This window comes from Theobroma cacao, chromosome 2, assembly GCF_053813885.1.
Source record: "Theobroma cacao isolate CCN51 chromosome 2, ASM5381388v1, whole genome shotgun sequence".
NCBI classification, from domain to species: domain Eukaryota; kingdom Viridiplantae; phylum Streptophyta; class Magnoliopsida; order Malvales; family Malvaceae; genus Theobroma; species Theobroma cacao.
In genome coordinates this window covers 41183502-41254506 of record NC_142640.1, presented here as the reverse complement: position 1 = coordinate 41254506, position 71005 = coordinate 41183502, and the positions used below count along the sequence as shown (strand labels likewise).

Below are 71005 nucleotides of genomic sequence, written 5' to 3'. Positions count from 1 at the left end.
CATAACACTCAATAATAGTACCCACACCCAGAGTCACTCTGCTGGCAGTCAAGGGTCTTTTACATGTGTATATGTTTTAACGTAAATTGTGAGATTTGTTTGTAAACACTATACGTCTAGTTTAATTAATAATGTCATCATAGGTTGGCAAGTGATAACACTATTTTGAAGATGGTATATGCTTGGTTGTCATGATTTATTCTCGGAGAAATTATTACTGGAAATTAAGAATTATGGATCTTAAAGAAGGAGGTGTGATAGATGGACAAATGAACAAGTTTGCATAAAGAGGCTTACTTGGGCCTAGTGGGCTATGCCTATTGGGCCCATGCATCGGTCATGGCTCAAGATTAGGCTGTGACAAGGAGAGGGAAAAAATAAGAGAAAAATGAGAAGAAGTAAATATTTATAGGTCTAGATTTGTAATTTGCTAAAATGGGTAGGTGATACAAGTGTATTTATAATTCTATTTGATTTAGAATTTTAGTTTGTTTAGGATTTTATTTTTCTTTATTCTATTTAGTTTGAGATTTTTTCCTATCTTTTAGGATTATAGAACATTAAGTTTTAATTATTAGTGTTAGGATTTTAATCTTTCTATTTGATTAGGATTTATTTTAGTTAGTATAAATAGGTGATCCTTGATTGAGGACTTATCATTATTATTATTTATTTATTCTAAATTTTTATTCAAGAGGTTTCTTTAAAACCCAATTATGTTTTTATTGTTCCAAACACAATCAACCCCATTCAATCCTTAATTTGTTGAGTTCTAATTGCCTTAAACCTTTCCACTACACCAAAATGGTGTCGAGCAAACGTTATTACTATCCTATAAGGAATTTTAGCTAGAAGACTATAGTTGGCTAAGGCAAAGGTCAAAGTAAAGGCAACTAGCCCCAACAAATTGAGTTGGCTGAGATGCAGAGAATGATTGATAACTTGACTTAAGTTGTGCAAGCCTTGCAGCATCAAGAATTAATGGGGAGCCCGAATAAAGAATCTAGACAGTAACCACAACCCTTTGAGATTCAAGATCTTGAGGATGATGATGAATTTAAGAATGAGACTCTCATGATGATGGACTCATAAATCAAGCAGCAAGAATTAGATTGGAGGATTGGTTACTACACGCCTTTGATTTAAATGATGGACGAGTCAAGATTGAAGTAGCTGATTTTCATGGGAAGTTACATGTGGAGGATTATTTAGATTGGAAAAAGTCAGAATCAATTTATGATGAATATGATGAAGAGATAAGGAAATTGATGATCATCCTACACAAGGTGAGTCCTTGGTGGTATAAAAAGTGATGACTAAAGCCCTAGTTCTTTCATTACCAAATTTTGAGAAGTTATTTTTAGTTAAGTGTGATGCATCACATGTAGCAATTGAAGTAGTTCTTAGTCAAGATGGAAAGACTGCAGAGTTTCTTAGTGAGAAGTTGATGAACTCTATACGATGTTATTCGACTTATGACCTAGAATTCTACGCTTTGATAATAGTTATTCGTCATTGGCAGCATTACTTGGCTAATTGTGAGTTTGTCGTTTATTTTGACCATCAAGTTTTAAGGTACTAGCATTCATAAAAAATGCTTAATGATTGACATGCCAAATGGAGTTCTTTCCTTGATGAATTTAATGTCTCACTAAAATATAAATCTGGACAATCTAATACTATGGATGATGCTTTGAGTAGGCGATATGTACTATTATCAATTATGAGTACTCAAGTCATAAGCTTTGAGGAACTTAAAAATCAACATGTTTTTTTATCCTTATTTTAGAAAGATAAAAGCTAATTTGCAAGGTTCATCACAAGTTGGAAATTTACCTTATAGATTGCATGAAGATTATTTATTCAAAGGTAACCAGTTGTGCATTTAGAAGGATCTTTAAGGGAGCAAATTATTAGAGAACTTCATGGGAATGGTTTGGGAGAACATTTTGACAAAGACAAGACTTTGGTAATGGTGGCTAATCGTTATTATTAGCCAAAAATGCATCGAGATGTGGAAAGGTTGGCGAAAATGTGTCTAACTTGCTTATTTGGTAAAGGCAGTGCTCAAAACACAAGTTTATATGTTCCTTTACTTGAGTCGAATGCACCATGGATTCATTTGAGTATGCATTTTGTTTTAGGACTTTTAAAGACAGCAAAAAGGTTTGATTCTATCTTTGTGGTGGTGAATCGATTTTCAAAAAATGGCAACCTTTATTTTGTGTTTTAAGACTTCTAATGCAAATCATATTGATGAATTATTTTTTTGTGAATGTTAGCTTGAAAATGAGTATAGTTTGATTATGACAAAATGATTCAAATTTACATTTGCTCTATTAGAGTGATCCTTGACAAGTTCTTGAAATGACTACCTTTTATACATTTGTTCTTACATGATTACATGCTTGATTGTTTTAATTGCATGAATTCTTGAAGTTACAAGCTTGTATGATTTATTTGTATGAGTGCTTTTAATCTCTCTAATGTTCACTCTCGACATGTCTAAGTTGCAAGATAAATGCACAAGATGAGAAGCTCATTGATTTTCACAACATCAAGTTTGTTTCAAGCCAAAAAGCTCATTCTCAACTCAACATTTGATCACAAGGAAGATATGGCCAAAGTTACATGTTGAATTGATGAAAAAATTGAAGATCCAAAGGCAAGAATCGACCCTAGAGCAAGCATAGTCGATTTTATGGTAGAATGGTTGAAGAATCATGAAAACATGAAGACATAGTTGACCATATAAAAGCTGTAGTCGACCTTGAGACAGAATGTAAGCGCAATTCAAGATTTAAGTAGCCATAGTCGACTCTGACAAACGTATAATAGACCTTAAGGCAGAACACTTACAAGAATAAATGATTTGAGAAGCCATAGCTGACCCTCAAGCACCTATAGTAGACTACACCAAGCTAGACTTCAAAAATCACAAGCTTCTAGAAATGGATTGAGTAGAAGACCTCAAGAGTCGAGTATAGAAGTCTTAATTCATGATTTTGAGGAACCATATTCAACTCTAAGAGTGTGGTAGTCGATCCTCAAGGTCAACAACGGCTAGCTCTAAATTCAAACTTGTATCTAATGGCTAAATTCTTGTCTACCTCATCTTCAACAACTCTAAGACTTCTTCAACTATAAAAAAGACCTTTGAGAAGCATTTCAAAGTGAGGAAGAAGAAAGAAAAAGGCTAAACTATTGTGAATCAAGATCTTGAATAGAAAAGAAAGAAAAGCTAAGCAAACCAAGCATTCTTTACATGAGATAAAATTTCTTTATGCTTTCACACTAATCTTTATATCCTCTCTTTATACTCATTGTTAGGCATTCTTCCTCCATTGTACTAAACTAGCAAAATCCACCACTTAGAGGCACTCTTGCTATTCTTGTAAAGGTTATAACTCATCCTTGAAAAGTTAGTGTGGGTTTATGGTTGAGCCCATTAAAAGCCATAGTAAAGGTTGTGTTTGCTCTCGTTAAAAGGTATTGTAAGGGTTAGCGCTTGATCTAGTGAAAAGTCGATGTAAGGGTTATCGCTTGTTCTCATGAAAAAACTATTGTGAGGGTTATTGCTTGATTCCATTAAAAAGCAAAAATCCTTTTAGTGGATTGAAAATTCCTTAGTGAGCAAAGAGAGTGGGTGTAATCACTTAAGAAAACCAAACCACTATAAAATTTTTGTATCTTGATTTTATTTTCAGCTTTGTAGTTTATAGCTAAAATATTGCTCTTGAATTGTTGCCTTGGTTTTCAAAACTTCTTGTGTTAAAATTACATATTTCACTATCTTAGTTTGTGCCTTTTTTGTTGAGAAGATTTTAGAAAGTAGTTTTTAACTTGGATCACATTTGAAAATATTTTCTTAGCTCCTTCAAAAAGGATTTTCATCATATCTTAAATTCTGCATCTTGAGTTGAAAAATTCTTGTTTTAAGTCACACACTTCCAAGTAGTTTACGATAACTCTATTATATAGAGTTGTTTTGTCCCATTTTGGAGGCTTAAATAGCTAAGCTTTTGAGATTTTAGGTTCAAATTTAAGTATTTTAGTTATTTTTCTTAACTTAGTTCAATACATGTTGATTAGTTTAGTTTAAGTTATTTTAGTTAATTTTATGTTATTTTATTTTAAGTTACTTTAAGTTTAGTTATTACTGATCTCTTTTATTGTTTTTGAAGAAAATCTTATGAAAAAGGCTTATTTGATTAAAATCCTTGCTAGTATGGTGACGGCTTCATTCGTACATGTTGTAGTATTTCGAATATAACATGAGTTACAAAAGTTAAAATAATATGATTCTTGAGCCATTGGAAAGATAAGAGACAGAGTTACAACTTTTATGTTTACTATTTTTCCTAGTTCGGATTAGATAAAGGTTAAAATTGCTTTGGAAGTGGCTAGACTATTGTAATTTCTGCACAAAGCAGCATGAAGGAATGAAGGCTGTGGCCTTCAATTGCTCAAAGTTGCAGCACCACAAGGCATCTAGGCATCATAGTAGGACCAGAGAGCACAGTGCTGCAGATCTAGTGCAACTTGAAGAGCCCATACTTCATCCCAAGAGCATGGCGCCACGGCACCAAGGAAAGCAAGGCCGCAACGTCAAACAATTTTCCAAATATACTGCACTTGTGGAATTTTAATTCTAGGGTTGTTTTGAGACTATTTAAAGGGCCATTTTTAGAGGATTCAAAGAAGAGTGAGAAAGCAATTATTCTAGAGAATAAAAGGTAAAAAACAAAGCAAGAGAGTAAGAGAATTCAAAGGAGAATTGAGATTTAAGAGCTTCAACTATCAGTTTCTCTTTTTACTTTTGTTTAACTCTTATTTTCTTTGACTTGGATTAATAGTTAATTTTCTTTAGATGATGTTTTTATTAGATATTATGAACTAATTTACTTTTTCTAGGATTATGATTGAACTCAACTTGTAATTTGAATACTTTATCTTTTTTTTGCTTATTTTCTATGGAATATGAGTCGTTTATTCCAATTCTATGTTTAATGCTTCTAATTACTTGATCATTGATTAGATTGATTTGGATATCTAAACACAACTTGACAAAGGGAGTTTATATCAAGCCATGAATGGAACAACATGTGTTTAAAAATTCACTTAGTGATTTAGTGATTTAATTTGCATATAGGATAGACATATACCATTGTCACATGTAGCCAAGATTAAAGCAAAAACTTAATGAATCTATCTTCAGTTAAATTTGCATCGACATATAATAAATTAATTGAGATAGATATTTTTATGAGTACCTTAACAGAGACTTGTAAATAGCTTAAGACTTTAAGTTAGCAACTTGTTCCATTGAAGTAAGTTTAGAAAGAGAAATATGACTCAAATGAAGTGTTGACGGATATCATAATCCTAAGCCTTTACTCAATTGTTTTCTATTGAATTTTGTCTTTCAACTATTAGCTTTAGTTTGTTCAATTTTTTTTTAGTTAATTCTTTAATTTTGATTACTTGGATAAAATTAGTTTGCCACAATTTCAGTACTTAGCTTAAGTTGGTTCAATTCCCTATGGGATCTAACACTCTATTTACCTCTATATTACTTATCGCGATACATACACTTATGTGGAGAAATTTCAACAATAGTTTATTAAATTGTCAAAAACCAAGCTTGAAGAAATTTTTGATAAAACCACTCTTATCATCTCAAGGTTTTTGAATTTCTTAGAAAATTTTTTAAAGTCCAATTCACCCCTTCTCTTGGACATTTTTTATATTAATCTCCCTTAGACTTCAGTGCTTTCTCATTTTAGAATTTTACCTTCTTGCTCTTTTAGGCTTTCTTCTTCTATTGCTTCATATGATCCTTTAAAGAATAGAGAATAAGCAATGATCCATGATCTTTCTTGATGGACCTCTTTGCCATGTCCAACATATTTAGAAGTTCGAGAAGAGTGGCTTCCAATCGATTCATATGGAAGTTCAACATGAACTAACTGAAGCTGTCAAGAAAAGATTATAGAACTAAGTCTATACTTAGCTCATGATTTATCGTTAATCCCAATTGTTCAAGTCTCTCGATGAGTCCAATCATCTTCAACACATGGGGTCTAACAGAACTGCCTTCTGCCATCTTGCATCGGAATAGTTCCTTAGAGATCTCATATCTCTTAATGCGCCCTTCTTTAACGAAAATTCTTTAAGGTGAAGAATCATGGATTGGACATCCATGTGCTCATGCTGCTTTTGGAGCTCAAGGATCATACTAGCTAGCATCATGCATGCTACTTGCTCATCGTCATCCTTATGAGCTTATATGCTTCCCACTCCTTAGCACTAGCATCATGAGCAAGGACTAGTGGAATAGAAGTGTCAAGGACATAGGATTTCTTCTCTTGTTTCAAGAGAATCTTGAGGTTCCGAAACTAATCAAGGAAATTTGGGCCAATGAGTTTATTTGCATCCAAGATGCTCCGTAATGACAAAGTATTAGCCATGTATATATATTATGTCCAAATAGATAAAATAAAGCAATAAGTAAATATCATGCATAAACTACTTAAAACAAGGTTTTAAAATTTTAAATAGTTCTCCCATTATTTTTTACATGATGATAACCCTCCATATCACCTCAAGAGATCTCTACTAAGATTCTCTTAATGGGCTAGGATCTTATCCATCCAGTCATAGCCTTGAGTGTGCTCAACAAACTGTGATAGGTGGATTAGGTAGGTGACTGAGCTTACCAATTGTATCTCTATACAACTCCTAGATCAGTTAGGTAACAACACATTACCTAAACATATCATATATGTTTCGCCTAGCCTTTACCTTTAGTTTCCATAATAATCAAGTTTCCAAGCATCTGGATTTTATGAAACTAGTTGAGTAAGACCCATCAATAAATCAAACATACTCGTGTAAATGTGTGACCTTGAGTGTGCTCAACAAGCCTCTGATTAAAAGAGTAGCCAAGTTATCTTGCTATATGGTGGAAGGCAACTCAATCATACACAGCATGTGACTCAATATTTATCGAGGGATTTTATCCTTTTCGTTTTATTAAGGTCTCAGTTGATTAGCATGCATAGCATTTAATATATCACATAAAATTAAATCTATCACATGTTGTTCTACTAGGATGGTTATGGACTTTCCTACTCTAATTTACTTGAGCTATAAAAGGAAACTAGTTGGTCAAATCCTAGGGGATAGCATACATTAAGCACTTTATGCCTTAGCTTGCATCGACCTTTAGCTTTTCATGGCACCTTGAATCTCCATCTTCAAATGTACAAAATTTCTTTCCTAATCTAATCCTATTTCTAATTACAATTGAATGTAGAAACCTCAAGTTACATTCAAGGGGAGTTAGATGAGAAGAGAATTTTACAAACCTAAAATGTAAGAGATAAGGTAGGGTTCGCATACCATATTTGAAAAGATTTCTATAAATAATAGTTTAACCAAACATCCACAATCATATTGGGTCTGTAGTCCATAACCATCAACAAACATCTACAATTTAGTTATGAACGTATAAAGTAAACATGCTCAATATGATGATGATCTTGCATTTCATTTGAAAAATACCACTCAACCATTGAGAATCATAGTTCAAATCATATGGTGCTTAGGTTTGAAAAGATTTAGTAATTTTTAAAATATAATTTTTCAAAATTACTTAGTAAAGGAATTGATCATATTAAGGCCTTTAGTTAGCTCAAGTCATATTTGAATTAATTCTATTAGTAAGTTCTTTCTAATTAAACTTCTTTAATTAGAAACCTAAACCAATTTAGGAAACTTCCTAATTTGAATATCTATCATAAACCATTTTAGAAGGTTTCATGATCCTAATCATGTGTCCTAAATATTTTAGAAAGGTCCTTATCCACCTTTTACTCTTGTAATATCCATTTACTAATTGTAGAGTTCTAATCATTATTAGAAGTCATAATTTATTAGTAAATTTATCTTAATTAAAATCATCCTAATTGGAATAGGATGTCATCTACTAAAGTTGACTTTCTATTTTAATTAAAATTATCTAATCTAATTAGATGTTGATAAATTTAAATAATAATTTCTTAATTTAGGGAGTACTCATCAAATGATGAAGACTTAATTTTTTTGGAGATTTAATATCAATTAGTTTAAAACTGATTGATTCCATCAAGGATTCAAACTCCTTAATTTTAAGCATGCATCCATAATATTTAGGAGTCAATGATCAGCTAAGTAAAGAATCTTTCCTGATCATTGAGTGTCCAATTTCTCTAGCAAACAACCTCTTTCCATAAACTGGTTGCATCATGGTAATGGGAGGCACGACATCCATTTGTGGTGGCACCATGCATAACCTTTATCATGAGTGCCCTTTCACATGTGAAGGACATTCCTTTAATTTCGTTAAGTGTCTAGCCACTCAAAAATTAATTCACATTCAAAATTTTATCTTTTAATTGAACCTTTCAAATAAGGATAATATTCTGAAATTTTCAGAATTAATTTTACAAGATTATCTTGCCATTCAAAACCGATTTCCAAGCTATAATTGTTGATTGAACTGTTTTCAAACTTGCAATAATTAATAGCCTAACTCAGCTTATTTGACCATGAAAATTTTTAGAAATAATCCTCATTGAACGTTTTAATAAAGATAATTTTTCTATAATTTTTCAAAATTAATCTTCAAGAGTTTCTTGCCAATTAAAACCGAAATACATGCCAAAATAGTGAACTGGACAGACTTATATTTGCACCGATTTTCTTGTTTGAAATCAGCATATTTGAACATGATACTTTCCAGAAATAATCCTTAAATAAACATTTCAAATAAGAATTTTATTTTGGAATTTTTTAGAATTAGTTTCCAAGACTTTCTTGTCAATTAAAACTGAAAATCATGTCATAACAGTGAGCTGGACTATTTTCAATTTTTGCTCCAATTTCTTGCTTAAAATCAGCCTAATTAATCATGAACATTTCATGATTTTGTTGTCCACATATCCAGCAATAAATGTGTAACAATTACATATTTTATTTGTTGAAAATTAAACACAAATAGAAGCAAAATTCTGCACATAAAACCGTGTGTGTGTGCTTCCTTGCAAGACACACTCCAAAACCATTCCTTATGGTGTTCTTTTTCTTGTGCTTCCTTTGCACAATGTGAAACACACATTAGTTAAGTCTATATATGATTTAAATAAGTTAAAATAAGATTAAAAAAGGCTACAAATGTTGCTGGACAGAATTAAAATGTAATTGGAAAAACAGATTTTTGAAAAAAAAAATCGATTTTAACAAAATCGTACTGAATCAAAAATGCAAAACAATTATTTGTTAATCAAACATCCATTGAACAAGAACAAGCACTCAAATGACATGACAGGGGCTCTGATACCACTGTTGGGTGAGGGCTGATTATGCATTATGTACAAATAAAAATGCAACAAAAATAAAATTAACAAATTGAATTATGCCTCACCCTCTTAGGATCTCTTCTATATTAAATTGACTATAAAATTAATTAATAAATAAAATATATAATCATATCAATTTACCTAAATAACAAAGGTTGACGAATCATTTGTTAAACCACCAAAACAGCCTTCAAAAAGCTCAACCACCTGAGCTCGGTTGTTGCAAACTAAAGTTGTCCAAGGAATCCTTGTGTAGCCTCTAATGGTAATCCACACTAATGAATTAGAAAATCCTTTAAGGATTGGAAGTGCTATGCCTTGATAATGTGCTAACATAATCTACACAAAAATTTGGGGTTGAACACACAAAAGAAATCAAGTAAATGAAAAACTATTTTTTCTTCACACAAGGGGCGGTAAGGCAAAAGGAATTTCAAGTGTTTCATTTTTTTAATTTTTCAGCCACTCTCTTATTTTTGTTTGAAGGTTATAGCAAGATATTTATACCATAGATTAATTTTAAACCCTAATTACAAAGTTATTATGTAATTTTTAATTAATCCAATAATTTGATTAAATAATTTAATCAAGTCCTTAAGAAGCTCAGTTAACTTAATTGTTTAATTTAATCAATTAGGCCCAATAACTTAATTAAACAATATAATTAATTAAGCCCAACAATTTAATTAAATAATTTTAATCAATTAGGCCCAATTACTTAATTAAACAATTTTAATCAATTAAGTCCAATGACTTAATTAAATAATTTAATTAATTAAACCCAACAACTTAATTAAATAATTTTAACCAAGTACTTGAGAAGCTCATAACTTCTAATTTGATTAAGTCCAACTTAATCACCTCTCCCATTTTATTTTCAACATTCATTTTAGGTGTGTGACCCATTGGGATTCTAACATGTTGGCAATAAACTTATTACATATTTCTTAAGTCAAACTTTGAATCAGATAAATTTAAACTACTTTAAATTTATCATTAATCAAATCAACTACCTAAAGTTCATAGACCAAGATTGGGATCTAGCAATCCATCATGGTCACCCAAATGTTAGAAGAGTCAAGATGGTTTAACTCAACCTTTCAATGATCAACCTTTCAACGTAATTCATTCCCTCATCATATATCTCGGAAATGATAAAAGCGTGGTGCAGTGTTTACTCTTATTGATCTTCATATTCATTATTGAAGTTTGATCATCAGCTTTATAAAGGCTTATGAAACTCCTTTCATAATCTCTAAGTCGCCTTGGTCGAAGACTTCAATAAGCTAATATCAACCAAGAACTGTTAAGATATGTCCCCTAAATCACTTAGGGTGATGATTCTATCTTGACCACTCATTTGCCTACACATGCTTTATGCTATATCCAAAAGCATCTTGTTCTGGCATCCTTGATTAGGCACCCGAGGGGATGAAATCAAAGCATAGCATTTCACACATAAGACAACCTGATGTCTCAAGTTTATGGAGTATTTACACAACTAACACATGAGAAGTATTGCATAGACACTTGAGTGAAATACCAAATGCACCTCTCATGCAATCATGTTCAATGAACTTGCTCTCTTAGGCAAGCACCTACATTCTAGTTTCAAGTATCTTTATACTTCAACCTATGAGACCAATTGCTTACTTTTTAAGTAAGGAACATAGAATGTACTAGTCTCTAGGTATTATTAATGTCTAGTCTTAATGATACATCGACCATGAACATTTAGAGATTATGCTTTGATGCATAGGGATCTCATAACTACAACCCATTACAATACCCTTGCAAGGCATATTGATCTCATGGACTTCATCCAATTAGACTTATAACTCATTATAGTTAACGTCTTATTGATGAAGGAAAACCTCTAATCATTCAGCATAAATGATATTGTTGTATGATTGGAATCAAGCCTTAACCAATCCAAATTGGTTGTAGGGCTCATCCCAACAAGTACCTACAAGCGCCAAAATCCAAATTTGAAATAAGTTTGACCATTAAGGGGAACCAAAATAGAGAAATTCAAATTCAAAGATTTTTTTAATTGATTAAAGCTGATGTTAATCGGCTAATATTGAAGAAAATGAAGCTTTAATCAGTTAAGAGGAGGATTAACCAGTTAAAGGAAGTCCACTTGAGGAAAACAAAGATTTCTTAATCGGTTAGAGTCTCCTCTAATCAGTTAACATAGTGAACAGAGTTGGCAGACAATGCAAGTTAAAAAAAGGCTAATAGGTTAAAGATTACCAATAACTAGTTAGTAGAACTCTATCTACCTTTTTTAATTTAAACACTAAAGGACAAAATAACAACTAGAATGGCATCAGAGTTGTTCCTAACAGCTAGAAACTATAGTGAACAGCAAAATCTATCTCCCCAATATAAAAGGAAGCTCTAATAGTCAAAGAAGCAAGAGAAAAAAACACCAAGATCTTATTTTAAGCAAAAAGCCAAAGAAACTTCTCCTACACACTTGTTCTTCATTTCTATTCTTGAAAAAGTGTTTGAACTTAATTATGTTCATCTTAAACCAACAAAAGTAATCATTTGTACCTCTTTTTCTTTTCTTTTCTTAGTAAACTAGAGTGTGGGAAGTACTTTAAGGGTAATTATAAGGGATTAGAGTTTGACTTAAAAGCTCACTTTGTAAAAGCTTGGTGGAAGATGTTAATTCCACTGGTATAGCTAAAATTGGGTTGAAAATCCTTGATTGGGAGATCAAGGTAGTGGATGCAGGTCAAGAGGCTTGAACCACTATAAATACTTGTACATTGTCGACTTCTCTCTACCCTTCTTTACTTTGTGTCATTTAACTAGAACAAGTTTTGAATCTTTCTTTCTCTAATTGATTATGAGCTCTACAAGCTGAAAAAGGCTAACTTTAAATTTTTTGGTACAATTCACCCCCTAGCACACCAACGAGACCAACAAACACCACTTTTTTCTTTTCATTTTTTCTTGCTTTAAAGTGAAAATAATTTTTTTTCAAAATAAAATGGAAATAATTATTTAAAAAAATAAAAAAATGCCCAGTTACAAACTAATGGTAACTAGTACTAAAGTTTTAATAGGAAACAGATTTAGACATAGATATGTCAAGAATCAAAAGTAGAATAATTTTCTTTTCCAGGAACAACTTTTTTTTTAATTTTTTAAGTTGATAAACACTGAATAAAAATATTTTTATTATTATTTAATTAAATTAAATTATGATATTTTTTATATCTTTTTCAATTGTTTAAGGATAATTGTAACTTTTCATATTTATAAATAACTGTTATTAATGGTAATGAATAGTCAAAAGGGCTAAGAGTTCATTTTGAAACAAGATGGATCAAAGTGTATATTACAAGTATATTGAAGGGGTTTTTTGTATTTACCCCTTATTATAAGGTGTTTTATTTTTTCTCTTTCCATAAATAAGGGATTTATATTAATACTAGAAGTAAAAAGGGATGATACCTAAAAAAATCTTTGAATTATTCAAGAAAATTTAAATAAGTTCTTTTATTCTTTTATTGTGTTCAATCAAACCTTTATATTTTTATTTTGGATTAAACATACTCTTATAACTAATGGTTGACAACTATTATTAGTCATAATATCACTTATCATTTTATGTCGCATTGTGCTAATGTGGTATTTTAATATGTCATTGTGGATAATGATGTGACATGTTAATGTGGTATAGCGATATGGTCACATGACTTTTTTCTTTCTACATGTTAACATCACATGATATAAAAACAACAATAAGTGATATTTTTACTAATGACACTTAATTAACCGTTAGGAGTTTGATTGAACATAATTAAAAAACAAAGATTTATTTAAACTTTCTTCAATAGTCCATAAACTTTTTAAAGTATTATACCAAGTAAAACAAATTCAAGGAGAAATCTTGATTCAGTACATCCTAAAGGTTGATCTAATTAACAAAATTTGCTGAGTTGATAATAGCTAGTATTTACATCAAAGACAATTTAATGAAAATCTTTGACAGACCTGTTTTTGGGCTTCCACTAGCCCTTAAAAGACTTCTTTTTTGTCTTTTAACATGGACTTTCCTTTGTAAGAGCTTGTTTATCTTACATGAAGTTTTTTGTAAAAGAAAAAAAAAGGCTATTTGAATAGGACTGTTTTAAAAGTTTTATAAAGAGAAGCGAAGATAGTGCCAGCTGAAATGAATGCAGAAATGTTGTAGACTGTAGAAAATTATTTTTATAATATTTTTATTTTTCTTAAATATACAAATAAAATTAAAAGACTATCTTTATTAAATCTTCAAAATGAGCGCAATCAGCGAATCCAAGTTGAACATGAAAGATTTGGGCTTAAAGACCAGAGCGACAAGCCTGGTCCGTTTTAAGAATGAATAAAACGACGTCACATAGAAGGTTAACGTACCGATTATCCAAATCGCAAGCAAAGCAGGTGAGCAACCGGAGCATTACATTCTTTTTTCCCGAATTTGCATAATTCAAAATCATTACGACGGGACGCACCACCATATGACCGTTGCCACAACGTTCGAAAAATTCCAAAATTTAAAACCTTTGCTTTCTCATCCGAACTTACCGTTGCGAACGTCCACCACTCCTTGTCCTACCAAAACTCTTTCTTTCTTTTACTTCTACTTCTACCTCTTAACTCAACATCCAGTTTCCTTTTATGTCTTGAAAATCGAAGTCTTTGATTCTTTTCATTTTGGGGTGATTCTTGAGAGACTATGGCAACGTTGGCACCTGGGATTCTGCTGAAGTTACTTAATGGTATGAACACTGGGGTAAAGCCAACTAGTGAACATAGGAGCTCGCTTTTGCAGGTGACTGATATTGTACCAGCTGATCTTGATGAGAAGAATCTTTGGCCTAAACATGGGTTTTACATCAAGGTCTCAGATTCTTCACATTCAATTTATGTTAGTCTTCCTTCTGACCAAGATGATTTTGTTCTTAGTAACAAAATGCAACTTGGGCAGTTCATTTATGTTGATAGATTGGAGCCTGGGTCCCCTGTTCCTGTTGTTAAAGGTGCAAAACCGCTTCCTGGAAGACATCCATTGGTTGGGACGCCAGAACCTTTAATGGGTTTAAGAAGAAAAGGGGAGAAAAGTGAGCAGAAACAAGATTCTAAACTACATAGAAGAGGTTCTTGGGGAAGGGGGCCCAATGGGGCGGATGAGATTTCCTCTCCTATAGTTTTAAAGCCAGTTCCATTGGATTTTGATCAGTGTACTCCTGTGAAAGAGCGGTCTAACTCTGTGAGAACCCCGATGATGTCACCAATGATAAGAAGGATAGCAAAGGATGGGAGTGCTAGTGCCAGTGTAAGGTGTTCTTTTGGTGGGAGATTGTTGGCTAAAATGATGGATGCTAAAGGAGAAAGTCCTGCTTTGCTTAGGAAAAGCTGTGTCGCACCTTCTTCTGCTTCAAAGTTTCCACGGAGCAAAAGTGTCTGCGACCGAGAGCCTAGGATCCCTATTAGTCCCCTCAACTCAGCTGTAGGTACATTTTCCCCCTTTGCCATTTAACAATTGCTATGTTTTTAAACTAATATTTACTTTTCAATGATGTTATTTCTTTTTTGTGCAAAAGAAAAAGTTCCATACGTGCATACATACGTACATCATGCATGGATGGATGGATGGATATAGGTATTTTTGTGATCATTCAACTCAATTTTGCTGAGGCAAGTGATCCTTACTTTCTGCAGGAAAAGAAAAGTTCAACCCCGCCACCGGGTTTAAGGAGTGGAAGGGTGGTAGCTGCTTCCCTCAATATGGGTGGAGATGTACAGAACAACCCCAACCCAAGTGTTACTACACAACAACCACAATTTCAGTTTGATAATAACTCAGCCTCTGATATTAGCAAAAGTCTACCCATGAATTTGCCCGGAAAACTAGGCATGTTGGGCAAGGTATATTAAGATTTTTGTTAACCAAGAAGATTGTCAATTTGTCATTGCTTTAGTTCTGGTTGTTGACTTTACGCTTTAACAGGAAGCGATGCAGCAGAGAGAAACAGCTCAGAAGATTGCCCTTCAAGCACTAAGAGATGCTTCAGCCACTGAGAGTTTAGTTCGTTCTCTCAAGTAATATACTTTATAAATCTGTCTTTTTACTTTATTTTTTTCCTTTTTGTTGAAAGTTGAAATTTTGCGTTTGCTAAGGTGAATATAATTTCGCTGGTTGCAGGATGTTTTCTAACTTGAGCAGGTCAGCAAAAGCAGATGCTCCAGCTGCAAGCTTCGATCAGTTTCTGGAGTTTCACGCCCAAATTGAGCAGGCCGTGAGTGATATAGTGTCCATTCAAGCAGCTACTTCAGCTACTGCAATGGCACAAAACTCAAAAGCTGAACAGAGAGATAAGCAAGGCGACGATGAGCCAGCAATATTGCATGAAATTGTGCACAACTCAATGGACCAAAGCAGGAATTCAGAGTTAAGTTCATCAAAAAGGCGAGCCGCATTGTACAAGTCAATTGCAGCCTTTCCCGAGAGAAGTGAACAGAAGACAATCATAGGGAGGCTCCCAAGATCAAATTCTAACCCCAAGGTACCCTCAGATAGGAGAGCACCATCAACTCCACTTGGCAAGCTGCTCCCTGAAGTTGTTGGTGAGAATGATGAAAACAAGAAACCATTATCAAGCAGCTTAAGCAATACAATAAAATTGGGTAAGCAGATTGAAAGTGAAGCTGGAAATTGGTTTATGGACTTCCTAGAGAAAGCTCTGGAGAATGGTATGAAGAAATCCAAAGGCACACCAGGCGGGGATACTAAGAAAGTTCCTCAGTCTCTCATACTCAAGGTTATTAATTGGGTAGAGGTCGAACAGTGTGATGGTAACAAGCGGCCAGTTCATCCAAAAGCCACGCAAATAGCTAGGAAGCTAAGAATTAAGATGAAGAACCCTTGAATTGGCCCACATAGATACTTATTATTAAAGTACTTTTTGTGTCATTTTTTAATTGTCTGGTTTCCAATCACTTTGGGGATTATATCTCTTACGTCATGAATGTACAAGTTTTTATGTTTGAATGGAGATTGTTTCAACTTTTCCAATCACTTTGTGATGATTGACAAAAATGTTTGGAAATGTTGGGGTGAACAAGATCCAACATTTCCAGCACAGCAGAACAAGATTGAAACATTTTTTCCGACTGACTACTGACATCTGAACAAGATTGACATTGCTCATGTGCATACCCCTTGTTTTTTCTGCGATGACTAGCTTCAATCTTCCAAAGAAAAGTGGAACGTAAAAGAAAAGCAACAGGTAGCTTATTCCTATGATTTTCCCTAATTTAACCTGCAAAGAACCCCCAATCTACGCTATTAGTCACTCGACATAAATTTGCATTTCCCACGGGAAAAACAAAACACACAACAAGTTCATACTACGACGTCGTCTGACTGGAGAAATTTCGAAAACCCTGATAAAAGGCTCTCATTCTCCTTTCAGTCAGTAAAGAACAAAAACAAAATGGAGATGGGTTGTATGTGGATGAGGCGAGTCCGCCTTACAGCTAACTCCCTCTTCCTAGCGATGGCCTCCTCCTCCTCTTCTTCTTCTCCCGCCACTGCTCTTCCATATACTTCCCGTCACCTTCTCTTTTCCTTCCCTTCTTTGAAATCACCTCATCTCATTTCCTTCGCTTCCTCCGATCGTCGCTCGATCTCGATCTCAACCCCCTGTTGCTCCTCTGCATCCCCACTACTTTCCCTCCACGACAACGATAATGTCCCCGATTTCGGAGGTGGGGAAAGCTTCGAAAATCTGGAGAAGGTCTCCAAGGTGCTTCTCAAAGGGATGAATTATGCCGAGCTTCAAGTGGGTCTTTATTTGTTATATATATAAAAACTTTTATGGAGTGAAGTGTGTAATTTGAATTTCTGTTGCTAATTTTCTGGGGATTTCCTTTGTCAGGAATGGGTTCAATCACATGGATTCAGGCCTGGTCAGGCTTTGATGTTGTGGAAGTGTCTCTATGGAGATAATATTTGGGCACATAATATTGATGAACTTGAAGGTATTTCATTTTTTCCTTTCAACCATTTTTACTTCTTACTTCATCCATAAGAGAACCTTGTTTCTTCTTTGGTTTCTGTAGTCTTGCTACTGAGCGAACTGATTTATTTCCAGTCTCATTTCTGTAATATTCTGTTTATAATTGGACTAATGGGTTTCTGGAATGGTGGCTTTTAGGATTAAACAAAGATTTTAAGAAAATGCTAAGTGAGCATGCTGAATTTAGGGCCTTGACTCTGCAAGATATTCTCACTGCATCGGACGGCACTAGAAAGGTACACACTATCTAATCTGTTTCTAGTTATAGTAATCTTTTGCAATTTTATTAGACTATTTGTTTTGACTTGGATGTTTCTATCTCAATAGAAAGCTTAAAATAGTATTCCAGCTTCAGTCATTTGCTTGCATTACTTTGAGAATTTTCTCATTGATTTTGAAACACACACAGGAGGTTGCAGATATTGTTTGCGCTGGATGACGGATTGGTAATAGAAACAGTTGTGATACCCTGCGATAGGGGCAGGACAACTGTTTGCGTTTCAAGTCAAGTGGGCTGTGCCATGAATTGCCAATTCTGCTATACAGGCAGGCAAGTGTTATTTTCCTATTTTAAAATTGGCAGGCTAGATTGTCTTAGTAGTCATTACCTTTCTAAGGTGTATTTCTTTGTTACATGGATCTAATTTTCAGGATGGGTTTGAGGAGACATCTAACTGCAGCTGAGATAGTAGAACAGGCTGTATATGCTAGGCGACTTCTCTCTGGTGATGTTGGTTCCATTACAAATGTTGTATTCATGGTATGTCTATGGTAGATTTCCAGTGCTCATTACTCTGGTAGTTGAGAAAATAAATATGCCTCACTTGCATGTTGAGTCTGCAGACTTTTTATTGGTCCATATATTGGATGTATCCTTGATCTAGCATGTTTCATCCAGCAATTATAGATGGGGTTTCCTTTTGGAACTCTTTGGTGAAGCAAACATAGTCAAATCAGTCTTGGTAGTTTTGAAGCGCCGATGATTTGAAAGTCTATTTTCCATCATGATTATAAGTGTCTGAGTGAAATCTTTCATTTTTTAAGAAAATAATTTTAAGCAATTCTCTTTTGGCTTTTTTTTTTTATTTTATACAGCTAGGGTTGTAAATCCTGTATCAACATGACTAGCTGCGGACATGTAGACACCTATAGAATCTTGTGCTTCAACTAAATTATTTATATTTTATTTTTTCAGATAAGCTTCTTTGCATTAAGCTAGTAATAATGAAAATATTGTGGGTATTTAATCCTGTTTTCATAGAGAACTAGTGGACTCAACAGGGATCTCTTAGAATATCAGGTAGATTTAAGTAGTCAATGCTTTTCAGTGAGCCTACTGTGCCAGTGACTGCTGGTGCTACATGAATTTGTAGGGAATGGGAGAGCCACTTCATAACATTGAAAACGTCATAAAAGCTGCTGACATCATGGTGCACGAACAGGGCCTTCACTTCAGCCCTCGTAAGGTTACTGTTTCTACAAGTGGACTTGTCCCCCAGCTGAAACGTTTTCTTCATGAGTCCAAATGTGCCTTAGCTGTTAGTTTGAATGCTACAACTGATGAGGTACTTAACTGTCACCTATATTCTTATTGGTGCTCATTATTCTTGCATATACACACAAATAAAAGGAGAGAGATAGAGCGATGCCTGCACTAGTGTGCACATTCACACACAAAAGGTAGACACAAACGCATACAGAGAGGAGATCTAATAAGTGAGAGACTGAATTTCTGGTTTTTCCAACAAATCATGCAGGTCAGAAACTGGATCATGCCAATTAATCGGAAATATAAATTAGGCTTGCTTCTTGAGGCCCTTCGAGAGGAACTAGAGTTCAAACACAACTACAAAGTTCTATTTGAATATGTAATGCTTGCGGGAGTCAATGACAGGTTAGATAACCTTTCCCTTTTCTGCAATGTTTTATGTGGAAAAGTTTTATAGTTTGCATGGTTAGATTGTACACAATATCATCCTTTCCCTTTAAATTTTGAAATGTGTGGACTGTTAATTAGTTGGTAGTCATTGTGTGTGCATCAATTTGAAGGGCAAGCAAAAGTGTGACTGAGATTTCAGCTCTATAATTCCATTTAACATGTAATTGAATTGTTCAAAAAATTTGCTTGGAGAAATTGTATGTTTACGCGAAGTGTTGTTACAGGGTCTATAGATTGAATGTCAGTAGGTCACCCTAAGTTTTGCCTTTGCAATGTTGTAACTTCAGTTTTCTAACAGCGGACCATTATAAAACTCTAATCCAACTATCATCATATCTCTCTTCTTTTTGCATTGATTGCCATTTTCTGAAACTTGTGAGATATTTATCAGGATTGCGATTTTAGTTTAAGTTGATATATTCCAACTGTCTATGGGCCTTTTACATTGATCTCTATCTGCAGCATCGAGGACGCAAAGAGGCTAATTGATCTTGTGAAGGGCATTCCTTGCAAAATCAATCTTATCTCATTCAATCCTCATCGTGGGTCCCAGTTTAGACCAAGCAGTGAAGAGAAGATGATTGAGTTTCGGAATGCGTTAGCAAAAGCTGGTTGCACTGTTTTCTTGCGACTCAGTAGGGGTGATGATCAGATGGCTGCTTGTGGTCAGCTTGGTGAACCTGGTGCAATTCAAGCTCCCCTGCTCCGTGTTCCAGAGCAATTCCAAATGGCTCTAAATACACCTGTGTGATTTCTTGGATTATGAACGAACCGATTGCTTAATCTTCAAAGTTGAAGTAGAAATGACTGGACCGTTAATCCTCACCCAAGCCTTGGACTAGTGGAGTCGGAAGTAGGCATGGTTCCTGTTGTAATTTTCTTATTCTTCTTCTCCTTGCATGATATCTTATTTTCTTTTTTATCCACATTAAGATATTGGAGTAAACTTTGAGATTACGTGCACAAGGCCAGCGAATTGCTTCTTAAAGGACATCACTTCCATTTAAGAGCCAGTATTAGTTTGGATATAATGCAACGTGGTTGGATTGGCTTTAAGTTAGACGTGCCTTTTTATGGAGTTTAATTGATGTTTTCTTCCTAGTCATAAAAAAAAAAAAAAAAGTAAAAGGAAAAATTGAATATGAATAGATCAGATGATGACGCTAACATAAAAGCTCTTCAACAAGGGAAGGCAGATTGGCATAAGCAATAAAGCAGATTCTTTAATCTCATTTTTCTTTAACGGTGTTGTCGTTGTTGAATAAGAAACACGTTGGATTCAATTGGATTAACACCAGGTAATTGTCAATATTCGATGGCATAACGGTTTTTGTGCGTTGCTTCTAACAAGGAACAATGTCTTTTGAGCTTGGCTTTTGGAATGTAGTGTCAGACGGATGAATTATTTATATTCCAATTATTCTTTCATATGGAATTTGGAATTTGGAATTTAGGTTTGCAACTCTTTAACACAGCGAGGCAGGAAGGTGCCAGTGTTCCCAATAATTAGCATCGTTTTTCAAACCTTCCATCTCCAGCTTTAGTAGCTTCTTTTGTGCTTCGACACCAACTCCAACTTGGTTTATTAATCTGGATTCAATGTTTCCTCGCCTGCGTTTTCCATAAGAGTAACCGTTTATGGACAATTTAATTAATTAATTCACCATCATTGCACCACTAACAACGTACACGATCCGACGAATGCAGGCTGCCAAATTTTCTCATTCGGTGATTGGACGGTGCCAGCCACGCTCCCACTCCCCCAACGCGTTAACGAGCGAATCTCTTTTCTGGCGGGATCACTTCACCCTCACTCCTCCAACTTCCCTGTACGTACAAACGCTTTTACTCCCCCCAAGGAACAAGCTACCTCTCTCTCCTAGAAGAAAACGATCCGAATCGGAGCTTTCATTTTTCTAGCTTACTCTGTTTTGCTCTGTTTAAATTTACTCTTTTAAAACAGGCTTCGGCTGTGAGAAGAGAATGGGAACGAGTTGGAACGAGGAGGGGACCAGCTTCTACTCATTGTCCTGCCAGGATCGACGACACTCGAAGCACATCCATGACAACGTCCACGGCAACATCTACCTTGATCCGGTATAAGCCTTTAGCCAACTTTCGTTTACGAACTTGCACTCGCGGCTTTTGTGATTAGCTGCGATAAATACTCAAACTGGATTATGATTCAGTCCTATTATGAAATCACAATGTTGCTCTTGATCTAGAAAACTAATTTTGAATAACCGAGATAAAAAGCTTTGGAATCACTGAAACTCCTCGTAGAGAGGATTAGGAATTGTTCATACACGACCAGATAGAACATGAAGAAAGAATATATGAAACAGTGTAATTTAGATAAAAATATAAAGTAAAAGAATGACGAAAATCTATAATAGATTAAAAGTGCGCAAGTGTACCTTATAATATTATGACTCAGCTTAATCCTTAATGAACAGTGAAATTCATATTTCTCAAGATGTTGTTGACCGTGAATTGACTTTTTGCTTCGCTGTGGATGCAGTTCTTTTTGAAACTTGTCGACACTGAACAGTTTCAGAGGCAAGTTTGATTTGTTGAATATATGAAGTAGAATTTCTTTCATTTTTCATAAATAATACTAGGAATTGACTGTTGATGATTTTACTATATACTGCAGACTTCGCGATCTAAAGCAACTTGGTAAGTAAACTTTCTTATAAACTAGATTATACATTAAGGGATTTGACTTGCTCGAGTTTGCATTTCTAGTTTCTTATTTATTTCCCATACAGGAAGAATTGATTTCCAATTGTTATCTTTCTCATTGTCAACTCTGTTTTATTTCTTCTTTTTGGCAACTTTTGTGGATATAAGTTCGTTGCTGACCGAATTATCTTGCTAATCAGGTCTAACGCAGATGGTGTACCCAGGGGCTGTGCATTCTCGCTTTGAGCATTCACTGGGAGTTTATTGGCTAGCCGGTGAAGCCGTTCATACAATTAAAGCTCACCAAGTAGGAACATGCCTTCAGTCTGGTGCTTCTCATTCTGACCCCATTATATTGAGAAATTTTCTTTATACGCATGGCATCCTTGTAGGGCTCGGAGATCAACATTGAGCGTAATGATATCAGGACAGTGAAACTTGCTGGTAATCATCGTTACTGTCTTTATTGATCAAATTGATCAGTATTCTCTTCTTTCTATTTCTCCCTGCCGCTGTATCTCACCCTCTTTTTTGGCTGGTTACTTGCTTAGGACTACTGCATGATGTTGGGCATGGACCATTCAGCCATCTCTTTGAGCAAGAGTTTCTTCCTCGGGTTCTTAAGGGATCTAAATGGTGATTCTTACATTCACCTCTAGAAATAGATTGTTTGTTTTCCTCATATGTGAGCCCTGGTTGCATCTTCACATGCATCTTTTACATTCCCAAACTGAATAGGTCACTATCTTAAGAATAAAAATATGATTGAATATTTTGGAGCCTAGGCAGTGTCCTAGTATTTTGCTCTGTTCAAACAGTTTGATGCTCTTGCTTGTTTGTCTTCATTTGTTCAGCAGTCAAAAATTTTTCAATTTTAGTTTCTGTTTGGTTTATATAATTGACATTATTCCATAATCCCTAATTGATATCAGATTTTGGCCTTTTATTACAACAATAGATTTAATTGCAAAATATATGTTGATCTCTGAATGCGTTAATCCATTTTTTCCAATTATTTGTTTGATTTTTTTTTTTTTTTGCTCAATAATTTGTTTGAATTTTTAGGTCTCATGAGGACATGTCTGTGAAGATGATTGATTATATTGTTGATGCGCACTACATTGAAATAGACTCTGCAATCCTCAAGAATGTGAAGGTTGATTTATCTTCGTTAAAATTCTATTTATACTCTCTTTATATACAAGTGCCTCTGAAGCTCCATTGCCATCTCCTTTGAACTCTTATCATGACAGAAAGATTATACTATCGTTTAGTACTTTCTAGAACATACTAAATCATGAATGAGGAAGCAAATTGCTTGCTTACCACCTCTTCCGCACCAACTCCTGTGGGAGAAATTTATTCTTTTCTTTTCCTTTATCCTTATTCTTCCCTTTCCTCTACTGAGATATATTGATGTAAAGCATGCTTCCAACCTTTTTTCTAGCCAATGACATCCTATATCTTGTTTGTGCTTTCTGAATTCCAGCCCAATGGCTGGTTAAGCTATATAGGTAGCCTCCTCTTCCTTTAACCCGAGCTTCCAATGACAGAATAGGGTAGGATTTAATCTCAAGTTGACTTCATCAGAGTTTTGTATTAGCTTATTGTGTCTGTGAAGAACAGTGGATACTGGTTAATATTAAATACTTGAAAATTAGCTTTACAAATGTGGGGCTTGATATAATTTTGCTATTTCGACAGGAAATGGTACTTGCTAGCTCTGAAACTGCTTCACAAAAGGTAAGCACCTTATTACCTTAATACATCAGAAATCTCGTTTGTTGTTTCACATTGCTGTCTGTTTTCAGTTAATCATCAATTACTTCGCCATCACAATTTTAAATTCCTTCATTGTAGATTATGAGTGAGAAGCGTTTTTTATATGACATTGTTGCAAATGGTCGAAATGGAATAGATGTTGATAAGTAAGTGTATTGATTCTCCATACTGAAAATCAATTTTCAATTGTACTTGTGGTTTTGAAAGCGAAGTTAATAAATATAATTCCTTGCAGATTTGACTATATTGTACGTGATTCCCGGGCTTGTGGCCTTGGCTGCAATTTTCAGTTTCAGAGGTATATATGACATGTAATGATCACTTGATGGTTAATAAATACTAAGATGTGCTCTTCAGTTTAAGCTAATTTATCGTTTCTGAGTCTGCAAATGTGCAGGGTTTAGAGCTTAGATTCCTGGTTTATTATATATGTACTATATGTCAAAACATATATTCTTCCTGTTCTTCATTGTAACTTGCAGGTTATTGGAAACAATGCGAGTGATGGGTGACGAGATATGTTACAGGGCAAAGGATTGTTAGTACATCTTGAAATTCATTATGTTCACCAAATAATTACGTTCTTCAACAAATATATGCTACTTTTTTGACAGATCTAACTATTCACAAGTTATTTGCCACTCGAGCTGATTTGCATAGGACAGTTTATACACATGCTAAAGTAAAGGTACCAAGCTGCAACTACTCTTTTTTATCCAAAACTTCAAAGTGTTAGGTCTGGCACATATGTAGCATTTCAATCTGAACTTTGAGCGGTAAATGCAATGGATTTTGATAGTTGCCTTTTTTTCTTCTTTCTACTTCTCCAGGCAATAGAGCTCATGGTTGTAGATGCTCTAACATTGGCGAATGATGAACTGAGTATATCAGCATCAATTCATGAACCAGCTAAATTTTGCAAGGTATTTTGAGCTTAAAGCATTATTTACAGTTATCTTCAACATTCCCTTTTTTATGTCATTAGGACTGAAAATTCCCCTTCAACAATTGCAGTTAGACGACTCAATATTAAGACAAATTGAAACTTCTGATAAACAAGAGCTCAAGAAAGCCAGAGATTTGATCCTTCGCATCCGGAGAAGAGATCTATACCAGGTATCCTTCAACAATATATGGAAGTAAGTAGCTTTTCTTTCTTTGTATACAGAGTTCATGGACTGTGAAATTGCTACAATTTTCTATATTTTGCAGTTCTGCAATGAGTATTCTGTTCCAAAGGACAAGCAGGAGAACTTCAAAGACATCACTCCTCAAGATATTGTTTGTTCTCAGGTGCCAAATAAAAGAAATGTTGTGCTAGATTCTTTACTGAGAGTAATAATCAAATGGCGGCATAACGAGTAATTTTTCTGTCAGGAAAATGGTGGTACCACATTGAAAGAGGAAGATGTTGCTGTGAGCATTGTCAAAATTGATCTGACTCGTGGGAGCAGTAACCCTCTGGAAAGGTACTTGAGAAAGAATATAATGTATTTGATGAAAGCACTGTTTCTCTTGTTGAGCAGTTTGACAGATTTGCTGCTGATAATTTGATTTCCTTTGATCCTTCTTCTTCTCCTTGCATGTATTTCCTTATCCAGCATCAAGTTTTTCCAGGTACTAACATCACTTTCCTTACCTACAAATTTTTGTTTCAGTGAACTGTTGTACATGACACTTGCTAATAGAGTAGTGTACAAGATTAGAAAATCAATTACTACCTAGGTTTAAAGTTAATTTCTATTTGGCAAATTAGTTAAGCTATTTACGATATATTATTCGTGATGCTGCATGCCAAGTATTAGACTAGTTGACAGTTGTTATTCAAAATTTTTAGTTAGAAAAACACAAGGCAAAACACCCTTTGGAATGCAGGTTGGAAATGTATGGCGGATTCTAGTCCACTACGAAAGGTTTCTTGAGTTTTCAGATAGAGTGATGCTGTCATTAAATATTACCAATGGCAATTCTTATCCACCAAAAAAGATATCATGTGTTTTGTGATGGATGGGAAGTATCCATTACTTTCGAATTGAAGATTTTGGGTATGGTTTTGAATTTCATCAGGATTATGAGAGTGATTACAAATTTCCAATACGGGATGATGGCATCAGTCATTTGCTGCCTACATTTTGTCAAGATATGATTGTCAGAGTGTACTCCAAGAAGCCTGAACTGGTCAGTGGAAATAAACAAACAAATACCTTGCATAGGACTATACTCATAGTGTTTAGTTTCCATGGAGTGAAACATGAGGAACACCATGATATATGCAGGTAGGAGCAGTTTCTGAGGCCTTTGAAAATTTTCAGCTGAAAACATATGGCATGAAAGCACAGGTGCATGATACTCCTGAGAAGAAGAAACGCCGCAAGTAATCGATATGGCTGGCTACCTCCATACACTCATTTTAGAAATGCAAATACTTAAAATGTTTGGTCTATACAACAAACTATTAGTATAAATATTTTCTACACCTCGCACCACATAAATAGAACTAAGAGGCTTTCAAAATAATAATAACAACATTAGTATAAGAAACCGGTTGTCTGTACTGTAACAGGTCTTTTCTCTTGAACATGTTCTGCGTTGTATCGTCAGAAATCATGCAACTTCAACTGATGTTGAGAAAATGTAGTTGCATTTCGGTCTGTGGAATTTATTCGGATCCCACATCACAGTACATCGATATTGCAACCCCAATTTACGGCGTATAAGTTTTCGTCTATTTTCCCTGTCAGCGCATACGTTTTTCTGACCTCCTGGAGCCGCTGGATTGGGAGATCCAGGGCAGGGGCCCAGCCACAATGAGGGATCCTAAATGCGCTAGTTTTCGACCCTCTAATAGTACACCCTTGATGATACTACCAAGGTACAAAAGATTTTCCACTCTTAGGATATAATTGCAATTTAAAGAATAAATATATATATATATATATAACTGAAATTTTGTAATATTAATTTATAAATTATTTAATATTACTAGATTTAAAAAGATATTCTTTATTGAAATTTATTTAATGTAATCAAAAAAATTTTTTATAAATTGGATAAATCTTATTAATATCTATAATAAAAAAATATTTAAAATGAAAATTTAGAAATATATGTCATTTTTCACTTTATCAATAATTGTGCCTTTATATAAATTACAAATAAGATTTATATTTGATATATTCTGTCATTATATAGATTCTATACACTATTAATAAACCAAATATTGTTATCTCATTAATAAATAAATTTAAAAATTAAAATTTTGTAAAATAAATGCTCATAATTTTAAAAATATTTATTTTTAAAGATTTTTAAATGTTTATCTTTAAATATTTATATAGTGGCATTCTCGTTTATAAGCAGTGACACTGTACACTTTTTATCAAGTTAACTTTTTAAGGAGAAAGTAATGATCCCGTGATAAGTGATATTAAAGCAAATCCGATTCGACTCCCATCAAGTTAACCTTTTGCGTAAAAAATAATAGTCTCGTGACACTCTGTGGTTAAGTGATAATACTGACAATATAGCAAATATAAATTATTTATAAATATAAATATAAATTATAAATAGATATTTATTAATATTAATTTTTTAATTATAATTTAATGTGATAACTCTCTAACTCATTTACGGAATTTAAAAATTTCACCAACAATATATAAAATAATAATCTTTAAAATCATCTACATAATTTACCTCTCATTCATTTTTTATCAACTTTATCTTTGGAATTTGATCTTTTTATTCTCTTAAAAAGTTTTAACATCTTTTTTGTGACATTTACAATTTGTATAGAAGAAAGAATGAAGCGTGTATAAGTATGCTTTATACCATCCTTAACCAAACCGACCGAATCCACAGAAGAGAAAACCCCTTTTTCTTTTGAGTTAAAAGGAGCAAAACCACTAAATTTGATTTATTTCCGTACAAGCATATACACACGTGGTTGTCAATTGTCATAGATGAAGTTAAACTCTTGGAAAGCATAGCTGTTGTATTAAAAGGAAGCAGAAATTGACTAGAACTCGGAAATCTAACTTCTCCAGAGTTTCCTTTCGCTATAAATATCAAGTAGATTGGCCTTTGCTAACTTTCTACCTTTTGAGTGAATCCATCGTTGAGGAAAAAACTGTGTGGAACTCATGGGGCACGAAATCACAGAGATAGATGAAGGTGAAGGGTGTTGGAGAGCAATTAAAAAGAAGGATTTGGAGAAAATGGATGAGCAACTTGATCTCCTGTGGGCAATGCGGGATCTTAAAGGTAGAGAAAAGATGGGAGTCTCAAACCAACAAGAATGGGAACTTAAAGCAAGAGAAAAGGTGGGAGTCTCAAACCAACAAGAATGGGAAATTAATCTCAACGAGATTATTTTCAAAGAATTGCTAGACAAAGACACTTGTGCAGAAGTTTACAAGGGAGTTTATAACAGTCAAGACGTTATAGGTGAGACACACACATTACTCTAAAGTATTCTTTCAACATGGAATTGGTCATGGCGATGGGTTCAATTATAGTGACATTTAAGTTGTGTTTGGTTTTGTCGTGTGACAAACTTGCAGTGACGGTGTTTGAACGGAGAGAAAAGGTCCAAAAGCTGCCAAGCAGTGAAGAAAACAATTTGCCTGCCTGCAGGAGCCCTTTTAGGGAGAAGGTTTCTTTTTGGTACAAGATTGATCATCCTAATATTCTCAAGGTAACTCTCAATTCTCATCATTGTGTCTTGCATGTTCTAAAAGATATTCTGACAATAAGAACTCAAACTCGGTTGTTCCTTAGCTGATAGGTGCCAAAATTGATGAACCAGAATTTACATTACGAGCGGATAATGAGGAAGTTCGCCTGTTAAGAAACCTGAGTTATCTTGTAGTTGAGTATCGATGCGGGGATACTCTTAGATCATTCCTTTCAAAGAATCGAGAAAAGAAGCTAGATTTCACGATTGTCATTCAACTGGCACTTCATCTTGCAAGAGGGTAAAACCTCCTTTCCCTGTGTTTTTGAGTGACTTGAATTTCAATTCAACCATTTTCTCAATGTTGTTTTGTTTCCTTAAGGTTGGCTTACCTTCACTCAAGGCAACTCATCCATGGAAATGTCAAACCAGAAAACTTGCTTCTTGATAGAAATTTCAAGTTGACAATAACCGAATTTGAAACATCTAATATGGCAATTTCAAATCATCAGGAGTTGGCAGGCGACAGGCAGACAATTACTTACATGGCTCCTGAGGTAATACAGAATCAAATTGGAAGTTATGTCAAATTAGTTGCATTTTTTATATTACTTGACACAATCTCATGCAGGTCATCGATTCTAAACCATACGACAGAAAATGCGACGTCTATAGTTTTGGAATTTGTTTATGGGAAATCTATTGCCGTGACGTGCTTTATCCCGATCTTAGTTTTTCTGAATTGAGTTTAGCTATTTTTGATCAGGTACATATATTTTAATTTTTTAAAAAAAAATTGAAAGGGGGGGATTCGAACCCTCTTCTCTAAACAAGAGCCAAATGCTCGGGTGCAGGTACATATATTTTAATATAATATCAGAGAATTAATGTTTTTGTTATAAGCTCACTGCAACTGCAACTATTTCTGGATTGTAGAACCTGAGACCCGAAATACCCAAGCACTGTCCAAAAGCTCTAGCAAATGTGATGCAGCAGTGTTGGGATACAGATGCTAGTAAAAGACCAGAGATGGAACAAGTGGTTTTGATGCTGGAGGCCCTTGACACACCAAAGGGTAAAAAGATTAAGTTTCCTGATGCGCAGAGCTGTTTTTGCTTTCGCAAATGAGGAAACGTTGTGAAACGAGCAAATTCCAGTACTCATCATTAAAATCACTAATGCATAATGTTAAATTGTCATCATTATAGACCTTAGATTTTGGAGCAATATGCTGCTTTTGTAAACCAGCATTCAGGTATGAAACCAGTAGCAATCCATTTCTATTTTGTACAAGAAGCATAGATATATTATAGTATTCATATATATTCGAAACATTTAATGCTGTCATATCTTCTTTTATATATATACATATATTTCAAAGTTTAAGTTTCATTGAATACCGATGGAAACAGAGAGAGGATCCCTGGTTTACAAAAGGAAGCTTAGATGTCTTTATATATATAACTTCATAAATTAGTGATCGCTGCATTAAACCACCCTGGCAACCTTTCCCTTCGTAAAACAAACACGCAGACATGTGGTGCATAACATTTGTACCTATCTATGGAGAGAGACTTTTTTGTTGACTTGCTGTGAGTTATTTCTTTGTCGCATGATAATTCATTTTTTTTTTATTTTTTCATTTTATAATTATAATAACAAGTGGAGAAGAAAAAAAATGAGAAAAAAAACCCCCCAAAAAGGTACAAGAAATGAGGGGGAGGCTCGGTTTTAAGAGGAAAAGGGAAAAGAGGGGAAGAACAATCATAGAAGGGAAGAGAGACATAGGAGAAAATAAAGTGACCAACGATGGAAATGGTGGGATAGTCCAAAGAGTAGCTGCTTCCATTATGCACGCATTCATTTTGACTGGACTTGCATAACTCTTTCATCAACAGGCTCGTAGGTGCCAACTGACAAAGAAAGTAAGAAACTTAAATACAAATGTTGATGGTGGAAAGCTTTAAAAACACCACCATCACAAGTTATGAATGATTGTGCCATTTTCCTCCCACGTATCCAAACTTACCTCCATTTTACTCTTTTATAATGGCAATGGCATTTCAACATTTTCTTTTCTTTTTCTTTTCTCCTGTAAACTATACAAAAGCAATTTCAAAATTTTTTATACCATCTGATTTACCACTGATACATTTGAAGCCAGGACCACCACTATGCAAGCTATACAGAGATGGCACCCAATCCACTGGTGTGTCCTATTTGCCACCAGATTCATGCTGGAGCACCATCTTCAAAAGCGTCAAGACAAAGAAGGAGATGATTGTGAACCACCCATATTCTCACTTGCACTTCGAAACTGTTCTATAAGTAAATTCCGTATTTTTACTCTCAAGCTGGAGGCTTCTTCAGGTCTGAACCACTGCTTACCAAACTGAAAATGAAAACAGGTTAACCAAGAATATAACCATACCAGAAAACCTTTTTAAAGACCAGAACGGAAACTCAACAGGTACCATCGCTAAATCTTTCTTTTTCAGTCTTTCAGGGGCCTCTTCAATGAAGCGCTCCATGAAGAAAAGAACAAACAGACCACAATCATAATCATTCTTTTGCTGGGGAACCTGGCAAAAAAGTATCAACAGAGAACCTAAAGTTACATTTCTAGAGAAAAATGCAAAACCAGTAACTATATCTCTGAAAAGATTAAAAGACGCATTGTGATATTTTTCCAATTCTATTAACATCTCTTCACATTCTTCTACATTTAAACTGGAATACATTGTTCAGATGTTAGATGGTTAGCAAGCATGCAACCCCAAAATATCTTCAATTAACTTTTATCATACAGCTTGCACACAAGAAAATAAATCTTCCTTTATTATTAACAATCAAGGAAAATTATTTTTTTTAGGTAATTGCAGATCAACCTGTGACTAATTCTTTGAAATCACGATCCATCAGGCGCTATTTTACCAACTTAAGGTTTATGCGCCATTACAAAATCCATAAATGAATGAGATAAAATTTAAGATACTGAAAATAAAAACTTACAGCTATAGTTTTCTCCTCAATCCTGCGGGGAAGGTTTTCCCATATTTTGTCTGCAATGGGAAGATCTGAAGGAGCAACCTCTTGATTCAAATAGTTCCATTCTTCTCTCATATAGCTACAAAACAAGATTCACATTGTCTCTTAGCTTTAAGAAACACATTAAGTAAGCAAACCAACCAGTCAAGCATCAGTTAGACATGCATACTACAATATTACCATTAAAATAAACAATTCAAAATTTCAACATGATGCGAATCCACCCCAAAATGTTTCAATTCAAATGTTGTTATGCTACTATACAACAATGATTAGCTAAAACAACAACAGCTGAAAGATGTTGAAGATTCCCATATAACCAAATCTTTTACTTGTATCAATTAAGAAGAAATGGATGAAGAGGTGTGCGGGTCTGGAAAGCATGCTAATACGCATGTAAACAGAAAAGGCACTATCCTTATGAAATTTCCTTCTCCTCCCAAACAGCTTCTTATTTTATGAATATAGAGACAAAGACAAAATATAGTAGTACACAATCATTATTAATCATTTGGCTTCAACTGTCTCACCTTTTAATGTTCTTAAAAACTGATCTGCTACAATGAAGTCCCAATGAATCCAAATGAAGGATAATAGGTCCTGATTCATCTTCTTTGTCAGGTATACAAATGATGACCAAACTCCAATGGAAACTAGATAGAAGAAACACAATAACTGAGTCAAACGGTCTGAATAAATTTAAGCTATATTTGGGAGAACGTAGCGAGGATAAAAGGGAAGGATGCAGAAAGCTACTAAATCGACTTATTAAAAGAGATGGCTAATACAACCATTGATCAATATGATTTCACCATTTTGAAATGATTCATCTAGTTTATTTCAACCACTCTTCAGCATGCCCAAAAAATTTATATAATTAAGCTTCACTCAGTTAACAGAAAGCAGAATAGTCACTCCAAAACTAGCTAAGGCGCACTAGACAGCAGGTTGTGACTGAAGTAAAGCAATCATCCTTGAACAGTAAATTCTGCTGATTACAGGCCCAAAATTGATCAATCCTCATGAACGAATAAAACAAGTTTTCTGTCCTATACTTCTTTTTCAAAGCCCAAAACCAGGACACGTGCAGAAATACAAAAGCAGTTCAAAAGTTTTGTTCATAAAACAAAACCACCACGGTGATAATGATACCTTACAATTTCTAATCCAAGAAAAGGAAGAATGGAGGTGGGGAGAAGAAGGTAACTATAATGCCAAGAAACTAAAATGTTTGTCAATAATCATGTGAAAAACTGCAAGAATTGCTGGAAGATACATATATAGTGTTTCCTCTGTCTCCCATTTTTGAGAAAGAAACTGTGTTTCCATGTCTACCTACCCTCTCTCTCTTTCCGCGCTTCCCCTCTTCCTCTTCCACTTCTTTCCTCCCTTCCTCCCTTGTTTATAATCATAAGACACATAATAATGTGTCCAATGATCCACCATAATGAAACAAAAGGCCACCCTCCCACATCCCCCCCCCCCACCCCCCCCCCCCCCCCCCCACACTGCAGCCCTCCCCCTTTCAAAATTTATCTTTCTTTCCAAATTAAATTCTTTTTCTCTTTCCTACTTCGTTTCTTTCACTGCACCAATTCTTTCTTGGACATGATACATTTTCTAACTGTGAAAACCACCATCTTGGCATATCATGGCAACACAGTAAGCCATTTCCAAACCATTTTCAAATCCATATCTGTGTCATGTCATGCAAATGAGGTACTCTGGAAGTCCATGTAAGAGCAGGCATCAATATCTATAGGTTTAAAAGAAACATTTTACATGCTTGTATGTAAATATCTATAGCAGAAAAACTCACTCTTCATTTATCGGAATAAGTACATATGCCTTCTGGAAAATATTGACACCTTTCCACCACCTTCTGAACTTGATGAATAAAGCATCTTTGTCACTCCCCTATGTAGTATAAAGGATAACAAGCAACCAGCAAGCATGAGTTGGAGAAGTAACAATCATTATACTCTGATAATTTTATAGTTCAGCAAATAATATACAGACCCTAAATTATATAAACATGATCTGCTGAAAGCAAATGTTGGAAAAACTGCAGTTTCTAACCCCACCAGTGCGAAAAGTACGATAATAACTGTAAAAAATAGCACATAAGTCTTGTTGTACTGTTTTTTCTGATATTAAACATTGCTTTTGTTCTCAAGGTTTATTTAGTTGTTATCAAGTTGCTCTATTCAGGAACAAAGTTAAATGAGTTAAATAGTGAAGTAAAAAATCATAACAACATTATTTTACCAGGAAAAAAAATCATAAGAGTATCATAATACAAACTCAAGCACCAAGTTCAACCAGTTCAGGTATCCTAAATCAGCATGATGTATTCATTTTACACCATAAAAAAGGCAATCATTTATAAGAGAACAAGAAAGATAAAACCTTGTATGAAACAGCTTCTTTCAGCTTTTGGTAAAAATACGTGTTAAAAAAATGATAATCACATATTGCCCTATTTGTTGGGGATGCCTGCTGCTGTAAACATCTGGCCAAAAGAACCATAAAGTGATCAAAATAGAGGCCCAACATTTTCTGTAGCATAATCTATTAACTAGCAGCTATTTCAACAAAATGTTTCTAACTAAATCAAGCATTTAAACTTAAAAAAAATTATATTTGCACAAAATTGAGCATTTTCCATGCAATCATAAGAAAGTCATGTCAGGCATAGAATATTGGAGATTTAAGTTCAAATTTTCCACAAATTTCAATACTCAAGTAGTCAACTTTCTTACACCTATTTCACATAGCATTCAAAAGCAATATAGTAGATGAAACCATTTGTTTCCTTGCACAATGATACAGCAACAACATTGTTCTAATAAGATACAGCCCAAAGCTTCCCAGGAAAAGCAACAAACAAAGCTGTTTTGACATTTAATCCTTTTCCTACTTGATAAAGTAACCTTTTATATCAACTATAAGTGATCTAAACGACCCATCAAAAACCCAACCCACTTGAAACCCAACTAGTTTTACTTGAATAGTCAGAGAGTAGAACCAAGATCTAACCCAAACTTGATTCTGCTATCTGTCAGCAGATTAAATGTAGCAAAAGTTGATGCGAATCCAAATACCCACCTGAATTGCAACCCCATCCATCCCAAAGTCAATGACTCAAATTGAATGTAATTTAAATAAAGGAACAACCTCAAGAATCAAAACCCAAAATGACTAGAATTCAAAATTACCCAACAGGAACCCAACCTAACACACCCAATTGCCATTCCTTACAAGATGAGAAACTTGTGAATTGTGAAGAATTGATGAATTCATAATCATGGAATCAGATCTAGAAGTATCTGAAACAACTTACCGGATGTAAAAGTTCATAATTTGTGATGTCAAGAAGGTTTCAGGAGCAAGGCTGTCAATATCTCCAAAACAAATTTCAACAGATTCTGGATCATCCCTGGATCGAAAAGTAAGGAAGAAAAGATGATAGGCAAACTATATCCCACTAATATTGTCTGCGGAAGTCATCTGTATTATTTTCACAAAAAAAGAATTGTTTACCTTGATGGGTAATAGATCCTAGCATCCTTCTTGCTGAAAATTGTTCAGAGAAAGAGAAGTTATTGCTGGCAGAAACCACATATTTTGCAAGCTATAATATAGTATAGGGGGAAAAAAGAACAAGTATTGAAAGTTCTACCAACCAATTTGGAAGTTTAACTTCAAGCTCTGTTGTCTGTACTAGCTGTGGTTCTTCCTCATCTACAAGAACAACAGTCTGGCCCTGTTTCAATTACACACCATTGAACCAATCATAATGAAGACAAAAACCCAGAATATGGTGAAAGTATGAAATTTCATCACCTTACAACCAAAAAATAACAAAAGCAACTGATAATGAAACCTATATTTGCATGGGAAAACAAATTCTCAAAATCTTTTCCATTTGCTATTCTGGTCAGTTTTTGAAATCATAAGGACCGAATCAAGAGGCCTATAATCATGCAAAGCTATCTTTTCCTCCAAACCCCCGAACCTCTAAAGTAATACAACTTACTTATGCAAGTTTCCAACCTAACTGTCAGCATGAAGAATTTTTCGGAATTCAAGTGTCCCAGATAGAGAATATTCAAAAAAGTGAATAATAATTAGCTCATTGGAAGTGGTCATTTTCAACTCTAAAGACCAAAATCAAGAAAATAAAAGAAGATTGATCACAACTATAGTACACAATATCAATTTCCACGCTCATGCATAAAGAGGCCTTTAAAATAGTCTGATTTCCACCTGAGCCTTTTTATTCTTTCAATAGACTGAAAATGCATCTTTATATAAATACATTCAAATACAGACAAGTACATAAAACAGGAAAATGGGGACACAAACCCTCTTCCATTAGCCCCATGCTTAGACAACAATAAACAAAAGACAGGTCTCTTAAATACTAAATGAAGGCAAGACTAACTTTCACAGAAGAACTAAAACCAGACAGTGACCTGAAAAATCATTACAATCAGGTTCAAATAATAGAGGATAAGAACTCATGACCACACCAAGAATCTATTGTAGCCCTTAATGTAATTCTAACAGCACAGGGTTTATTAAATAACCCAAACATCATAAATATACCAAGCTACAATGATAATGATCACACTGCCAGAATGACACATCAATTCATTTACCTTGACTCTGCACCTAAATTACTTGTACATCACCATAGTGACATTCACAAAGCAGGTAGCCGAAATTAGATAACCATGATCATAATAGAGGTAAGAAAAGGTAAGCATACCTTCCTACGCCTTGAATTATTTGATGGTCGGACTTGAAAAGCATTCTTCCTACATAAAAGGAACAGGGAGATTCAAAATACAAGCAATGCATTTATTTAAGTACTCAAGTTAGCTGAAAGAAGTCAGAGAAATTACCAAAAATAGGTCAAACATAAAAAAAGACCTCTTTAAATTGAGAACAAACATTAAACAACAAAATGCTGAATTATAAAAAGTCAGTAATATGACGCTTAATAAAACGTGCAACAAATCAAAGAAGTTGCCCACCATATCTTTTCCATTAACACGAATACAAGTCCAACAGGGGTTCAAGGGTAACTTATTGGTATTTTCAGCCTCAGAACATAAATGAGTAATGAGTGTCCATTTTTTATTTAATCTAACAATAGAACTTAGACTACCAACAGTTTTTCATATTTTGTTATTGTTATATCATTAAACAGATCTAAAATCCTTTTTCCCAAAAGCTATTGGATTTCAGTTTCTTTTGGACAGAGAAACCAATTTGATATCCTGAAAGTCTGTTATTTGTCCAAACTTCTAACTTTCAATTTTGACACAATTTATTTTTCAGAATAATTTTGCCATGATTTTGAATTTAACAAAAGCTTTACTTCAAAACACTACCGATATTAAAGCTTATATCAACTTAGAAAGCACTTTGAGCTGGCAAATACATGCCTTTACCTCCCTTATCAATCAGCTTCACCTTTAGATATGAAATTCGGTAAAAAAATAAAAACAGCCTTAGGGCCTCTTAACATTGGCTGAGAAAGGATGCAACTACTTGCCACCACACAACTTATTAGCCATAAAAGTAAACATTGAAATAACTTAATCCCTACACCAAGTTACAGAGAAAAGCAGTGTGAGTTTAGCATCAGATCAAGTTCTTTTCAGCAGTAAAATATCAACCGATTTAGGCAAGCGCCAACAACTGTATATCATAGAAAAAAAAGGGAGGAGGGGAGGGGAAGAAAAAAACCACTTAAGGAAGGAAAAATTGCTTACTTTGAAATGCTTGGCAAGTCATCATCTGTGTCACAAAGAGAATACAACGAAGCTGTCCTACACTTTTGATCTACAAAAGAAGGCTTCCTAGGGTGTTTCAAACTAATTCGTCTTGGTGATACCCGAACTTTCTGTCTTTCCCTCTGTGAAAACTCCCCATTGCATCTGGTTTTTTTCCGTTCACAACGATTCAAAATTGATAACTCTTTGTCAAATGTGTTGACTATCCTACAATCTGTCTGTTAAATAAAATAAAAATAAAAATAAATAAAAAAGCAATCATGTTGCGCAATGAAGAAGGCTTGTATTGAAGTACAACATTTTATGCTACAATCTATCAGTTAATTTTAAAACCATTTAAAATAAACTGCATTCTGTACTGAACAATGCTAATAAATGAGTTATTTAAAATAGAGAAGTAGCACTTTACATTTTCTTCCATCTTTTTACAAAAACTAGAACCAAATGTAGACTGTGAGAGGGCTTGATGTGATTTACTCTGTTGCTCAAAGACATTAGAAGAACCTGCAGGAATCATTTAACTTCCTTAAAAATAGACTTCAAAAAACAAAATTTTAAAAATACAAAGTGATGCCCTGCTTACGCACACAAGTCATAATTAACCCTTCCAAGATTAAATATATAGAGCTCAAAACAGTCAGGGCTCACTAATAAAGTTGAATCATTATCATCATAATGGAAACCATACCCAATAAAGAGGGGAAATAAAGTACTATAATCAGCCATAGTTGTTGGATTTCACTCTAATTCAATCATCAACAAAGAAAAATAAGCAGAAACTTCCATCTGTTAAAGCCTAAATTCAATTTACTCTGATCTATATGACTCGATTGATCTACAATTTTCCCTACAAACTAGGGCAGGTAAGCCTTAGCCATTATGCCACTTTATCTCAGACTGGACTATCTTGAGTCATACGCCTTATATATTTCTCAATGCAGTGAAACACAAATATCAAGATTCATCCCCAACTAGATTAGGATCATAACTTATTTGCATTTAGTTAAATAATAAAAATGAACCATTTTTAAGTTGAATATCATAACATATTAATAGGCCCATGTTAAGGAATAATAACACCACAACAGTAGAATCTCAGAATCAACAACTTTCCTGGCTACATGGAAACCAAAGTTCCAAAAAGACCCCTCATAAGACTTCAATATTTCTTAAATTATTCAGAAGCTCACCAACAATATCTGAGCTTGACAATTGTGTAGGCTTCTCACATCCAGCAGCATCCTGTCCAACAAAAACAAAAATGCAAACAAGTATGCAAAGAATCAATGGTTTACTCAGTAAAAAAGTTGATGCCTAGTTACTGTCATGTGAAAAACCACCTACATTTCGATTACCATATAAAAGGTATGTTTCTTTATGCAGTAAGTATACACGTAAAGCAACTAAAAAAATGAAAAAAAAAATTACTGTGAAACATAATCACAGCGTATTCACCTAAATTTAATAAATGAAAACCCAGACTTGCTAGTTAGTTAAATTAGAACAGAACCAAAAAAATTACTTTATTTTCCAAATAACCCCTAATGCGACTTCCTAATTTTCTTCTTCTCCATTTTCTCTCAGTAACCAAATTAGTACAAGAACAAACCATTTTCGCTCGCGAAAGTGTTCTACGTTTCTTCTCCTCCTCAAGGCGCTCAAGACGATCCCTAATCTTCTTCCCCTTATCCGGCAATTTAGAGCCAAGGTGTTCCAGATTCCGCTGCTGCCGTTGAATCATCTCGTCCAGCTTGTGATCAGGCAGGTTCTCAGAAAATTCATCTTTGCCTTGATCACCGCCGCCGCCCATTGAGTCGGATTTACTCGGCGATGGTTGCGGCTCAATCGTGATAACGACTAAGGGTGGCGGTGGCCCCTCATCCCCCGGTTCCCTTGAGAGTAACTTGGTCCAGTCCAGGTCAAGTTTCCTCTTCTTGTTTTTCTCTTCTGCTTCCATGCAAACCAACTAACATGTACGCCAGATTTTTCTCTGCTTTGTGTAGTGTTTCTTTTTCCTTTCTTGTGATACTCCCCTCCTCTGCTGCGCTGCAGCTTTCCTTCTTTTTATTTTATTATTTATTTTTTTCTTGCTTTTCTTTTTTTCTTTCTTTCCCCATTATCTGACCAAAATAATTGAAACAACGAGGAAGAAAATAAAAATCACAATTGCTTGTTGTTACTTCCACGCCGGTAGGGAAAATGGAAAAGAGGAATGTAGTAATGTACTCGTGGCAGTGGTAATTAGAATTAGAATTAGAAATATGGATTGGGCTGGGGCAAGCTTGGACAATGGACCCAACTTCGTCCTAAGATCACTGATTACTGGCAAGCTTCTCGAATTGAGTGTCTCCATTTAATAAATAATAAAAAAATCAATTCAAGATCATTTATTCAATAATTTTAATTAAAATCTTTAATGGTTTTAATAATAAAGTCAAATTATGCTTTCAGCCCATGTACTTTATCAAAAATGTGTACTTCTTTTCTATACAATAATTTATATAATTTTTTTTTATTTTAAAATGATTTATATAAATTAAGTTTTTATATTTTTTAAATTTATTAATTTTAGTTCAAATCTTTATATGTTTAATATTCTCTAATTAAATATTTTGATGTAGTGTTTGACCAAACTGACGTAGCATTGATTATGCTAACGTGGCATTGACTAGGTTGCTAACAAGCTTTATGCTAATGTGGCCATAAATGATGATGTGGTGAGAAATGATGACATGGCATAGTGCTTATTGTATGATATGTGACAAAGTTGATGTTTCTATTAGCAGTTAGCATCATCACCCCAAGAAGTGTCAAACTTCACGATGTTTTCATGTTTCAAGGTTTTGAGGAGGTGAATTTCATAATACAACCTCTCAAGATCTTTAAAACTTTGTAGGAAATCATGGCGCTTCACCCAATTCATGCTGCCTCAATTCTTTCATATTTACCAAAAGCCTTATAATTGAAAATTTAAGCAAACCAATCCACACCATCCAATTAACCAACAACATCTAAATATTAAATTGTGAATTTACTAGAAAGTGAAGCAAGAGAGAATTCATACACTGTGTTTAGGCACCTTTAGCAAGAATTTTCATTATACTACAAAAAAAAAAAAACTCAAAATCAAAACTTTAAATTCACAGAAACAAAAACAATGAAAAAAAGTAAATGTAGGAAGCAAAAATCAAAGGTTTGACAAAAAAGGTGTTTAGTTATTTAATTACTTACCCTTCCATATCTTCTAAAAGGATCAACTTCAACAAAGTTTGAATAATCAGTTTCCAAGCTTGGGACACCCATCCATTTCTTGTTCAAAGCTTTTTTCTTCGTTCATTCTTAATTTCGAAGTTCCAACAATGCTTTTAAAGCAAAGGAAAAGAAGAAGAATTACTCAAAAAAAAAAAAGAAAAAGAAAGTAAAAAGTATCATTTTATCTTTAATTTTTATCCTGGGGCTGGCTAGATATGGACAATCAAAGCCATTTTCAACCATATCAAGCCAGGGTGTTGCTTGATTGAGGTAGATTGAGTTGTTGCTTGCTGCCACATCTCACTTTTTCTCTATTTGTTAAGGATGGCTACGAAAATTTAGTTTTAAAGTTAAAGGTAAAAATGATAGTTTATTTTTTGAAAGTTTAACTCAGTCTTCTCTTATTTTTTTTCCCTTAAAATTCACCTTTTTTATTTTTTAAAAAAAGTTTAAAATGCCACCTCATCATTTATTGCCATGTCAACTAATGTCACGTTAGCACAAGAGTTGTTATTAATCTAGTCAATGCCATATCAATATAATTGATTTCATGTCAACTTGATCAAATGTTATGTTAGCATATTTGACGGTTAAATTTTAATGGAGTTAAGATTTGGATTAACATTAACAAATCTGAAAAGTATAAGAACTTAATTTACACAAATTATTGTATAGAGGTTAAATCTATTTTTTTTTTCTAGAGTCAAGGGACTAAAAGCATAATTTGACATAATAATAACCATAGATTTAAGGAAAATTCTTCCCAACCATTTAATTAAATAAGCTTAGATTTCATTTATCCAAATAAACAAAAACACCTAATTTAAATGAAAACATACTGCTACAAGCAAAACAATAAAATGTTTCAATAATACAACAATATCTTAGCTAAAAATCTCTTGAGGAAGGCTCCAACTTTGACAAAGGCCTTATTTACTAGGTCCCTGATAATATGATTGTAGCTACCAAGCCTCCATTTTTTTTATGTATACAATATTCTTCAAAGATTTCCTCTAAGTAGAACAATAAAATGTATAGTAGATAACTATATTCTAGGATATGCTTAAAAGAACTACAAGCAAAGATTTCCTCTAAGCTTTTTTTGACCTAACTGAATTTTGCATGTTAATCCCTTGCCTACTGTAAATCTTTGATTTTGGCTAACATGTTATTATGTCTTTAAGCGTTATTTTACAAAATGAGAACAAAAATAGAACAACTATGTTACACATAGAGTAGTGAAAGTACCTCAGAACAAGTGGCAAGGTTTATGAATTATTTTCACCTTTGAGATATTCTAAAGAGTTTGGTTTGGTAGCTTAGAAATGGAAGTAATTAAGAGGTTTTCCTCTTAACCTTTCCTTGAAATACATGTGTTTTGTCTTTCCCTCTTTCTTAAGAAAACATTGTGACAAATTGTCAAGTGTCACTAACCTCCACTGCTCAAAAAACTCACGCAATACTTAATATACGTAGTGAGATAATGCATTTCTATAACATCCATTAAGATGTTTTTCCCTTAATGAATGTGTTTTTCCCATAATGAGAATGTGAATGTGTTCTCCTTAAACGTGCTTTTCCTATTTATCTAATAAGTAATTTCTGCCAACTACTCTTAAAAAAGCATTCCTACTTGATTTATACATATAAGCGCTTGAAAATTCAGGAGACAGATTATAAAATCACCAAATTACTTTTTAAAATCTCTTTCTAAGCTCTTTTGAAATAATCTTTTTCTTTGCTCAATTCTTTCCATCCTAGTTTCCACCATGCTTTGCCATGATGCCTTCTATATCTTTTCACTATCTAGTACATCCCTCATCTCTTACATAAAGCACTAAATACTTCAATGACTAATCTAATATTCTTTTTTACCACCTTAAATGCATCTTACTTTACTTGTTACAACACCTCTTCTCTCTTCTTACCATAAGAAGAACCTTTTACATTTTTGTGACTCCACTTAGGAGGAATGATTGAATTAAGTGAAAGTCATTGAAAGAACTTCATTGCTAGAAGATGTGGATGGTTTTCCCTATAATCAAGAAACACTAGATTCCATCTGTCTATAAGCTCATGAAAATGCTCTAAGTTTCCCAAAAAGGGATGTAAATGTTGAAGGATAACATCAAGAGGATAATGGAGACCATTTCCCAACTTGCATCCTCTACCGTTACAGCCTTTTAAGTCTAGTCCATAAAGGTTCATAATAGCAAAAATGCTACTAAAAAGGTCAACAACATGAATGGAAATGGCAAAAATGGAGATAGCACAGCTGACGCACTGACCAATACAACTAATCCCTCTTTTATTGCCAATCTTACTACATCAACTCCTTTAATCACTACTTAAATCTTTGTCATAAAGGAAGAGCTTGAGAAATTGCTCAACTTTGAAGAAAAAGAGTCTCAACTTATCAAAATTTGACTTAAAACTGCTTTATCCTACCAAGGTAGCAACTTAGTTATATCCTAAAAGTTGCACTAGCTCAAAATTCAAGCAATTCAATGGCAAGATCGATGATGCTCGAGAACATGTGATGAAGTTTGTGAAAACTCTAAGAATAGTAAGATTGGACGATGATTTGAAGTTGAAGGAGCTCTCTAAGTTTTTTACTAAAAGGCTTATACTTAATATGTTAATCTCGCCCTCAATTCAATAAAATCTTAGAATCAGATGTGTAAAATGTTTGGGGAGATGTTTTTCTCCACTCAAGATAATGTGACCTTTAGTGATCAAAGAAGAAAACATCAAAAGTCAAGATAAGATCTCATCGAGTACATCTAGTGCTTTAGAGAACGAGTACTAGACATATAAGATTCTAATAACAAAAAAGAACTAGTCAAATTTTGCATCTAAGTTATGTTTGATGAATATAGGTAACATTTGAAAAACTTACCTTTCCCACTTTTTCTACTCTAGTTGAGGCTGCATGATGAACCAATAATATGATCCTTTGGCAAAGAAAAGCCAATCATTTTGATAAGGAAAATAGCCCAATAATAAACGAAATCTAAGGAAGAAGTAGGGAAAGAAAAGTTCCTTGACCAAACTTGAGGCCTAAGCAAGACAATCTCAAAAGAATATAGGATGAAAAGGTTAATGCACCACATTTGTTCTTAGTCCCACTAGACAAAGTAAGGGCACTTTTTCAAGAGCGGATTAGAAATAAACAAGTGAATTTACCTTACGTACTGCAACCACTAATGGCAAAAGAGAAGTCCAATATAAGGTATTGTGATTATCACTGCACAATTGGTCATCCATTTACTAAAAGCAAGAACTTGCATAAAATATTTCACTAAAGAACATAAGCAAAAAAGATATTGATTGGAAACAATAAGATTCAAAATATAACCCATTCCCCGATCATCCAAATGCTTGAGGGCATGTAAATATAGTTGCCCATGTTCAAGAAGAGCCTTTTTCTTCTTCTAACTAAGATAAGGACACATGTGCAGCTACCTTGGTTGCTTTTTCTATTGCCATCTCACTCATGAACAACTTAGCTTCAAGCATTTTGTCTATCTACTTGGCTTTTTAGAGGACTTAAAGAATGAAGCAAATACTACGCTAGTATAAATAGTTAGAGCCTAATATGTGGAATACAACTTGGTAAGATAACCTTTGAGGAAAATGGCTAACGGGTATGAGAATGCCTTAATATTCATGAAAATAGACACATGAACATCATATTTCCATCATAACAAGTCGCTCTAAGTGGAGAGTAGCATTAATGGAGATCCCATTTGAAGTATGTTCATTGACGATGGGTCCTCAATGAACCTCATGCCGTTCACTACTTTGAAAGTTGTGAAGATAGACTTGAAAACCTTACACCATCCAATAACCAATACTTCTTTTGATAATTAAGAAATTACAACTCTAAGACAAGTCATTGTGAGTTTCACGATGGGGCCTATTCAAGATTAAACTTGCTTCCATTTTATTGAGGTAGATGTGGCTTAACATGTCTGTATAGGAAAGAAATTCTTAAACACAAAATATCATTCCTTCCTCATATCATTAGTGCATCAAAGGCTATTGGAAAGGTTAAAAAATCTTCATTCCAACTACAAGAACACCATTTGAGTGCCATGAGGTTAACTACACTAAGGCTTCTTTCTTTGAGGAACTAGAAAAAAAAGAGGGAAATTGTTATAGCTAAATCCATACACATTCCATTTCCATTGAGAATAGTACTCCCAAAAAGATGGGGAAACCATCACAAAGAAAAAGAAGTGTGGAGGAAAAATAAGACATTCAGAAAGGAATAAGGAAAAAAACTTCATTAGAATAAGCTTTTGTAATCATGAAGATGCAAATATGGTTCACTACCTATGATAAGGTGCAACGTCTAGATAAAGACCTTGCATTATAACTTGGTTGGCTATAATTGACTTTAGGATCTCTAACTACTAGTAGTATTGTATTACCAATTAGTTATTGAATAAAATAATGGATAGTCATATATTCCAAATAGGTACAAGCTTTTATGCCTAGCTTGTGCGTCATGGTCCACACCAAACCCTTGTAAAGTATTGTTTGCTTTGCCTGTTGGTCTCACAGTTTTGTTCCACAAAAGGCACCTCACAAGTTGAAAGTGGTGTGAACCATTAAATGCTTAGTCTCACTTTGATATACAATCGATGTGGGATTCATGGCTTTTCTTTAAGACAATGACATCCTATTTTGATTCTTCGCTAAAAGTTTATCTTCAATGTAAAATTTATAACTCTACCGGCTGGGAGCATATCTCTTCAATATGGGATTCACATAGCTTCCTGCGGAGATCGTGACATTCTCTCATACTTCAATAAGGGCCCACTATCTTTGGTGGCATAGCACTGTACCCCTAAAGTCCACCTTCACACAAATTGTCATAGACTACACCCTTTAGTTGAAGTATGCAATAGCTCACACGATACTTGGGTGGATGTTTCCACACAAGATAGTTAAGAACTTGATTATATCTAAATAAAACCCAATTATAGTGATGAGTTAGTTTATGAAAAGCAATAGCAAAATATAGGACATAGTGAATGTCATATATGCAACCACTGGTTCCATATAAGGAAAAAATATTTTATTAATATTGAAAAAGAGTATAAAGGGACCGTGCGTACAAACACTCCATTGTTGGGCCATAGAGACAACTTTGGATAGTTTGACACAAACATACCTTAATCAGTGAGGCAGTCCAAATATTTGCCAATTGCTTACCCCTTTATAAAAGAGCTAACGAGCTTTTACACCTATGCCACCAAGAGCCATTACAATACGTGAAATGAGGACATTCCTTGCTTCAAAGCTCTTCTCCTTAAAGACTTAACAAGCTTTTGTAAGTATGCTATGAAGGACTATTATATTGTTTGAAATAGGGACATTATCCTTAAGGCACAAAAGACTTAATCTCTAAACCGTTCTACCTCGTCATAGCCTTATACAAAGGTTGGCTCATAACATTGTGCACGTGTGCTAGCTTTATAGCTTTCAAATTGATCCCATTTTTTGAAATGACAAAAGAAAATGATCAAAATTTCATTTAAGTCTTAAAATATAAAGTCTAGACATTCTTTAACACTTTTAAATGAGTTTGAGAAGAAAAATAATGAAAAAAGACTTTGAAAAATGCATTCTAGTTCAAATTTATCGATACATATTCTTCATATATCTATATATTTGGACAAGTATCGATAGAAATTAAAATCTATCGATATATGTTCTTGAGAAAAGTCAACATTCGCAAAGTCAACGTCAATCTATCGATACATTCTCTAAATGTATCTATATAAATTCAACAAAATGGTCACTGCCTCAAAAGTATTGATACATGAACATAAATATTGATACATTTCCAATTGAATGTTCAAACCCTTGCAGCCAAGTTCAAAAGTATCGATACATCCCAAAATGTATCTATACATTACAGCAGAATTCAAAAATAACAGCAATAATGTATCGATACATGCACACATGTATAGATATAATATGACCATTGGAGCCTAGAATGGAGAGAAAAACGGCTATTTTTGCATTAAATGCTTCTCCAACCACCTTAGAAGCTTTGGAAACTATAAATACAAGCTCCCACTACATTTATGAAGGTTGAAAGACTCTAAAACACAACTCTAAGAGAAGATTTCAGCTCAAATCATTCAATACTCTTTGTACTCCTCTTATAGCATTTAAGTATTCTATTGTACCATTTATTGAGCCTTTATTGCTTATTCTTTTCTTAAACATTGTAATTAACCTATTACACTGCCTTTAAGAGACATTTTAGCTGCACTTATATTTCTCTCATTGTATTCACTTGAGTAGTTATATTTTAACCAATTGAAAAGATAGTATTTGAGTGCTTATGCCTTAACCAAGATAAAAGGTTGAGCGGTTGTGCTTTAATCATAAAAGGCATTGTATTGAAAAGTTGTGCTTGATCCATAAAAGACATTGTATTGAATCTTTTTCTAATAGTGGATTTTAAACTCTTTAATAAATTTAAGGGAGAGGACATAAGTAAAGACGCTGAACTTCTATAAAAACTATTGTGTTGATTTTCCTCTTTCACTTTTTTAATCTCATTTGTGTTTCCAACTTCTCTTATTTGCAAAGAAATCAATTATCTTGTTTACTCTCAAAAAAGGGTTTGACTTGAAGGAACTTTATTTTCTTGAAGTTAAAAAGAAACTTTTCAAAACATTAAAAATGTTCTGATTTAGCTTCCTCTTGAAACTATCCACATTTAACTTATTGCATTAACAGTGTGATCTAATGATAAAATATTTACAAAAGATGTCCATGGTTATCGAGTTCTTTTTGTGTCGGTGTGTGTGTTAATTGGTTGCTAGCAAATAAGTTTTTCGTGTTGTGCTTCATGTTTTTGCTCTACTTCATATTACCTCATTTGGATATGTCTTTGTTTTATTAAAAGTTTTTCTTCTTTCTTAATGTTCATTAAGTAGTAGATGTTGGGACTGAACAAGCATTCTTTATTAGATTATTCCCATCGTTGACCAAAGTTGTTAATTTATAATTGATAAATAGAAAATAACTTTTTATTATATTTTTTAGAATCTCTTACTAGTTTGGTACATTTTTAAGAATCACTTACTGGTTTGGTATGTCAACCATAGCTAATACAAATGAGATGTGGATGTGTTTGTTTATTGGTAGACATGTTGTTTTGAGCCATGATCATGATGATGGTTTCTTACTCAAATTTCATGGAAATTATATAATAAGAATATATTTGTGATTGAATTTAATTTTGCAACAAAGGCGTACATGCATATAATTACAAAATTTATCTACAAACAATTTGTGTTGAGTACTAGATATGGGAGTTTGAACTGTGATGCTACTGCCTAAAATGCCCAATTCATGTTTTTCTTTTTTCATGTGGGAATAGCATTTGGAGATTATTTCCCTTGATCTAGTAAAAAAGGCATTTGACTTCATTATCTTATGCATGTATGCCTTAGAACAAGATATAGATCATGATCATACCATAAGTCTGATGGATGATATTTGGAACTTATATGCAGAGTCACTCAGTTGTTGCTAGACTTAGAAACAAGCTTTTCTCTCATTTTGATCAATTGGCCATTATATTTGATAAGGATATAGCAATTAGGAAAAGAGTACAATCACTAGCTGATGCAGTGGAGAACTTAGAAGCTCTGGAAGCTACATTTGCATCAACAAAGGCAATTATCGATTTAGAATGAACTTTAATATTGTTATTATTTTTGAACTCTTTTGTATTTTAATAATGGTGAGTCTCTCCTTTCAGTGGCTTCAACTTTGGTTTTATTAGAATTTTGTGACTTTTGGTTTGCAGCATCAATAAAGGAACTTTATTTATAATTTATAATTTTATGGTTTTGGTATTAATGTTATGCAAATTGTAAATCTATAATGTGGCCATAGACCTATAATTATTTATTATGGTTGTTGAAAATTGGAATAGTGGCGGAAGTTAAAATTTTCAACTATACTAAAAAAAATGGTACCATGAGGATATCAGGTTTATTTAATAGTGTTTTAAAACATGATGAAATTATTTTTTAAAAAATAAAACATGTATAAAAATTACATTTTAAGAAAAATTTTACGTGTCATATAAAAACTAAATTTGTGCTATAATAAATGAAAATAAAATATATAAAATTATAATAAAAAATAAAAATAAAATATATTAAATTAAAAATTTATTTAAAAGATGATATCATATAAAAATTAACAATTAAAAAATATAGATTAAATACCCAAATAAGTCCTTGAATTATATCAAAAAGTTAATTACCTATATCTTTTTATGGCATTCAAATAAGTTATTGAATTTTTATTTTAAATCAAATAAGTCTCCCTTACAACTATTGAATAACTTTGGTTAATCAACATTATAGTTGGTGATTTTTATGTCATATTATCTGTCACATGATAAGTTGATGTGTTATTTTGATAACGTTAATATCAATCTTACGTAACAGATGACGTAACATAAAATGTTGCTCAACAGGACTTACCTTTTTGCCTAACATATGTTAAAAAATATTTGTTTTAAGGATTTAAAACAAAAAAAAACTAATTAGTTTCTTTTTTAATTTGATTGAATTGATCTAAAATAAAAATTTAAAAATTTATTAATAATAATAAAAAGATAAAAACTTAATTAATTAATTAAATAAAATTAAAAAATTGATTTAATAAAAAACAAACACATATACTAAATTTATATTTTAATATAAAAATAATTTTAAAAATTAACATAACATTTTTAATAAAATACTTATGAATCAAGCTGCAGCTTCAATCCCGAACCCAAAAGCACGTGCACTAATTTGCCTCCAAATAAAAAGCACCACGTTCACTGAACGGAAACAAAAAATGGTAAATCCGGGAACCAGGAAAGCTGACCGCTATTTACATTCACGCGCTAAAAAACAACCTCCTTCTTTCTCGACTCTGGAGTCTAGGGCACATAAATCGCGTAGGATGAGATTGAAGTAACTGTGGACATTACAACTTCGAAAGTAACTCAATAACCCAAGAAAGGGAAAAACAAAGGAAAAGCAAAATTCGAAGAACAAATCAAATTAATAAAATCCTTCGAAAGGTTTCACCAAATTGATCCCCGATCTGTTTTCTTCTTCAATGGCCGACGCTCCCTCCTCTCCCGCGACCCTTGACCCCACCATTTCTCAATCCAAACTCGATCCCGACAACCCGATTCCGCAACCCGCCCAACCCGATCACCCTCCATCCTCTACTGCATCAACACCGCTCCAACCAAACCCTAACCCTAACCCTAACCCTAACCCTAGTGCGCCACTGGTATCTCCTCATCCTCCTCCCGTGATGCCCTCCTACTCGACTCCTCCTCCGCCGATCTCCGGAGCCGCCACTGCCGTCCCGCCCGCGCCTCCATCGTTCCGTCCGGTTCCGCAGTTTTCTCCGTTACCGAATTTTCAAGCTCCTGGCGTGCAGCCACCCGGAGTGAGTTCCGTTCCTGGTTCTGTTCCGCCGCCGTTGATGCAGTACCAGGTGCCGTCGGGTCAGGTTCCGAATCCTGCTATTAGACCGTTTGCACCGATTCCAAATGGATATGCAGCCGTGCCGGGAGCTGTTCCTCAGGGCACCATGCCTCCTCCTGGTGGGTTATTCCTCCCATTTAAAGCGCTTGAATAATTTTTGATGAGTTTAATTTATAGATTAATCTCTAATTTGATTATTTGTATTATTTAGTTGACTATTGATTTTGCCATGTGTATATGCTTGAGTTTATATTTTGCTGTAATATTTTTATGGTGCAACTTTCATGAATGTGATGATAATATGCTTAGTTAATGTAAGAGAGTGAGGAATAAGTTTAGAGTTGAATAAAGAGGAGTTTTGGGAGAGATATAGAAAAAAAGGGGCATCGATGACGGGATGTTTTCTCCTACAGTGTCTTGATTGAATACGGGTGAGAGAAAGGTTGGAAGGGCTTCAATTCAATATTGCTTTGAGACACCCACTTCTACTACAACTCACTCCTTTTTGGTATGCCCACGTTTGCCTGGTTTTCATTAATTGCATTTAGAGTTAAAAGAAAAATAGATTTTGAATATTATATTCAAGTTAAAGCCACCTAATAGTTGTAATCAAAATATGTGAAAATATACAGAAGAATTGCGATGACTTTGTAACTGTTCCATGTTGTTCTAAATCATGTCTCGCTCTGTAATATTCATTTTTAGTAGGCTATATACTTTCTGGTAGTTATAAGGATAATTTCCCTTTCATGAGTTTATGAATTGCCAGCAGCAGACCATGTTAGCAACTGAGTGCTCCTTGGCTTTGTATTCTAAGGTATCGCAATCCTCCCAATTACATTTTTTCTTTCTTGCTCTCTCCCTTCCCTTTTCTTTTTCTTTCTCTTTGTTTTTTTTTTCCATGTGGCACTTGGGCTCTAACAGTTGAGACAAGTCTAAATGGTGAAATATGAAAGTAGAATTTTGTGTTAAATAATTCGATTGCAAGCATGAGATGCTGGAAGTCTCATGTTATCCAATCCTCAAAATTGTTCAATTGGTGCATGGGATAAGGCTATTAACAAGTTCATGTCTAAGGTAAGTGCACTTTACATAGCCACGATTATGAACTCGATGCTATTTTCTTGATGTTTACTTCAGGTTTTCTGTTCAGCTGGAGATAGTTGCCATTGCCATGCCTGTGGTGCTATCTCTTTATAGTTTTGATGTGTGGTAAAATCATTTAATTATTCTTTTTGAATTTTTTTCCCTACAATAATGCTTAGTGGAATCAAGAACATTTATCAATGTGTTTATTTTGTTAACTTGCTCTGATGTGATTGCATAGATATTTGTTTTCGATTTATGCAGGACTTCTCCGCTATCCATCTCCTTACCCGGCAATGATTCGGCCTGCATTTCCTCCACGTCCACCCGGAGCAATTGGTGTAATTCCAGCAGTATCACGTCCCCCTGTTCCAGGTGTTCCTGGTGTTCGCCCAATTATTCCTCCTGTTGTTAGACCGGCTGCTGTTCCTAATGTTTCACCAGCAGAGAAACCACAAACTACAGTTTATGTTGGCAAGATAGCACCAACTGTTGACAATGACTTCATGCTCGCTCTTCTTCGCGTGGGTTATTAATTTTTTATATTTATATATTTCTTCAGTTTTTTCAATAGCTTCATTAATATTTATCTTGGAACTTGGCTTTATCTAATATATTTTTGTACACCTTTTTGAAGCTTTGTGGACCTGTCAAGAGTTGGAAACGTGCTCAAATTCCCACTAATGGGACTCCTAAAGGATTTGGGTTCTGTGAATTTGAGTCTGCTGAAGGGGTTCTTCGTGCTTTTCGCCTGCTTAGCAAATTTAATATTGACGGGCAAGAATTATCGGTATGTTCTTTTATTATTCTTTTCCATTCCCCATGATTTATTACAGTACCTGTTCTAAAGTGTGATAAGTTTGACTTTCATATTCATATGCAATTGAAGTTAGATGTTGTTTGTGAAATTGAAAATTTAGGATTGAAAAATCATGAAGTTACTTTCAATTATTATAGATCTTAATTTATATAACAAAACCGTTCAGTTTATATCTGAAATTTAGAAATTGAATTTAAGGAAACTAATATTTAGTTACCGAGCTTTAAAATATATGTATCTTATAAACCCAAATTATGTAAAAAATATAAACTTTAGTCGTATGATGTATGATAAGTGAACATGGTAGAAAACAGTTCTGAATAACATTAAGTTGTAACATGGATTAGAATTAAAGTACTTATAATTCCTCTGGTTCAATGCAGTTAGTTCAATGTGATCTATATTCAACCAGTATATTGCCTCACCCCTTTTCTAAATGTTCCTAAATGTTATTTCACTTCAAAATTGTTTCAAGTGGTCACCTTATAGATTTGGAGAAAATAAGGGTGGGATGGGCACTTTATTGACAGTAAATGAGAGGATTTATGCCTTTCTATTCTTGAAATAGGTTGTTTTAGTGTGGGTTGAATGTTCTATGGGGATATGGTGGCTGAACATATAAATTAAGTGGCAGTCTTTAAATAACTAATTTCTTCAGCTGTGAATCTGTCTGGACTCCATTATCTTAGAATGAAGGGGAAAGCAAGATATTTTTCAGTATCTGTTTGCTAATGCTTCTATTTAAATTATTACTTCTGTCTGTGGTTATTATCATCTTTCTTGTCTTTTTCATTGATTTGATTTTGCACTTATTGCATGGTTAACAGTTTAATGTTAATAAAGCAACAAGGGATTATTTGGTGCGGTATGTTGAAAAGAAAACAGAAAATGCAAAGAAAGTCAATGAAGCTCAAGCTGCAGGGGCTGAGAAAGAAGGTGAAAATGCAGTAGGTGATGAGAAGAATGAAATTTCGACACCTTCTGTTGAGGATTCCAAGAACAAAGAAAATATTGACATTGCCAACTCTGGCATTGTGACTGATGAAGACCGTGAGGCTGATCGAATTGCTTTGGAGAAACTTGCTAGCATGATTGAAGAGAGGTTAAAGACCAATCCGCTCCCTCCACCACCTCCACAAATTGCTCCTGATGGTTCTGGGAAATCAAATTCAGATCTGCCTGCTGAATCGAGGGACGGGGACTCTGATGTTGATGTAATGAGAAACGGTTAGTTTTGGCAGCTGCCTGAATTTGGTAAAATTGCTCTTGTTATTATCTTTATCATGTCATACTATTAAAATCTATTTAAAAGTCTTTGAATTTCAAGGAGAGTCACACTGGATGAAGTAGTAACAGTATTCTGTTATGTACAGTATTATCCTCTATAAACTAATATTCGATAAATTAATAACCTTGATTAAATAATATTTTTTGCCACTCCTGACTTGAGATCAATTTGGTGAATTAATAATTTGTTAAATTTATAAGATAATACATTTAAAAAAAAACACATAGGTCCCACTTGATATATAAATTAGTAATCTCCTTATATATCAAAATTATATATATAAATGACTCAATTATAAGGTTTTCATAAAATATACCTTCAATGTTATTTGTATCCTCTTAAAATTGATGTCTCCTTGGACCTCATCTCTAACTTTTCTTAGTACATTAAAAAGCTCTGGTATAGTGTTCTTGTATTGCAAGAGAAAATTATGCAATGTGCTTGTTGATTTGAGTGCATTTTGCATGAGATAGGCTCTTGTACAAAATTGATGTATAAATTAATAAATTATTAATTTATCGATTAAATAATATCTCGATTAAGTAATAAATTTTCATGGTCCCAAGAGTATTAATTTATAGAGGTTTAACTGTAGATATGAGATTTTGATCATGAGTTTGATAATTTGTTCATAATTTTGCAGATGGAGCTGAAGGTAAAAATGATGATGAGACTACCAGTGAGAGCAAAGCGACAACTGAGAATGACCGACCTGGGACAAGTTCACCTGATCGTAGGTATGATAGGAGAAGTAGAGACAGAGAGCAGGATCTTAAGAGGGAAAAGGAGCGTGAAATTGAAAGATTAGAAAGAGAAACAGAGCGAGAAAGAATAAGAAAAGAGAGGGAGCAAAGAAGGAAGATTGAGGAGGCAGAGCGCGAGTATGAAAAGTTACTTAGAGATTGGGAGCAAAGAGAAAAGGATAAGGAGAAACAGAGACAGTATGAGAAAGAGAGGGAGAAAGAGAGGGAGCGCAAACGGAAGAAGGAGATTCGCTATGGTGAAGAGGATGATGATGATGATGATTCAAGAAAAAGGTGGCGTAGGAGTGCTTTAGAGGAAAAGAGGAGGAAGAGGTTGCGGGAGAAGGAGGATGACCTTGCTGACAGACTCAGAGAAGAGAAAGAAATTGCTGAGGCCAAGAAGAGAGAAGAGGAGGAGCAGCTGCAGCTGCAGCAGCAGCGAGATGCATTAAGGCTTTTGTCAGGTCGTGTTGCAAATGGAGGTGAAAAGACTGTGTTGGCTGAAGAAACTTGCACTGAAAGCAAAGGTAAGGCAATTGAACAGCATTATGATCGTGAATCAAGTCATGAAAACCAGATATCAGGTAATTGTTCATCTTCTTTATTTTGTTACTTTAATTCAATTTTTGTTTTTGTTTATTGATTTTTGAAATGGACTATATTTATTTATGGTAGGTGATGGGAATATGCAAAATGGTTCTGTTGATGAGTCAAACATGGCTTTTGTTGCTGCATCAGATACACGGCAGAGTGGCAATGCCCCCGTAAGGAAGTTGGGTTTTGGTCTTGTTGGATCTGGAAAGAGGACTACTGTCCCTTCTGTTTTCCATGAGGAGGAGGACGATGATGCACAGAAGGAGAAGAAAATGAGGCCCTTGGTTCCCATTGATTATTCAACTGAGGAGCTGCAGGCTGTCCAACCTGGTGCACCACCACCGAATTTGATTGCAGCTGCTGAATTTGCAAAGCAAATATCAAATGTTAATCCTAAAGAGGAAAAGCATGATGCAGAAAGAGACCGAAGCAGACGATCTTATGATAAATCTAGCAGGGATAAAGACCGTAATGATGAGGATAATGATCGCATCAGAGATAGCAAAGAGAAGATCCCTGATCGGGATAGGGACAGGGAACATGGACTGGACAAGGTGAAAACAACTGATAATCAGAAGCTTTTGGATGCCAAACAATTGATTGATATGATTCCAAAGACCAAGGAGGAACTATTTTCATTTGAGATAAACTGGAATGTGTATGACCAGGTAATCATCCTTACTCAAGTCCTTACGCAAATCGTTAACTTAATTTTGAGAAACATCTGGCTTCTAGTCAGTGTTAACTGGTTAACAGAGTGCGTAATGTTAATGTGATTATAGCTGTATCATCAATTCAAGATCAAAATGATATAGCCTCTATTAGGTCTTTGTCATATGTGGAACTAACATGAATATGGCTATATTTTATTACTCTACTACATCTGTTGCCTATAGTCATAGTTTGGCAGCTCTGATCACCTGTAAAAGTTTAGGTTAAGTCGTTTCACTGTACATAGAACTTTTTAAGGTGCTCCAAAACTATCTTTTGTAATTATGCTGCCAAAATGTGCATTAAATATTATCTCAAAATGATGAGAAATTCATGGAATTTTGTAGTTTTAAGGATTCTCTGAAATTCATGATGCAGAATTATTTTGTCTTTTTATTGTAGGAAATCTATTAAAGTAATAAGGAAAAACAGGATATTTGAACCCTATCATATGAATTGAATTTGAATCTGAGCAGAAGAATACGCTCTACTCTACAATTGCGTGCTAAAATGATTGTTTAATATCTGTGGTGGTGGTGAAACTCAATTCACTGCATGGCTTTAATCTTTGCTCGCTAATTCTAAGATGTTACTCTTTTTTGTGGTGCACATTTACAGCACGCATTGCATGAGAGAATGAGACCCTGGATTTCAAAGAAAATTACAGAGTTTCTGGGGGAGGAAGAGAAAACACTGGTAGATTACATTGTATCTAGTACTCAGGAACATGTGAAGGCTTCCCAAATGCTAGAGCTGCTGCAGTCTATATTAGATGAAGAAGCGGAGATGTTTGTGCTTAAGATGTGGAGGATGCTCATATTTGAAATTAAAAAGGTAGAGACTGGTCTGGCTTTGAGGTCAAGAGCCTGATTGAGCATTGTTGTAGTGTGGTTCCTGTGCTGCCGCCTGACTGATGGTTTTGTTATCATATACATGGTTGTTATCCCCGTTGGGTGAATCATGTATGACTCCTCGTCCTGCTGTAAGACCCAAAAATGTAGATTCACTTAGGGAATAGCCTTGTTGAGTTTGTATTACTTGAAAGTACAATTTGTTACATCAACATTTTTTTTCTTGCTGATTTCACCTTTTTTGGGGCCCCTTTCTATGGAATAGCAGTGTTCTGACATCCCTCCATCTTAGTTTTGACTACAATTTTTCATGGTAACATGGTCTCTACCTCACGCTCCTATATTCTTGTTATGATTATCGTTTAATGCATCAATAGTGGAAGTGGGTTTATACGAAATTCACGTGTTTAACCATGATTTATTTTTTTAATTAATAGCTTTATTTTCATAGTTTCCATATTTCATTCATAGTGCATAAAGTTTTGTTCTCGGAGTAGTGGAGAGGAAGAGACTTGATCGAGAGCGAAAGAGAAAGAGAAAGAAAGAAAGAAAAAGAGGGAGTAGCCGGCGGCAAAGCCACCGACATCGGCAACGAGGAGCAGGGAAGGGAGTTTCAGAAAGGAAGAAGAGAAGATGGAATAAAAGGTTTTGGACTTGTGGTTTTGAGTCAACCTAGTCAAATCCAATTTACAAGAGATGTTTTCCATTTGTGAAGTATATTTTCAGTTTGTTTTAATTATGTTGTTAATTAAAATCAAAGGTAAATAAATAAAATAATTATTTGAAAAAAAAAAAAACACTACTGAATGATGTGTTTCGCAAAATTTTGTAATGACATTTTTCTAAAGTCCTTGGGTGAGAAAAATAATCTAATGAGTTTCACCAAAGTGTTAGAAGCTTTTGAAAACTATTTTAATATATGGGTTAATTTCATTATTTATAAATTTTTTCTGAAAAAATAAAGTTAAATTCATTGAAAATTGCTTTATTCTTTTGTGACTGTTTTAATTACATGTATTTAGTTGTAATTTTTCAAGTAAATGGAAATCCGACTAATAATATAATTTTCCAAAGAGATTGCAATGACAAATTTCTTGAAAACTTTTTACGTTAAGGAAATATTTCTAGAATTCCATAAGTCTAAATTTGGATAACAAATTCCAATATAAAGGTTTTTTTTTTCATTTGCAATTAAATAAATTGACAAGTGTTGAATATACCGAAACCTAAAAGACAATTAAAATAAAAATATAATAAAATAAGGCGAATAAATTGATCAAAACCAAAACAATATGGCTTAATTTGAATATTGTCCTTTGACAAATTACTTTTTATTTTTATTTTTTTTATCATGTCTCACTATTTTAATGGTTATAAAGTATTATATTTCTACCAATTAAACCAGCCATGGCAAAATTGAATAATATTTTAACAGCTAGAATGCTTTCTTTAAAATATATTCTTTTAATGTTTTATGTGTACATGCAATCTCTCGCCCCCACTCACTTTTTTTTAAAATTTTTTCTTCTGTTTCGTTTTTATCGTATTTCATGTATTTATAGTTGAATTTTTTATTTATTGATAATTATAAATTAAGATAAAATTGGATTTATCATAATAAATTTAACTAATTATTATATATTTTTGGATATATTCTGCCCACATCTTATGATTTTAATTTTTTTTCGCATGACATATTGTGATTTCTTTTTCCTTGATTAGTATCTTGTTGATAAATTTTTTTCTCAATTAACAACATGTGGATAAGTGTGAAAAAATAGATTAAATTTGAAGTAAGGATATTTTGATTATTTGACTGGGTAAAATTTAAAGCTTAATCCCTTTGAGAGTAGAAATTATTTACAAGATACTAACTTAGAAAAAGATATCTACAAGATTTTAATTATTCAAAAAGAAACACAAAATATCATGTGAAAAAAAGTTAAAATTATAAGGGGTGTAAGTGGAGGTTTTTCTTAGTCCTTAAGTGGATTACATTAATATCACTTATGAATTGGTTAATGCTCTTTTCTATTATGACTGGTTTGAGTAGCTAGGTTACTTATATGAATTAAAAATGCTTGATATACTAATAAAAGTCATATTCAACTTTGAGGAAAGATAGGATTATTTTAGGGATTTTGTTTAGCTGAGAGTGAATAGCACCATAAAAATGAAATAAAACTTTATAAATCCATAAAATATATTTCAATGAAAGTAAGAAGTTGTAGATAAGTACTCTTTTTTACTTAATCAAAGTTTTTGTCTTGATGGGTTTTTTCTTGGTAAGGTTTTTAATGAGACTTTAAAGTTATGTAATTGGGACCGTTGCAATGGGAGGGCTTGTTGAGAGGTCCTATGGGTATGTAATGTTTTCTAAATGTAACTTGGTCTTGGAAATAAATGAAATTCACCTTCTTCATCTTCTTCTTCAAAGAAAAAGTTGTAGATGTGGTAAAAATGAAAAATTAAGTCAAATCTTACGATAAACTTTGAGACCTAATTTTAAAATATAGATTGTGGGTGGGAATAATAATCCTTTTTAGGCAAATTCTATCTTGGTCTTAAGATTTGGCTTGTAATCAAATGTTTTCTCCAATGAATATCTCTACAATTTGTTGGCAACGATAGAGCAACAATACCCTTGAAGGCTAGGGCTAGAGTTATAAATGTAGTTACAACATAATTTGAGTTTTGAGGGAAACCATAAACAAGATAACATTTTACTCGAGGTTGCCACCACCAAGAGCCATCGCTCCATTAGAGTTTCGTGATTAAGCAATGTTATAGTAAAATCTAACAAAATTTAACAAGCAATAAGGACTTAAAATGTTCTTATTAACAAGGTTAGGAGAAGGGGAAAACAAACACCATTGAGATTACAATATCTCCCGACCCTTCCCAAATCTCAAATCTTTAATGATCTAAGAGCACCCATAGAACCACTCCTACTAATGATTAATGAATACTTTATTACTAGTATTTCGTAAATTTCTCAAAAGTAACAAATGTTCTTTCTCAATCTCAACAATGCCTAGGATCTCATGCTACCACTTACATAACACCAAGCATAAGGAATATAGAAGTTGCAAATGAAGCTTGCATTAGGGTCGGTCCTTGGGTAAAACCACCTAAACAATGGTTTTAAGCTTCAAATTTGGAGAGATCCCATAATTTTATAATAATTATAATATAATTAATCATATTAAAAATATATAAAAATTAAAATAATTAATAAAACATTTACTTATTATCTCATGCCTGATAAATATTTATTTTTTCTCACTTTCACATTCCTATTAATTTTTAATTATTTATCTCATTTTCCACTAACAATATGTAAAAGTCAAAGATAATTAATAAAATAACATATTCTCTCATTTCATTAATTATGTGCCTAATAGATTTTAATTTTTATCACTTCTCAATTCCTACAATGTTATTAATTTTCAACCATTTCTCTTATTTCTAATCAATTAATGATAATATGGATTTGCATCTGCTATGATTTCTAAAGAAATTATATCTAAAATGAACATAGAACCTAAATTTTGTGATACACACATCATTTGTAAAAAAAAAATCAATTTGATGAGAATGTTGATAATGAAATAACAAGATCCCTTGAAGAATCATTTAAAATTAATTACTTCTTAAATATATTAGATCAATCAATTTTTTCACTCCAAAGTAGATTTGAAGAATTTAAGATATATGAAAATATTTTTATTTTTCTATTTAAGGGTAAAAAGTTGAAGTTATTAGACAATAATAGTTTGAAAGAATATTACCTTAATCTTGAATATTCCTTAAAATATAACAACTATTCTGATTTGATGGTTGAGATTTATTTTAAGAGTTAAAAATTTAAAAGAAAATTATAAAAATGAAAGATAACAGTCTAATCGACATACCAAATCATATAAAAAGATTCTTCTTTCCCAAATTGCATATATTGCTTTTAGAATAGTATTAATAATGTTAGTAAATGCTGCTCCAGGAAATAGAAGTTTTTCTAAACTAAAATTAATAAAATCTTATTCAAGATCAACAATGTTTCAAGAAAGATTAAATGGATTGGCTATATTATCGATTAAAAAAGAAATATTAAAAGAACTTAATTCTAAAAGTTTAATTAAAAAGTTTACATGTCAAAAAGTTAGAAGAATAAAATTTTAATAAATTTTTTTCTTAATTTCAATAAAAAAAGTCTCATTTAAATATTTCATTTTAGATCTTGAAAATTATTAAGTCACCCCTATTACATCTATATCATAACTTCTTTCCCCTCTCTTGACAGTTCAAATGAAACATGCGTCTTACTACATTAGAATTTTCTTGTCATTCTTTCAAAGTGCAATACACCTCACAAATACAATCAAGAAAAGCGGTAGAGGTTAAGTAAGAACACGAAGCCTTTATGGTCAAATAATATAATTGTTGCAATAAAGGGGAAATTCTCCTAACATTTACCCAATCATTCTTATCGGGCACCCCATCTCCCATTGATAGCTTATCATTGTAACAATTATCAACCACATCAAATGTTGCAAAAGCCTTTTCAAATTTCTAAATTGCATCCAACATCAAATAATCACTACCGACACAATCCTTAAACTTGGCTAACTTAGTATGAGATTGTTTGACATATTTCACTGTCCTTTTAACACGAGTAATTAGCTTATTTATATCTTTTCCATCACTTACAATAAGATTATCAATATGTGCAATACATTTCATATGAAGAAATTTACCTCCTAAAATACTAGTTCCAGCAATGTTAATTTTTTTTTTCAAATGTGTCATTGCAACATCATTGAAATTAGCATTATCAACTATAACAACGAAAACCTTTTGAATCCCTCAATCATGCAATCATTTATCAATTGCCTCACCCTTTTGACTAGAAATGGGACAAAAGTTTAAAATCATTTTTTTTTGCAATTTCTAATTAGTATCTACAAAATGAGTTGTAAGACACATATAATTAATTATCTGTAATGAAGTCCATGTGTTTATGGTGAGAGATACTCTAGCAAAAGATACTTTTAACAATTGCTTCAGTTGTTTTTTTTTATCAAAATAAACTTTAAAATAATCCCTAACAATGGTCAGTCATGATGTATATGAAATCTAGGACATACATCACCAAAACCCTTTATCTTCTACAAATCTAAAAAGGCAATTTATCTAGAATCATCATCTTAGCCATACCCTTTCAAATGGCATCTTGATTAAATTTCCAACTTTCTAAAGACACGTTTCTTTCTTGTTGCAAAACTAATTCGGTTTCACTACAATCTTCATTAGCACAAAGCATTACCACCTTCTTACAAACATTGATATGATTATTTAAAGACGACGTTCTTTTTTTTTTGAATCAGTAAAAAACTCTCTTTGGCAATAATTAACATCTAGCCTTTCTTGTCCTAAGTGGTTGCTTCCTCACTTTAGAGCTTACAACTTCACTTCTTGTAATTTCATCATGTGGTGTAGCTATTGTATCATTAAGTGTAGGATTTATAACTGTAATACCCCTCACAAAGTATTCATAAAAAAAAAATTTATTAAGCTATAGTTTTATAAAGATAATAAGTAGATATTATTTTAGTATTTTTTTATTTGCAATTATGACATTGGGTGCCTTAATAATTAAAAAATACAAAAAGGGTTTTTAAGTAAATGAAGAAGTTTTATTAAAGTCAGTTTATTTATCACGTTTAAATTAGTGGGATATGTTAGTTTTCAAGTTTTAAAAGACCAAACAAGAACGTTAGTTATTTCCTTAGACTCAAACGATAGGCAATCAAAGGAGTTTAGCACCAGGGAAGAAGAAAGACAAAGGAAAGGGAAAAGTATTGAAGGAATTGCTGATTAAGGTATGTTGGTGTGGTATTTTCATAATTTGGGTAAAAAACCCTAAATTAGTTATTTTTTTATCTTTTATTTAAATCTGGTACTTTTTTGATGACTTTCTGGCAGCATGATGGATACCAATGGAAAGGTCTTAAAAAGATCTTTCCAATGGTTTTTGTAGCATCTCGTTTGGCCATGTGGTTAGGAAGATATCAAATTTTGAAGTTAATTAGAAACCTGATTTTCAACAGTTTTGACAACCCAACTTTGGGTCACCGGAACTCCATAGTCCGGCAACGTTTTTGGTCGTTTTTTTGAGGGCTTTTGTAGTATAAAATGAGGTGTTTATTTTGGCATCAATGGCTCGGTTAGAGGTTTACTGTGTTAAGAGAATTAAAGCCTCAAAGTAGGCTAGTTGATACTGAAAACCAAAAAATTTGGGTATTTTTGTGACGATTTTGAGAATTTTGGCTTTCAAAACTTGGGAATTTTGTGTTCTTTTTAATCGAAACAAATTTTGGTGTTGTAGTATGATATGAATACTTCATATTGGTGTTAGAGTTCATCACTGAAAATTTTTTGGGGTAAAAGTTACAAGTGCTTAAAATAGGCCAAATGGCCATCTAGATTCTGGAAATTCCAGAAAATAGAAAATTCTTTTTAATTTTTTTTAAATTCGATTTAATTAATATATGATAAATTTTATTGTAAACTTCATAAATATTGGATATGTGATTTCTACTGTATTTTTATATCAAGGATGTATAATTATATTTTATAAATTTATTTCTTAAATTAGTAGATTTTATTAAAATATAAAAAATTTATGAAAAATTATAAATATGATTTTTACAAGTGAAATTAGTGTTATTTCTCTATCTGAAATTAAAATCCTTACTGATTTTATGATTTAAGTTTAATTCTCAACCTTATTGGATATTTTGTTTAATTCAAAAATATATATAATAATAAAATATTACCTTATTAACCAAAAATGTTCCTAAATTGTACTAGAAATCACTACACACCCTAAGTGCTTAGGATGGTCAACGGAAAGTCGCCTTGTAGGATCTGTTTGCAAATTCAGTTCTAATTTTTGTATGTATGTGTTTATCGAAATATTAGGCTATTAGGAGGATTTTCAGATTTGCTACTTGAAAGTGAAATTAACAAGATCAGGTAAGTGACTGATATCCTTTCGGTGTTTTCACACCTTAAAAATTAACCTCAATATGAATTTGTACATGAAATATAATATTTTGTCCTATGATTTATTAAAATCGGGTTGAGCATGCAAAATGTATATGTATATGAGAGTATATGTTGGATTTAGAATGTGGTTTATGCAAAAATGTAATTTCTGATTTTGAAATTTGTTCATGACTTTATATAATGTGTGCATATATGTTTTCGCAAATATAAACACAAATATTTAGTCTGAAACAAATGTGCTTTTGTGGTGTATGAGATATGCTTAAGAAATTTGATATACTGTTTTATGAACTTCGAGTAATCTAAAAATATATATTTCTGTTTTATCTCCTAGTATGGCTATGCTCTGACCTTGCCAATGGGGGTTAAATGTTGGCCATGTTGACATGTATTCTGTGATTAGAGATCGATCTCCCAACCGCACCACCGATTACAGAATAGTGGTATTTGTGATATTTGTTCAGTGCAGCCAATGATTGCTTTTGATATGCTTCTGACCCGTATCACCGAGGTTAATTGTGGTTCTATTTCTTACCTATGCCACAGGGGTTAAGTGTGGTCGTAACATGTTATAGGAGACTATTAAGATTTAAAGTATTGTTAAATATGTTTGTTCAGTTATCTGAAAGTGAAAATTTTGAAGTATATGATTCTGAATAAGATTACCCAATATTTTATCTTGGCATTTATAAAGGATATTTTGGCCTAAATGTTTTAAGCATGCTTAATCCGGCTGAAGGGATGTTAGTTACTTGCTGAGTAGTTGGACTCACTATTTCCTTCAAAATTTTTTTCAGGTTGTGATTTGGTCAACCACACGAGAATTTCGGAGAGTGATGTTTAATCTAGTAGCACTTAAATTGTCTAAGATTTATTTAAATATTATAAATATCGAACTATTTTAATTAGTATTCAGACTTTTATCTTAGCATAGTAGCTTTATGGTTTTAGAGATTTAATTATGAATATTGTCAAATTACGATTTTTTTGGAATTTCTATCGACAGATTTAGTTTTATGAATCACTATATTCTTCAGGTATATCAGATCAGTATCTTTTAGTAATTGGTATAAGATATATGTTTTGGAGTCTTGCATGTCTGTGGGATTATATCTTACAAGTATGCGGCGTCTGTCATGTCTTGGGTTTGGGGCGTGACAATAACCTTCTCCATTTTATTTGACATCTGACAAAAAAAAAAAAAAAAGATACATGTTCATTTATGAAATAATGAATAATAAATTTGGGGAAGCAAATGGCATTAATAAATAATAGCAAATTGTATAACAAAAATCAAATAACAAATACTCTTAATCTTAATTTTTGAGTTTGTATATTCAAAATCACACAATTAATTAATTTGGAAGTCTCAAACTATTTTCAACTACTTCAAACTATATGCTAATTTATTGTATGAAACTATTTTCATCTTATGGGTCCACTATTTTCTATTTTATTGTATAAAAAATACATCACAAACCAAATTCACATGAAATTTATATTCATTTTAATTAAAAGCTACATGACCATATACATATATATTGTAGTAGTATGCACCTTAATTATGCATCCTTCAACAAATTTTGATGTATTACAAAAAGATGTATATACTAGTATAATAAAGTTCATATGATCTGTGGGTATAGCTAGAAAACTAAAATGCAGCTATCAATATATACTTAAGACAACCATGTCCATTTACCTCCATTTTATGGATTGTTGTAATTGTTTTAAATATTAAATTCATACAATGAATGTGATTGCTGCTTAGTTTTTTTTGAAGATTTGATAAATAATGGAAAACTCTTGTTTGGATAAGCTCTTTCAAAATTTTGACCTATTCTAAACACATACCAAATATTTTTTAAGATGACATTGATGATCCAATCTAAGTGGGACAATTTGATAGATTCAGTCAAGGATGGAATTGGAATTTTCAAATTCAAAGCCAACTCATTTAATCTCAAACTAAATTGGATTACATCATGCTTTTTGACAAATGGTTTGAATATGAGAAAATGCATTATTAATATCATTTAATTTCATCATCTGTATTATTAAAATCATGCTTACCCTTTATTATCAAAGTCAATTTTTTTGTCTTAAACTAAAGATGAGAAAAATGTAGATTTAGGACATTATTTTACTATTAATGGTATTAAATTGCACAATGTATAAATGAAAGTAAATGTGAAATACTCAGGACATTATTGTACATGACATTATTACAAATATTATTAATGTAAAATAAATGTAAAACATGGACTTAATTGTTTCGGACATTATTAATGCTTTCCATTATTAATACTTTGCATTAAGTTAATTGATAATAGACTAAATACATTTCACAAAAAACTTCCAAATTATTCACATTAATAAATTTCACAAACTCGGTTCACAACATTCACAAATTTCACAAACTCACAAATCTAGCCTAATCACTTTTTGGTTTGGAGAAATGGTGAGAGGATAGGGGTTGGTGGTGTTTGGCAATAGACAATCGACAAGCAAGGCTATTGTTGCTCGGGGCTATTGCGTGGTGGTGACTAGTGCTTGCTTACTCGACAAACTCCAAATAAAGGAGGCTTAGGGGCAATTGAGGGATAGGGTATGATGACAGTTGGTGGATCAGGAGAGCAAGGGAGAATTTTTTTAAAGGGGATTTAGGCTTATGGCTTTGAGTAGATTTGGGGAAATGGGGATGGAGAGAATTAGTAAAGGACATTAAGGTAATTTCCATCTTATATTAAATTAATTAAAAAAGTCATGGGCGGTTGCTCGGTTGGTTTCGATGGGAAAGTTCCCACCTTCATAACCGACTCAATTACATGAAGAGGCTAACATCCTAAACCGATAAGGGACCCAAAATCGATCAATCAACATTTTAAAACAACACAATTGGCTCCAGTTGGTTGGTCAGTTATACTTGACTTAATGCTTACCCTTACCTTCATTAGAAAGACTAGGGTATATTGCTAAAAAAAGTCCTTGAATTATTCAAGAAAATTCAAATAAACTCTTATTTTTCTATTGCATTCAATCAAGAACCTATACTTCTATTTTGTGTCAAATAAACCTTTATGACTAATGGTTAACTAATTGTCATTAGTCAAAATACCATTTATTATTTTAAACCCGTGAGATGTTTATGAGACATCGATGTGGAAGGTGAAAAATATCATATATTATGTTATCATGCCACATTAATATGCCACGTAGTGTCACGTGACATAAAATGACAAGTGACATTTTGACTAAGTAAATCGTAATTCATAAGGGTTTATTTGACTCAAAATAAAAGTACTAGTATTTGATTGAACGCAATAAAAAAAAAAGATTTAGTTGAATTTTTCTAAATAATTTAGGGTGTTTTTTTAGGTATTATGCTAAGGACCAGTTGACGAGTTCAACGGCTTTACAATATCTTCCATACTCCAAATGCTTCCTTATTGTTCTTGATTGCCACTAAAAGGCTTATTCTCTTCTCCTTGTTTTCTCCATTATGATGTTTCTCCAAAAACTATCAGTCTCATTTTCATACCTTCAAATCTATTTGTTCAACTAGGCTCTATTTTTAAGATTTAAATTAATAATACCCAACCCACATAGTTCCTAATATGTGCAAATCGAGTTCCAATCCACACGATGAATCTTTCTCCTCATTACCAAATCACACCAAAGAAAGCGTCTATTTTATCCAATACCTGTTTCATGGTTTCACCCTTATTGAAACTTTAAAATAGTGACATGAAAAAATATATTGGGAGACTTTCAAGAATTGATTTCAATAATGTTACCTTCCTCTTATCGACAAGAACTTTGCCTTCTATGTAGCTAATCTCGTTTTAAAACTTAGCACTAATGGTTAATATTTTTTTGCTGAGTTCATACTAGCTCCTAATGGTAGACCTAAGTACTAATTGGAAAAATATCAGTATAACATGAAATACTTCCAACGAAATTCTTCAAAGTTGCTTGTTCTATTTCAACACCGAATAAATTACCTTTTGAAAATTTATTTTCAACCTCGATATCACTTGAAAATATCTAAAAACTCTTTTGGCATTTAACAAACTATTCAAATCTGGTTTGTAGAGAATTATTGTATCGTCAACATACCAGATTTGAGAAACCACCAACTTCGTTATTCCTTTTAAATCCCATAGCACAACCCACTTTTCACTGTTTTTTGCATTAACATACTAAAGGCCTCCGCTATAAAGTTTAAGAGAAAAAAAGGCATGTAATCTTACTTTAATCTTCTTTTCATTTTGATTTGCTTTATTGATATGCTGTTAACAAGAATTGAAACTAAAGCAGATGAAATGCAAGCCATCATTCATGACCTCTAATAGATTCCAATTCCCATCTTGCTCATTACCAAATTGAGAAATTCCCACTCTACACTATTGACAATCTTGATGTACAAAATCAATCCTTTCCATAATATTTACAGAATCCTTTCATCACTCCTCTCCATAATATTTGCAGAATCTTTTCCATGATTGCAGAATCATTGACTTCCATGATTCGTGGCTAGAATTCCTAACCAGATTGTAGGACATTACCTTCATTAACTAATATGGTCTTTATTACATAGATTGTGATTAGCTATAGTGTTCTGTATATAAAAGTGCATCACCGGCTATCAATGGATGTAATTTCAATAAAAATATTCTGATTTTATATGAAAGTCCTCTGATTTTATATGGTATCAGAGCGGGTCTTTTTTTTTTTTTTTAAATCTGTTTTACAAGCATGTCTAGAGGTACAGCAGATAATGCTAATAGGGATTTACTAACGGTTGTAAATACATCCCAAACCGTTACAGTCGATACAAATTCACCATATCATTTGCATCCTTTTGATCACCCAGGTTTGGTTTTCGTAACACATTCTCTTAGTAAAAATGGTAAAAATTACTTCACTTGGAGGCGCAGTTTCCTAAATGCATTACAGTCCAAGAACAAAGTAGGATTCGTGGATGGAAGAATAAAGAAACCAGATGTTAACTCTGTAGATTTCCAGCCGTGGATGCGATGCAACGCAATAGTGTTGTCGTGGTTGATGAATGCACGACACTGCAGGTGAAGTTTGGTCAAACTTGAAAGAACACTTCATTCAAGGGATTGCTTCCAGAGTTTATGAGTTAAAACGTGCTATTGCTCTCCTCCAGTAAGAGAAAACCCCAATTTCCTCATATTATGGAAAATTGAAAGCCGTTTGGGGTGAGTTACAATCCTCTAACTCAATTCCTATGTGCACATGCGGTTGTACTTGTGGTGCAGTCAAGAAGGATCAGATCATGAGGGAAGAAGAGAAGGTCTATGATTTTTTAATGGGTCTTGATGACAATTTTTCCATTGTTCGGTCTCAGATACTAAGCATCGAACTGCTACCATCTATTGGCCGAGCATACGCTGTTGCTGCACAAGAGGAAAAACAAAAGTTAGTCGTTGTTGCTAGGACACCCATCGTTGAAGCAATAACGCTGATGGCAAAGAACATTGGAGGGGGACAGATGAGGGTTGCAAATCAGACCAGAGAAAAGACTCGAGAAACACGGGCTAGTGGGAATAGTGGAAGCAGTGGCGATGGAAATTTGCATTGCACCCACTACCACAAGACGACCCATACACGTGAAAACTGTTATGCGCTAAATGGGTATCCTTCTTGGTGGCCAAACCACAAAGTCGCGGACGGGGTTAAGGAGCAAGTCGAGGCAATGGTGCATTGTCGTCACACATAGGGACACATGTCGGTGGGTTTTTCGCAGCAAATGTGGAAACTAGATCTCCTTTAATTCCGGGCCTGTCAAGTATGCAACACCAACAACTGATGGCTTTATTGGAGACACAAACCCAAAAGACTCATTCGGCAAATATGGTGGCAGCAAACTCCATAAATGATAATTTTTCTGGTAAGACTGCATTTACAGTACCTTGGGTCATTGATATAGGGGCCATCGATCATATCACTTGTCAGATTGAGATACTATCCAATGTGGTAAAAAATCTTAACATATCTTTAGTCGAGATTCCTAATGGAGAGACAGTTGATGTGCGGGCCTTAGGGCAAGTGATCTTTGGTGAAAGTTTGGTTCTGAATAATGTCCTTGGCATACCAGAGTTTTGTTATAATTTGATATTAGTGACACAACTGACAAAGAACTTGAATTGTATACTGATATTTTGGCCTAATTTTTGTGTGATACAGGACTTACGTTCGAGGAAGCTGATTGGAGTGGGTAAAGAGAGGAGAGGCTTATATTTTTTGGAATCCACGAGAAAGGGCATGGCACTGGTGGCAAACATCGTCGATTGGGACATCTACCAGTTCATCGATTCTCTGTGATTCCTAACTTATCTTGTTACTTTGATACTCGAAAACATTTATTTTGTGATGCATGCTGCAAAGCGAAACAGACACGGTTACCTTTTCCTGTTCGCACAAATAAAACTAATGGCATTTTTGAATTGATTCATTGTGATATCTGAGGTCCATATCGCACTCAATCTTATTCAGGAGCACATTATTTTCTTACCATCGTAGATGATTACAGTTGAGTCACTTGGGTTTATCTGATGAAATTCAAGTTTGAAACAAAAAAATATTGGCTTCATTTCTTCCATTGGGTGAGGAATCAATTTAATATGGCAATTAAGATTCTGCAAACTGACAATCGTCTCGAATTCAACCATGAGGACTTATTGACTTACTACAGTGAAAATGGGATGGAACGTTAGTATAGTTGCACTGACACTCCATAACAAAATGGAGTGGTGGAACATAAGCATCGACATGTGTTGGAGGTTGCCAGGACATTACGATTTCATGCTAAATTGCCCATTCAATTTTGGGGTGAGTGTGTCTTCACAACAGCCTACTTAATTAATCGAATGCCTCTTTCTGTTTTGCGCGACAAAACACCATATGAATTATTGATTGGAAAGGCTCCAACTTATAAGCACTTTAGGAGGTTTGGTTGCTTGTGTTATGGGCATGTAAACAATAGGGCTTGAGACAAATTTGCCCCACAATCTCGACTTGGAGTGTTCGTAGGCTATCCTAATGGTCAAAAGGGATATCGTATTTTCGATCTTGAAGATAAGTACATTTATACTTCTCGAGATGTTACTTTCTATGAAGATTATTTCCCTTTGCGGCAGAAGGAATTCAACAAAATATTGGCGGTCCACTAGCAAATTCTCATAAAAATTCTATGAGAGATACAACAAATCTTATGGGCAACAATCATGAGCACATTTTGTTGGATCACACGGAATAGCCTAACATGGGGCGTATAGGCTCACGGGTCACAGAAGAGCTAAGCCTTGATAATACACAGTTTACCAATGATCACGCAACTGTTCATGAGGAAGTCTTGGGTCATGATCAGTCACATGGGACTCCTCCCACTCATGATGTTACAACCGTTGAGACAGTGGCACCTTCAATTACTCAATCCATAGGAACTTCACTTCCTCCTCCGACTAAACGCACTAGAAAAATTTCTAGCACATTGGCAGATTACAATTTTGTGCTTCCGCCCTCTCTCGCTCCATCACAGCCCACTCCACCATTAGCTAACTCAACGGTATTTCCTTTACCTAAGTATTTGACATATAATCA

General features: G+C 33.6%; 6 protein-coding genes across 7 annotated transcripts; 5 read left to right on the top strand and 1 right to left on the bottom strand.

Moving 5' to 3' along the window:
- Window positions 1–13980: 13980 nt before the first annotated feature.
- Window positions 13981–16482, top strand: LOC18609442 (protein CORTICAL MICROTUBULE DISORDERING 4). The gene is made up of 4 exons (XM_007044559.3): window positions 13981–14913; window positions 15126–15332; window positions 15415–15506; window positions 15610–16482. Exons 1-4 carry the CDS (start codon window positions 14140–14142, stop codon window positions 16331–16333), a joined length of 1797 nt encoding a protein of 598 aa, XP_007044621.2. The 5' UTR covers window positions 13981–14139; the 3' UTR covers window positions 16334–16482.
- A 389-nt stretch (window positions 16483–16871) lies between these two features.
- On the top strand, window positions 16872–20412 carry LOC18609441 (Radical SAM superfamily protein). Its single transcript, XM_007044557.3, has 8 exons — window positions 16872–17248; window positions 17345–17447; window positions 17624–17721; window positions 17905–18035; window positions 18137–18245; window positions 18859–19050; window positions 19243–19379; window positions 19887–20412. Exons 1-8 carry the CDS (start codon window positions 16901–16903, stop codon window positions 20173–20175), a joined length of 1407 nt encoding a protein of 468 aa, XP_007044619.1. The 5' UTR covers window positions 16872–16900; the 3' UTR covers window positions 20176–20412.
- An 847-nt stretch (window positions 20413–21259) lies between these two features.
- Window positions 21260–26574, top strand: LOC18609440 (uncharacterized). The gene is made up of 19 exons (XM_018116047.2): window positions 21260–21521; window positions 21946–21983; window positions 22081–22103; window positions 22310–22416; window positions 22502–22553; window positions 22661–22745; window positions 23175–23265; window positions 23814–23852; window positions 23970–24037; window positions 24127–24189; window positions 24374–24429; window positions 24506–24579; window positions 24722–24814; window positions 24906–25007; window positions 25104–25184; window positions 25269–25360; window positions 25493–25508; window positions 25959–26069; window positions 26168–26574. Exons 1-19 carry the CDS (start codon window positions 21408–21410, stop codon window positions 26267–26269), a joined length of 1407 nt encoding a protein of 468 aa, XP_017971536.1. The 5' UTR covers window positions 21260–21407; the 3' UTR covers window positions 26270–26574.
- Window positions 26575–27587: 1013 nt separating this feature from the next.
- LOC18609439 (serine/threonine-protein kinase 54-like) lies at window positions 27588–29881 on the top strand. Its single transcript, XM_007044552.3, has 6 exons — window positions 27588–28337; window positions 28454–28587; window positions 28671–28867; window positions 28949–29123; window positions 29198–29332; window positions 29503–29881. Exons 1-6 carry the CDS (start codon window positions 28034–28036, stop codon window positions 29692–29694), a joined length of 1137 nt encoding a protein of 378 aa, XP_007044614.2. The 5' UTR covers window positions 27588–28033; the 3' UTR covers window positions 29695–29881.
- A 509-nt stretch (window positions 29882–30390) lies between these two features.
- Window positions 30391–39611, bottom strand: ULP1D (UB-like protease 1D). The gene is made up of 14 exons (XM_018116488.2): window positions 39031–39611; window positions 38612–38663; window positions 37831–37925; window positions 37401–37639; window positions 36389–36437; window positions 35301–35380; window positions 35158–35190; window positions 34958–35053; window positions 34024–34126; window positions 33434–33531; window positions 32145–32267; window positions 31579–31693; window positions 31041–31148; window positions 30391–30958 (listed from the first exon to the last, which is right to left on the bottom strand). Exons 1-14 carry the CDS (start codon window positions 39376–39378, stop codon window positions 30827–30829), a joined length of 1671 nt encoding a protein of 556 aa, XP_017971977.2. The 5' UTR covers window positions 39379–39611; the 3' UTR covers window positions 30391–30826.
- Window positions 39612–49574: 9963 nt separating this feature from the next.
- Window positions 49575–56583, top strand: LOC18609437 (splicing factor PWI domain-containing protein / RNA recognition motif (RRM)-containing protein). Of its 2 annotated transcripts, XM_007044549.3 has the most exons (8): window positions 50190–50331; window positions 50626–50720; window positions 51563–51822; window positions 51936–52088; window positions 52946–53345; window positions 54050–54733; window positions 54825–55411; window positions 56073–56583. In XM_007044549.3, the coding sequence occupies exons 3-8, from the start codon at window positions 51595–51597 to the stop codon at window positions 56322–56324; spliced, it is 2304 nt and encodes a 767-aa protein (XP_007044611.2). In that variant the 5' UTR covers window positions 50190–50331; window positions 50626–50720; window positions 51563–51594; the 3' UTR covers window positions 56325–56583. The 2 variants fall into 2 exon arrangements, with proteins under 2 accessions (XP_017971419.1, XP_007044611.2); XM_018115930.2 differs by lacking the exon at window positions 50626–50720 and having other exon boundaries at window positions 49575–50331.
- The last annotated feature ends 14422 nt before the right edge of the window (window positions 56584–71005 follow it).

Excerpts from the sequence above, each read along its gene's own strand:
- ULP1D (XM_018116488.2), bottom strand. The coding sequence starts at position 39,378 with ATGGAAGCAGAAGAGAAAAACAAGAAGAGGAAACTTGACCTGGACTGG. Across the intron at positions 37,640-37,830 it reads GTAAAAAGATGGAAGAAAAT|ACAGATTGTAGGATAGTCAA; the intron begins GTAAAGTGCTAC and ends TTTATTTAACAG. Across the intron at positions 33,532-34,023 it reads AAGAAGCTGTTTCATACAAG|GGGAGTGACAAAGATGCTTT; the intron begins GTTTTATCTTTC and ends TATACTACATAG.
- LOC18609437 (XM_018115930.2), top strand. The coding sequence starts at position 49,833 with ATGGCCGACGCTCCCTCCTCTCCCGCGACCCTTGACCCCACCATTTCT. Across the intron at positions 50,332-51,562 it reads GGGCACCATGCCTCCTCCTG|GACTTCTCCGCTATCCATCT; the intron begins GTGGGTTATTCC and ends CGATTTATGCAG. Across the intron at positions 53,346-54,049 it reads TGTTGATGTAATGAGAAACG|ATGGAGCTGAAGGTAAAAAT; the intron begins GTTAGTTTTGGC and ends ATAATTTTGCAG.
- LOC18609440 (XM_018116047.2), top strand. The coding sequence starts at position 21,408 with ATGGGAACGAGTTGGAACGAGGAGGGGACCAGCTTCTACTCATTGTCC. Across the intron at positions 22,746-23,174 it reads GTTCTTAAGGGATCTAAATG|GTCTCATGAGGACATGTCTG; the intron begins GTGATTCTTACA and ends TTGAATTTTTAG. Across the intron at positions 25,008-25,103 it reads GGAGAAGAGATCTATACCAG|TTCTGCAATGAGTATTCTGT; the intron begins GTATCCTTCAAC and ends TATATTTTGCAG.
- LOC18609441 (XM_007044557.3), top strand. The coding sequence starts at position 16,901 with ATGGAGATGGGTTGTATGTGGATGAGGCGAGTCCGCCTTACAGCTAAC. Across the intron at positions 17,448-17,623 it reads TAATATTGATGAACTTGAAG|GATTAAACAAAGATTTTAAG; the intron begins GTATTTCATTTT and ends GGTGGCTTTTAG. Across the intron at positions 17,722-17,904 it reads CATCGGACGGCACTAGAAAG|ATATTGTTTGCGCTGGATGA; the intron begins GTACACACTATC and ends AGGAGGTTGCAG.
- LOC18609442 (XM_007044559.3), top strand. The coding sequence starts at position 14,140 with ATGGCAACGTTGGCACCTGGGATTCTGCTGAAGTTACTTAATGGTATG. Across the intron at positions 14,914-15,125 it reads TTAGTCCCCTCAACTCAGCT|GAAAAGAAAAGTTCAACCCC; the intron begins GTAGGTACATTT and ends TACTTTCTGCAG. Across the intron at positions 15,333-15,414 it reads AACTAGGCATGTTGGGCAAG|GAAGCGATGCAGCAGAGAGA; the intron begins GTATATTAAGAT and ends ACGCTTTAACAG.
- LOC18609439 (XM_007044552.3), top strand. The coding sequence starts at position 28,034 with ATGGGGCACGAAATCACAGAGATAGATGAAGGTGAAGGGTGTTGGAGA. Across the intron at positions 29,124-29,197 it reads TTACTTACATGGCTCCTGAG|GTCATCGATTCTAAACCATA; the intron begins GTAATACAGAAT and ends AATCTCATGCAG. Across the intron at positions 29,333-29,502 it reads GTTTAGCTATTTTTGATCAG|AACCTGAGACCCGAAATACC; the intron begins GTACATATATTT and ends TCTGGATTGTAG.